Source organism: Centroberyx gerrardi, chromosome 8, assembly GCF_048128805.1.
Source record: "Centroberyx gerrardi isolate f3 chromosome 8, fCenGer3.hap1.cur.20231027, whole genome shotgun sequence".
NCBI classification, from domain to species: domain Eukaryota; kingdom Metazoa; phylum Chordata; class Actinopteri; order Beryciformes; family Berycidae; genus Centroberyx; species Centroberyx gerrardi.
The window spans coordinates 16,487,497-16,549,184 of record NC_136004.1 but is presented as its reverse complement, the minus strand read 5'-3'; the positions used below and the strand labels follow the sequence as shown (position 1 = coordinate 16,549,184).

The window sequence follows — 61,688 nt, the reverse complement described above, 5'->3', positions numbered from 1 at the left end:
GAGGAGGTTTATATACTATAGTACCTCCCTATACACATCAATGGCAATTTGGCTGAAAGGTCAGCATTCTCTTTATGCCCTACAGAGTTGAGTGTACAACTTATACAAGCATATACATTGAACTACACCATGCCCTTGATGCACTGTCTTCACACTGACACAGTGTGGCACAGTGGGCCGACCTGTGCAGAGTCTTGCAGCTCCCTCTAGTGGTTTTCTTCAGCAAGCAGGGAAATAACAGCAAGGAGGAGAACAGAGCAATGAAGTCAATGTAGTAAAGTCCTCCAAAAGAGAAAAACAAACCATGCCATGTGTATGCCCAAGCCCATGCCCACGTACAGGCAAGAAAAGGACATACAACTGGCCACAGTGCTCCTCGGGCATGACTATTTCTTGGGGTTACATTTTAAACCATGAGAGTGCAATGCCATCAGAAACAGCCACTGAGGATTAGAACAGTCTGATGCAGAGGCATCCATGTGGGAACATTAACATTTAGGGGACCGGCCTTTCGCTGTCTGCCCTCGGAGCAGCCTGTCACTCACAGGCGTCAAACTGAGGTGTTATTTAACAGGCGACCTTTACATCCTCAGTATGATGTATGTGCAGACACAGACAGAAAAAGCAACCTTGAAGGCTTATACTGTTTGCCCCTCTTTCAGACTCTTCCTCTTTAGCTGTTTTACACATGCATCTCTGTGCACAGACACACACACAGGCTGAGAAACTCCAGCTACAGTCGATCACGAGTCGATCATATTGGCTAATTTTGAAAGGAGGCTTCAGATCAGTGTGCCAAAGCCTCACAAGTTTAGCGAGTTTTATTTGCACGCACCATGGCCAAAAGTACTCAATGTGGAGTTTGTTTGGTGCAGATACATCTGGTTCCCCATGGGCCTGCCGGCTGCCGCCCATATAGATCATTGTTTTCTCTTTCCTTAACCTCACCCCCCTCCAAAATTTCCTCTCTGTCCCCCTCTCTGTTCCCACTGGTCCAGCCACGTGTTTCTGCTTGGATTCCTCTCAGTACCTAGAGGAGCTCTGTCTTTAACAGACTGAAAACTCATTTCAACACAGCTGACATTTCATGGGCACTCAGGGCCTTTTACCTACCCACACAGTTTAAACTGTTCTGTGGAGACCTTTTGCTCTAGCTGGTCCTGCAGCCACACAGCTGCACTGGGAGGCAGACCGGGAAGTGGAGGGAGGTCAGGACAGAGTTTAAGGCACTTTCCCTAATGGACCTTTGCATCGGACGTGTGAAACACTTCGCTTAACACAACCTCTGGGCACTAGATGGGCGTTTGTATTTGTGTGCACGCACGCACGCTTGTGTTTGTGTGCACACAGTGTGCATGTGTTTAGGGGTGGCAGTATTAAAGGTCAAATAGGTTGGCCTTGACCCTCTGCCTGCCTCCCAGTAAGCCATTTTGCCCTTTAGAGAAAAAAGGGGATAAAAACCTGAATGTCTTAATTCCATCATTTCCATCAAAAAATTACTTTGAAAACTCTCCAAACTTCATTTTGTGGACTGTGTTCTGTTAAGTGAGGCTTGACTGACACGCCACTAGATGGCGTGAAGCTCTACTGCACGGTTATTACTGGAAAAAGAAAGGAACTTTAAAATTTCTCCAAAAGAACCCAAACAAGACAGCTAAAAAGCATCATTTAATGTACAAGAAAGCAAATTAAAATTGTATGCAGGCAGGCAAGTGCAGATAGCTTCAGAAAACGGAAGTTAAGCATGGAACATGGTACCACATCAATGAAGTGTTGAGGTGAACCTGAGACGAGTAAGATTACTGGTGTAACAGCCTAAGGTATCGGAGGTGTTTCAGAGGAACCTGTAATATCTGTTGTGAAACAGCTGTGATGTACCACACAAAAAAAACACGCAAGTAAAAATGAGAAAAGCAAAGTGCGAAATTACAATAAAATACCACAAAGCAATTAAGACACGTTTTCCCACAAAATGCTGCAACAACAAACAGATCATAATCACATTTACAAACCTGTCAACCAGCTGATCAGCTGTTCCATTACTTTGATATTGGCAGTACATTCTACAGTGGTACCATCTAAACACTGTTGTATTGTTATGGTACCTGTTACTAGCCAAAAGAGGAGCCACAGTTTACTGATGATTGATCTCCAAGCCAAGCTTTACAAGCTCCTATCTAAAACATTGTGAGAACATAAACGCATGACGTTACTGCTGACTCATCTCTATCTGTACCGGCTATAACAACAGAGGAGCCTTCAGTCAGTTGGCATGTGAGTGCATTTACCGTTTGTTCCTCCTGGTTCAACCTGAGACCTACAGGCGCTACAGTTATTGCTCCAGCCCTTTCCCCCAGACATCTGATTAGATTGTGGTAATAAAATGCTTGTTAAATATTAATAAAAGGTGTGCTGATGTTAGGCTGGAAGAACAGCTTTCACATCATGTGCGTCTCCAGGAGCAGGAGTGAAAAACACTGGGGGGGGATTAGGATTCTCTACAGAGGCAGGCGGACACTGAACCTAAATTTGCATTAAAAAAATCATTCAAATGTACCTTGTGAACATAAGCTATAATATAATAACCTATCTGTGCTAATGTGAACAAATGCTTTGAAATACTTCTAGCAGAAGTAAACCCTCTGTACCCTCTGTTGATGTTTTTGATGTCATGAGATTAATCGCTCATAGGAGCCAAGTGTGTGCACAGTGGACATAGATTTTAGGGCATGTACCATAAATTGTGAGTCTGCAAGAACAACCGACTAATTACTAATTAACATCAAGATCATTCAAGTTTTCATAGGAAGTTGCACAAAAAAAACAACCATCATAGCCTTTCACAGTCTTGTCAAACACTTAACACTGTTGTCCTCTTGATCCACTTCCAACTGGACCATTCCTCACCTGCAACACAGCGATGAGGCCAGCAGTTACCCCATGCGCCCAGCAGGGGGCCCCAGTAGCCCCAATAGCAGGTCATGGCATTGAGGCTGGTGGTCACAGTGTCACTTCATTGGGAGGAAATACTATTCTTACAAGTCACATTCATCTTAAAAAGCAGGTGCCAACGGTTTCAGACAGACTTCATTGCACCTAGACGTCTGTGGTGCGGATGCCGTCATCATCCAGGCTGAAGGGGAAGCTGCAGTCCGTGTGGGGCTGCGGCTGGGAGCGGTGCCTCCGACGCCCGCTGGCCGTCAAGATGCCTAGGCCGCCGGTTGAAGGTGGAGGGGGCGCGCTAGGGCAAGGAGTCGGGGCGGAGAGGGAGTTGGAGGAGGAAGAGGTGGAGGAAGAAGTGGATGAGGAGGAGAGAGAAGGCAGGGTGGGCAAGGAGCTGAAAGGGCTATCTTCATCCTCTGTGTCCAGGACAGAGGCCTCGCGTTGGGGCACAGGGGTCCAAGGCTGCCAGCCTGGAGCCACGGAGCAGGACTTGACCAGCGTCGGTCTCCGCTCATCAGCCTGTTGGCCGCAGGACGCAGAGCAGGCATGCTGACTTCGGTAGAGGGAGGATGCACGTTTAAATGGAAAACCCTGCAATAAGAGAGAGAAATAGAAAGAGAGAGAATGACACGGAGCTTTCACTTCTCCTTCAAGAACGTGCAGTCAGAAGATAGCTAGGGAATTAGCACGATAAAGTTGGTGCCTTAGCAGAGAAGAAAGAGGAAGGACTGCAGGTTTACCTTAGAAGGGCCTCTGAAGTCCTGGATCTTCATCTCAATGTCCCTGATCCAGCCATGCATCTCCTCTGGAGAGTCTGTCTGTAGAGGCAAGGTTACCAGGAGGATAAAGCCAAGCTGGCTGGCACGTATGCAAACATTTTTGAAGGCACATCAGCTATTATAGTCTTATATTTTCTATTATTTATTTATTTTATATCCATGTTTGTTTATTTTTCCCCCCAAAAGAAAATGGCAGCAGTTTTTGGTTCAGCATGTTCAGCAGGACATTTGGTCTTACGCATTCCATTGATACAGAAATGAGCCTTATATAAGGCCTAGAAAAAGGCAATATCCACAGGATATAATGGCTTATGGTAATAGTATATTATATATGTATAGGCATTACAACTCTAGAATTACAAAAATATAAGTTAACAAGTATACAGGTATTGTACAAATGTAGGCATTAACTATGATCATTTCTATTCATTTCTAATCTTATTTAAAATTATTATTATTATTTAGAATTTTTTCAATTTCACTTTACTTTCAGTTCATTTCCAGACTGGTTTCCTACTCTACTTGCATTATGGCCTTGATTCTTTCATCTCTGTTTTTTCTGGGGGTGTTTTTTTGTATAACTGTTATTTTTTTCAGTTGACTAAAAGTTTGCCATGCTTCCTTTTAGTCTTTCTTTCATGCATGGACATAAACACAAGCATGCATGCTTGCGTCCGCCCACACACTCACACACACACACACACACACACACACACTCTCCTGCTCTCGCTCTCCCTCTCAGCACTTCCCATCTGATCTGACCCCAGTCTTCTCAGTCAGCTGTTCTCCCAGGGGGAGGAACAGGATGTTATTGTTGTTATGGTAACAGATGGCTTTGCCCATTTCACAAAAACAACCGTTTTGTGCTCCTAAAAAAGAGCCAGTGCCACACATCAGCAACAGAGCATTGAGAGAAAACATCTGAAACATAAGGAAACATACACCAACACACACACACTTCTCTGGTCTCACTGCCTTCCATACTACCTTGTATCTAATCAATGTTCGCACTCGCTCGAGCTCATGTATCAAAAAACACTGGAGTGCTATGGCCATGGGCATTCCCTCCATTAAGGCTACCTTGTATCAGTACAGCTTTTGACACTTATGATGAACGAAGCCTCTGATTGGTTGGCATGGCAGGAGGAAGGGATTGTACCTGAACGTAGAAGGTTCGGGAGCCGGTGATGATCTCAAAGAGGTTGTCTCTCATCAACAGATCCCTGATGGACACAGATAGTAGATTATTATATTTCTGAAACACACTGGTGACGACAGGGAGGGCTAAAGGGGGAGATAGATGGAGGAGGAAGGTAGACAGATAACTAGATAGGTAGAGAGAGAGAGAATTGACTAAGTGAGGTAAGTTCAACTCACCCAGATTTGACCAGACATTCATGGACTTTCTGAATGTCCCGCAGTAGAATGGCTCTGAGAGGCTCCTTATCCTGCCACATACACAGGCACAAAGGTATGATTCAGACATGGGACGTGTTTAACACATTAGGCAAGACACTCACAAACACCAGTCACACAAAAGCACCAACGAGAGAGAGAGAGAGAGAGAGAGAGAGAGAGAGAGAGAGAGAGAGAGAGAGAGAGAGAGAGAGAGAGAGAGAGAGAGAGAGTGACCTCACCGTCTCACACTTGTAGTAACTGACAGCAGTGTCATCCAGAGTGAAAAAACGCCTCTTCCAGCTCTTCCTCTGAAACACACACCACATACAACTCTCACCGTCTTCAACACGCAGCATATTTACACAAGTCTAGACGTAATCAATTATATTTAGCTGGATACTCACCACATTACCCTGTTTGACACAGTAACCACACCTCCGCACGCCCGGTTTGTTGACCTTCCTCTCTCTCATCTCCGTGTCCTCCCCCTCATTCTGAAACATGTCATCATAACCATCATCATCATCACCAGCTCGTCATTATAACCACCATCATCAAAATGACACAGCATGCTACTGGAGACTTTAGACAGACTGTGATCTTTATGTTTCACAGAAAATCAACGGCACAAACACAGATGCAAAAACAATGCTCATTAACATCATCACATTCACCAATCTCATTTCTATCATCCGGCAACAGTAGCCATGTTGGCTTTAGCTCCCTCCCCAGTACCTGGATGGGAGTGTGCACCACCACGCCGCCGATGATCTCCGTCTTGTAGGCCTGCTGCCTCTTCCCTCCCTGAGTGTCGCTGATGACTGCGCTCACATCGGACCTGGGAGGCACTGGGCCGGCCTTAGGAACCTGTCAGCACCAGGTAGGATAATGTTAGGCAGTATGGCAGTATCATGTGGTTCTGTAGCTCCATGGGTAAAGCACAGCATTAACACTGCCAGGGTTTAGGGGTTCCTCCAACATGGTTAAATGGACACCTTGATAGTTTAAAATGTATTCTCCTTTGGCACTAGTCACAATGCAGTGGAAAAGTTTCTTCACTGACACTACAGTTAAGTGAAAAACAACCGGATAGCATTATACCATTTTGTAAAACAACGGGTATCTCTAGCCGCAAGCTATCAAATTAGTTCGCAACACCCACCTGTTTCAATGTGAAATGCTAACAATGCTAAAAAGTCGGGCAGCTATAGGTGAAAATATAGAAACTCCTCTTCCCTAATGTGCCAAGTGCCCAGAGAAGAAAAATGACTAAAAATTATCATAGGCATATCATATGAAGAATTTCATTCTAAACCACTAGATCTTGATTTGGGACATTTTTTACTACCTGAGATTCATTAGTCAATATTTAAAAAACACAGATGATTCTATCTTCAAAAGCATAATTATTTTGTAAGCAAAGGTCTTACAATGACACCTATCATAAATAGTAGTAATCCTCATGTGCTTGACTTTTATGCCAGCGTCCATTCTGTTTCAGGATGCATTTTCACACATGGCCCCGTTGAAGCCAACGAGGCCCAGCGAGCAGAGAAGCCCTCCCAATGAGGGGGAAGTGAAAGAGAGAGTGAGCAGCGCCGCTTCCTGTGTCAGTGTGCAGGTGAGAGAACAAGAGAAACACACTTCTCTCTCTGTCAGAGACATCTGTAGCCCTCTGGTCAACAAGGCCCCAGTTGTCTCACTGAACCTGCACAAACATTATGCAAATGCGCATATGTGCATGTATACATACAAATACAAACACACACACACACACACACACACACACACACACTGGTGTTTTCACACCTCAACCGCATTCTGTTCTGCTCACATATACAATTATCACATCTCAGGAAAGAGCAGCGATGTGTGTTATCAGTTATAATCCTGCACATTCACGATTTCCTCATTCACCAAATGTGTGATATTTGTGGGCAGTGTGCTGATGTGTGCACACCCTGGCCAAACTGTGAGCAGTCACACTGCCACAAACAGCTTCCTCTCAGGTGTAAAGAAATCCCCTTCCTAATAACTGCTAGTCTAGGCTTGGTTCAAGCTGGCTCCATTAAGATCCACACAGTCCACAGGCCATGAATAAGATGAGGAGGATTTCGATGAGACATTTGGGAAGCACCAGCCAGACAACTTTCTGCCTGATGCCTTTTTATTGTATCATCCAAAACGGAGCCTTCTGCTTATCATGTGATATGTTGCATGTATGTGTGTGGGTGTGTGTGTGTGTGTGTGTTGCTGTGGCGCTGTACTCACAGTGATCTTGCTGGCCTTGTTGAGAGCAGCAACCCAGTCTCTCATGTCAGTCGCATCGTTGGCTTGGAGGAAGTACCGCCGGGAAACTGCATTGATGACTACACAAATAGGAAATTATAAAATCTATGACTATCCATAACAATTGCATAATATGATTTTATTACACAACAGAACAGAATGGCAGTCATTATTATGTGTTACTGCATAAGCATGACTAGTTGGGTTTTTTTCCCGCCGAAAGACAAACTCACCAAAGCAAAACTCTGTCTTGGGCTTTTGCTTCAGTGTAGCTTCACTCACCTGAGAAGAGAAGAGAAGAGAAGAGAAGAGAAGAGAAGAGAAGAGAAGAGAAGGAGAGAGAGGAGAGAAGAGAAGAGAGATAAAAGATGAAAGAGAACAGAAAAAAAAGAAAAGAAAAGGAGAAGAGCATTTCATATCTTCGTCAAATTTCATCTAATTGACAGAGTGAAGTCTACTTGACTTATGGTGTCCAGGGAGTAGCTGTCAACACTAACAGTCTAGTGAAGCCAGATGCCATTATCTCTGGTTAGCTCAGCACACTGACATCTGGAAAACTTCACAATGTCTGCTTCAGCCCAGCAGTGCATGCAACCATGAGCTGATAAGTCCGAGATCTAGTATATGTGTGCACTCTATGTGTATTTTTATATTTGTGTACTGTATTAATCCCTCTGCCCAAACTACACCTTCGGTCCTACATGTATGTAGTTGATATGTACGTCGCTGTCAGGTGAAAACCCTGTATCTCCAAAATGTCAAAGTCTCAGGAACTAAGAAAACAGCCTTATTTTAGCTTGATCACAATGCATTTTTGACTTTATCCTGTGGATTTTCCTTTGGTTTCATAAAGCCCAAGAGGTCGGAGACATTTTCTCAACCCTCTGAGGAGCATGTAATCCTTCAACTGAAGTTAAAACATGAAAATCACTAAAAATGGAGTTACATGGTTTTCACAGGAGAACAGCAGGGAGTCTCACAACACATAAATGAGAGAAATGACAGGCAGGCGAAGTGGTGCAGAGAGCGGTTTACCATAGAGATGTAGGTTAGTTTGAGGCTGCCAACAAAGCTGGCTCCACTGGGCAGGTTCTGCATACAAACACAAACACACACAGTCACCATTGGCTCAGAGTCCAAGGTTATATAGCTCCTATTGGTCAATTTCACTTCCTCTTACTGTTTTCTGTTTGTTCAACTGTGTGTCATGTGTGTGTGTGTGTGTGTGTGTGTGTGGAGCACCTGAGGGTTGTCCATATACCACAGCAGAGCATTTCCCTGCGTATCGAGGATGAAGTATCGTCTCTGGAATCGACAGCTGTTCTCCTTCTCCTCGATGTCCAGAAACCCACACACACGGTTCAGCCTGTCCATGTACGGCATGCTGCTGCTATCACATATCACTGAGACAGACAGACAGGCAGACAGACAGTCAGACAGACAGTCAGACAGACAGTCAGACAGACAGTCAGACAGACAGGGACTGAGACTCCAATGAGATGGACAGACAGAGACAGAGAGAGGCAAAACACACAGTGAGAAACCGAGAGAGACAGACAGATTGGACGGAGAGACGGAGACAGGCAGATGTGGAAGATATCCATATTTCATGTAGTTTGAATGCACGCGATCACACACACGCACAGCACAGCACAGCACACACACACACACACAGAAAGGAAAAGAGCCCCACTCACACTCAGCAGTTTTTCATGTGACGTGATTGAGGCACAGCAGCTAACCCTGAAGCCTGAGGCTGAGCTGAGGCCCTCTACCACAGCCAAAAATTACAGACTGCACTCAAGATCTGCACACACGCACATTTCAACTGGCCAGAGAAGAGAGAGGAGCGAGAGGAGAGGGAGGAGAGGGAGGGAGGAACAGGAAAGGGAGAAGACAAGGGAGGAGGAGGGGAGGGGTGAGCTGGTGAGATGTATTCATTAAGATGATGCCATGCATGTGAATCACCGAGCCGCTGACTGATTTGTCAATGACAAATCGAGGCACATTCACCACATGCCCGCAGGTATGCTGATGGCATTACAATAATGTTTAGATTATATTATCCGTGCTAGACATCTGACAGTAAACAAAATTGTATTGTCTGACATAAACAGATAAAATAGGGTTTTTTTGGAGGGGGCTGTTGGACTAGTTCTGGCATGGCGAGCGCTCCATATTATATATATATAAATATATATAAATCTTGTCCTCTTTAAGCCGCTGGGAGAATTTTTCAACCTCTCCAGTCTGCAGTGTGAACTGTGGGCCTTCAGCCTCTACACACAGACTAAATCACATACTGTGCACAGACACACAGAGTAAAAAGGACACAAAGCAGGGTTTATACACATTTTCCATTTCATACACTTGCAGTCAAAAGTCTGGACACATTTTTCCTTCTTTTTACTATTTTTCACATTTCAGAATAATAGTAAAGACATCAAAACTATGAAATAACACAAATGGAATTATGCAGTGACAAAAAAACTGTTAAATCAAAACTATCTTATATTTCAGATTCTTTAAAGTAGACACCTTTTGCCTTCATGGAAAGGCAAACGCTTTGGAAAGAAATTCATACATTAGGCATCAACTTCACTATTTATATTTGTCTAAGAAACAAATTTCAAGCATTTAAGCATAAGCCTTTAGATCAAAATGGCTTTAAGATAATGAAAAACATAGTACATTCAATCAGGTGTGTCCAAACTTTTGACTGGTAGTGTAACAGGATTTTAAGTATTTGCTTGGTGTTCAATATAATGTGGGCTGTCAACTAGGCCACATCTGTGACTGAAAATTATTTTTTCATAACAACAAATATTATCATATGTTAATGACAGTCAGTCTATGGCCCCATAAAATATGTAGTCAGGGCTGAACAACTGTTTTCCCACCATAGTTTTACAGACCTGTCTTATTTCAAAACTTCTCGAGACCTGGAAATGATCAAATTCACTTTCCAAACTTTCCAGACCTGAACTGAACCCTGACAAAACAAAGGCACGCAGACACCGAGAAATAACGACAGACACACAGGCAGCATCTTCACTGTGCCGTTGTAACTCCCATGAGACTCATTTTAAGGTTATGGTTAGGGAAATGCTTTATGTCCAAGCTGCTTCAGAGAACTTTAGAGTGCTGCGCTTTTGATGCCTTAGTAGTTTAATATCCTTCTTCTGGTGTTGCAATAGGTTAAAGACACAAATTGTTCTAAAACCTTTGCAGAGAAGCACTGGTTCCAGTGGAAAAGTGAAAATGGTGCCGCAGAGGTCGCACAGGCCAACACTGAGACTGGCACACGCACACACACACACACACACACACACACAACCATAACCATTTTGGGCATCCGAAAACATCTGGTTTAACCATTAAAGGCAGACGCAGTGGTGAGGTCGTGAAAAAAAAATAATGTGTTGGCATCACTGGCAAAACTTCACCAATGAAAATAATTCTGAAACTCTTCAGCACATGCAGTCTGATGTGCTCAGGCTTTAAACTGCAGCAACCTAGTCTGCCACATATCTATCCTATCAAAACATGTTTAAAGAGAACAGAATATATTGATCCCAACAGTGAGACCAGTGCTATTGATTGTCCTCTACCAATAATTACAACTAGGCTGCCAGGGATGTAGAGGAGGGTAAACCCAGCTAAACTCAGTTTACCCATCATGTTTTATTTGACGAATAGTTTACTCACCTTGTAGGCTGACAGAGTTTTATGGCAGACCTTCATAGTAGCATATACATCTTAATAAGTAGTATAAGTAGTATCAAACTTATTTAAGTTATATGAGGATAGGATCATGCTTTTCTGAAATTATAATTAATCATCATATATGATTATCACTGACTGTAGGTCATAGTTTACCCGCCTTTTTATTCACCACTACATCACTGCAGGCAGTTAACTCTAACTCTAACTAAAATGAAGGTTTATGATTATGAGGGTGGGTGTATAGCTTCACTATGACCATGCTATGAAAATGAATGCTTAGACATGCAAACCTAGTTTAAATTTTAGCAGCCAAAACTACTCATAAAGTCCTAACAGCACACTCAACTAAGATGACCTGTCCTGACTCACCACCATTCAACTGTCTGTGTGCCACACCTTCTGTACCATCCGCTCTCAAACGCAGAGATATTGGACACTCGCGCGCACACACACACACACACACACACACACACACACACACACACACACACACACACACACACACACGCACACACAAACTGCCATTGACTTACCCGCTTTGGAAAGTCGGTGTGCGCCACAGCCAGCGCCCAAAGACAAGTTTTTACGAAGATGACAGCAGTAGGAAGTCGCGTCTTCTGAGCATAGTAAATACAGTTTTGATCAACTTTTACTAACAGCTCATATTCTCACGGCTGGCGTGCATCAGACACACATTCTCCTCTATCTGTTTGTGTGATCGGATTACAGAGGAGTCGTCTTTTTTCCGGGTTGGCCGTTTCGCTATTAGACTAAACCAGCCCCGGATGTGATCTATGCGTCCCAGCTCCGGCCGGGTCCTCCTCCTCTGTTCAGCTGTCACATTATGAGGAACTAGGCACAGCCCAAAAGGCCCTCTTTTTATTGTCATCTGAAGAGGACGAGCACGCAACTTTGACCTCTTCCTTTATTTTATTGTGACAGTTTGGGCTCTTATTACTGGAGACCGGTGTGGCCCTTTTTTGTAAAATAAAGGAACATAGGCTACATCTATTGCTGTGAATACGAAATTTTATCTCTCTTCTTTTCTGAGATGGCAACATGAGAACTGGGTCAAACACAAACGAGCGCGCGCACTCACTCTCTCTCTCGCTCTCTCTCAGCTGACCTATCAGTTGGTTCATATAAAGGAGGCATACCTACAAAACAAAGGGAACAGAGTGTAAAACTGGACTAACAGGGACAAAGTGAAGAATAAAGACATGTCCATCATTCAGACACCTGCTGTGGCAGCATGTGACAGACAGGTATGACAGAGGTGCAGGCTGATGTCCCATTACCACAGAGGTGACAACAGATCTGGGACAGTTTGGGTGATGAATTGGTAATGATCAAAGAGATGAAGTCCTGAGATGAAACTCCTGAGAGACAGAAACTATCAGACAAACAGAGAGCTTGGGCCAGCAGGGTTAGATAGAGACTGAACTGACCTGACCTGCTGTATTTCTGTTCTACAATCAATAGTCTGGGCTTAGAGTCAAAAACTGACAACCTCCCACGTCACTGAGCCTATAACTGTTGTTTACCTCCACTTATATGAATATAAAACGTATTGACGAGAGTAATTCTGCCGAGCATGTATGTTGCTTTCTTTGTTGGTAAAAAAATGTGTCCTCTGCTTAAGAGGAAGTGGTTGCACATGTCATATGAACTGCCTGGGGGTGGAGAACTACCTCAGTGATTTCATATCCTGTGGCGAGTAAATAGGACTCAAGTCACAGAGATGCAGAAGGAAGTCCTCAAGTTTCCACAGCGCGCCGCTTCTGCTGAAAATCACTGTGACTGTCACATTGTTTTCCAAATGTGTGCATCTCAGTGCATCTACAGGCATGCCTCTGCACACGATTTCTCTTCATTGGCTATGCAAGGTCAAGTGTAGGGTTTCAGATCATCATACCAAGGGCATCTTACCCCTACCTGCACACTTACACACACACACACACACACACACACACACTGTACACAAAGAAGAATAAGGGTGTGATTGTATCTTTATTCAGAAAAGATTGCATGCACAATTATGAGCAGATAAACTCATCATTACAGAAGTTTTCAACTTTTCTTTGGATATTTGAGGTGTAACAAGACTCAAGTCACTCACAGAGTTCCCTCCCTGGTTACCATGGCAATGACACTGGTAAATGTGGTCATTATGGTGACGAGCGTCGACTACCTGGAGTTCTGCACTAGCTAGCTACCCTCTGAAGCACCCCAACATCTACCAAAACCACACCAGAGTCCCTCTGGTTATACCAAAACTGTGTGTAGGTGTACTTCAGTCTGTGCATGTTTAGTCATCACCACAATGACTTTCAAAAGTGATTTATCCTTTACACTTTGCTTATATCACATGACAGCGATCATACCACTATGGATAATGTCCTTACTAGTCACGACAAGGATTGTAATATGATATTGAAACGAGTCGAGGAGCAGCTACAGGCAGTGGGCCGCTCACAAATGACGCCACTGAATAATAGCTCGTATTAATTGGACCACCACACTCCTCCAACGCTCCATCACAGCCACCGCAGACACCACCCACAAGCCGTACACTCACTATATCAAACCTCTTTGATATTGAATCTCCTTTTTAACCCTAATCCTAACCCACTTCAAACCCAGTACAAACCCTTTCCCTACAACTAAACCCCCCCCAACTCTCATCTAATATCTCCTAAACACTGATGATGTGCTGTAAGGGGGCACAGTAACAGAGAGGAGTGGGTGTGTGGACTGATGGATGGATGGATGACATGGTAACAGATGATTGGATAAGACGGATATATAAAAACAGAGCTGATGAATCATTGGATAGGCAGATGAACGGATAGATGATGGCATGGAGGAAAAGAAGAAGAGAGGGGTGCGGGGCGGGTGATGGTGGAGGCGTTCAGAGCCGGCTGAGGGCCAGGCGCAGCAGGAGGGCGGCCAGCAGCAGGACGGGGCTGGAGGACAGAGCCCCTGCGCTGCCGTGGCTGTGGCTCCGGTGGGGTCCGTTACAGTCATCGCCAGTACAACACTCCATCTTGGCTCCAGCCTGGGTGCCGTACGCCTTCTCACAGAAACCCTTGTAGGTACACGACTTCATCACGGTGTCTGAAACGCAACACGGCAAAGAAAGACATGTGAGGCGGGACGGACTTTCACAGTTAGTATGCTTTGAATTGATTTGAGTTTTAGCGCTTGTGTTTAATTTGCTGCTCTGCTGTGACTCCATGAACCAGTTGAACTCTATGGGCACTCATCTGCCCCCCTCTCCCACTCTCTCTCTCTCTCCTCTCCTCTTGCTCTCAAGCACACACACACATATACACACACACACACACACTCAAAGACATAGAGAGGTCTGTGGTTAGTATAAACTGCTGGGATCACATCCAGCAACCTCAAATGATGAGAGGATGCAGGGGCTGAGGCTTTACCATGACACAACACACACACACACACACACACACACACACACACACACACATAACACACACACACACAAACAAACATAGAAAGACGACAGAATATTGACAGAATAATGAAAAGGCTATATATCTACAAAGCGTACAAGTACTTTCTCCCAAGATCCTGTTGGTTACGATGAAATATTGCACAGAAGCTTGAACATTAATGATGAGCGTTTTGGTTTTTGTGATGACTTTTACGCCCATAATTTGTCAATGGAAACAGGGTGACGACTATTTTCAGCATTAGTTCAGCTTCCTTTAACTGCTGTAAGTCCCATGAGAAGCTGGTTGTCAGTGTTTTGCTGACATCTAGTGATATCTAAGAGCATCAGTGGAGGCCTTTACAGTGCTGTATTTAAACACAGAACCCATCGTTCATCACCCATTCTGCTGTATATCTTTCAGTGTGTGTGTGTGTGTGTGTGTGTGTTCACTCACTGGGTCCTGTGATGGTGGAGCAGGCATCAGCGTACTGGGGACAGGAGACAGACCCCTGTTGGTTGCACTCATCCTCATTGGACGCCACACATGTGTGACATTTAAGGGCGTGGCCTTCACAGACGGAACAGGAGAGACATTCTGACTTGAGACTAAGCAGCTTGTACATTCACAGGCAGGTGCAAGCATGCACACACACAACACACACACACACACACACACACACACACATACTATATACACACATGCACACACATACATACACACACAGTCATTTGTGTATCTGTCCATCCATCCCACTATCCATCTGCACACACACATGCATGCATCCACACACACACACACACACACACACACACATGCACACACAGGTATAAACACAACAGATCCCTACATGGCCAGTCGGCCCTGTGCTGAGCAGCAGGACAATCACAGACAATCACAGCTGCTTAGTGTCACAACAACCTGTTAGATACAAGTACAAATGTATACACTGCGCTCCTGCTTTTACGCTTTCTGAGAGTTTCATGAGGCCAAATTTATTGCTTGCGAGGCAGACACATACATCATTTGAACCCTGAGGTTTAAATTTGTGACAGATTTATACGCTAAATGTCCCAAACTGTGCTGGCCTTAAGCTAAAATTGTTTTGCTACTGAGGGAGTGAACTATGTTCAACCAAGCAGCTGTGGCCTGCTTTTTGGGCAGAAAAATCCTGGATCCCCTACATCACAGTGTTATTTACACTACCAACCTCCTCTAGTCCCACAGCAGTGGGTTTGCCAGCCGCTCATCAATAGTCATCATACTCCAAATACTCTCCCAAAACTCCACAGTCATGGTAGAAGTGGTGTAGAAACTTACTGTGGCAGGCCAGGGAGATGAGCAGCAGCAGGGCCAGAATGGTCTTCATGTTTGAGAGTCTGGAGAAGGAGTGAATGAGCTCAGAGGAGTTCCTGACAGCGGGGACACTGGGGGTTGGGGCGAGTGGGGGGGGGGGGGGGGGGGGGGGGGGGAGCGAAGGGTGGAGGTGTCTGAGGGCATTAAGGTCTTATCTCAGTAATCTCTATCAATGCTGCACAGCCAGCAGCCTGTGGTAATGGACTTAACCAAGTTAGCTTTAACAGGGAGACACCGTAACAGTGATATATGGTTCCAGTTAGACTATCAAACTGAGTTTGAGCTCATTTGTTAGTGATGTAGTTAAAGTATTCATCCTACTCTACTGGTTTTGTAACTAGCGGCAGGTTTTGCTTCATGACTCTGGATGCTGAATGTTCCTTAAACTGCCAAAGGAGCTCAAGGTCATTATTCACTCCTGGCATGCGTCAGCCAAGTGTGTATGAGTGGGTTAGTTTGTGTGTGTGTTGTTGTTTATAATTATCAGTAATGAGGCCAAGGCTGAGAATGGGGTGACACACATATGGATAAACAGTCGGTGAGAATTCATGTGTGTCAAAGTGTCTGAGCCCTTGGCAGACCAATGGTCCCAAGACAGTCAATAGATTCATGAAGCTTCATACAAAAACCACTAAAAAATAATGCAAGCACTATTTATAGTAGAACAAATTATATTTATATTTATTCAAGCAAATGTACACACACTCACACTGTTAGTTCACAATGTGTCAACACAGGTGTGTGATCGCTATTTCTATTTTACAGATATCAAACAGTAATTCAAGAAGGGAACACTGACATACAAAACTGGCAAAGCAATATTTTCTGAAACAAAAACAAACTGGTTGTGTAACTGGAGGTAAGTTAACATGAGAATGGCACAAATATAAACTCTGGCACATAAAGGGGTGTGTGTCCTGATGCTTGTGTTGCTAAGTTATAACCTCCTCTGTCTGGCGGAGGTGTGTATTACTGAAGCAATGTGCTGAACACAACTAGACTTAGTGATGTGTCAACAACAATCTGCATTCTGATACCTGTGAAGCTGTGAAAATAAACATGCAAAGACACAGTATCTGTTACAATAACTAGAGTGCAATGCTGTAAATACAGTCTTGAGACCTTGTGTTATCCCTGAACAGTTTTCTTTATCGTCACTTTATCATCAGCTACAGACCAAACCTCTTATAAAACTGTTCAATTCAAACTTTGTTAAACAGCTTCCCTGCATGCATCAGTGGCAAGAGGTAAATGTGATTAGGGGACGAAAACTGAAAGAATCACTCATAATCTGTAATGGAGTGATGGTTTAAGGGAAAAACAATTAAAACAAATGGCTATAGTATTGCAGCACTTCCTAAAATTATAATAGGTTAAAATATTTTCATCCAAAATATAGAGTCACTGTATTCAACTATTTCCAGTTTGTTTAGGATTCTTAGCTCTGTGTCAACAACACAGGATGGCTGATGTTGCAAGGTGGTGGAGTTTAGGAAGTTGGTTTCTCTCTCTCCACACAACTTTGGGGTAAAGTTGCCTCTGAGTGCTGACTTGACAGATCTGTGAGAGGCAACTTTGCCCTACTGTGTGTCGAGACAAGACTGGGTCAAATAGTATTTGCAAATACATTTTTATGGTTTGTTTTAGCTTACTTTGATGCCACATGGTGGGGACAATACAATGAGTGCCAGAAAGTCTTTGATAGTCAATTCAATATATTTCTATGTCTAATTATCTAAAACTATTTGAATTGTGCTGATTTTGTCAACCCCAACCATCTAGTACTCCAAGATGGGTAAAACAAATGCTAAGAATTATCTACAGCTACTATTTGACTCATTCTAGTGCAGTGCACCTCCTGCACAAACCAAGGCCTCGGAGGTTAATGAAAGCTTTCTATTTCCTCAAACGCCCCTACACTCTTCCCTCCAGCCCAGCTCTCGTGCAGCTTGACTTCAACCCTGACCTTATTCTGCTGCACTAATACCCCCGAGCTTCTCTCTTTCAGAGTAAAAGCCTCATTTACACTTCAGAGAAACATCATGTTTTATGAATTGTTGCTGCGATATCAAACAATCCTTTTCAAAAGCCCATCCAAGCATAAATCTAAATGCAATTTTGAAACAACTATTGCTTGCATAAAACCTGATGTCATCCTACAGGAGGCGTGGTTGAAAATTTAGCAATTAAGTGGGAATCTAAGTATAGTCACAAGCAGGTCGTTGTTCACTGGCATGATGGACGAAAAGATAAGGGGACAAACTGGCTTTATAAAAGGGTAAAAAAAGAATACAACCAAAACAAAATGACCACATATAACAGAGTCCCAACTCAAGCAACATTTAACATGTATAGAATGCTGCTCCGGTCACTAGTATTGCATTCAGTTGGAGTATATAGGAGGTTACTTTAGACATTTGTATAGGGTTGACCTGTACAAGCAACCTCCAAGCTGCAGGGCTGGTGCAGGGTGAGAACTGCTTCTTGGCTGGGGACATGCACAGGGGTTCGCTGTAGGCTGTAGGCTGTAGGCTGTAGGCTGTAGGCTGTAGGCAGGACTGGAGGGACAGTATTGGTTGATTCACAGGAGTTTCTCAGTCTACTTTTCCCATCTTAGCGATCAGCTCGTCGCAGATCTTGGTGAGTTCCTCCATCTCTTGATTCTGTGACAAAACACAACAGAGCAAATATATGATATGGATGCTGTAATGTGACCTCATATTATTGCATCTTAAGGTATAGGTATAGAATTGGCATGCAGCATTATGAGGATGCCACTGACCTTCTGCTGCAGGGCTCTTTCCAGAGACTCCACCCTCATCTGCTCCTTCCTCAGGCTGGCAGTCAGCGCCACATTCTCTGAGCTTGCCTTTGAACGCACCTGAGCGATCTCCTCATTGGCCCTGAAAGAGACATGGGGGGGGGGTTAGAAACAGAGACATATAAATGACAACATATCAAAATCGTAAAAGTGATTTGATTTTCATGACTGATTTGACAGGAAGGATGGAGTTTCCTTTTTAAACCCTACCTGTCTAGTTTCTCCTCAGCATGGAGTTTGAGTGTCTGGTATCTCTGCTCCTCCTGTTTGACTCTGGCCAGATACTCCTGAGCGCACTTCTTCAGCACCTCTTCATTCTGTATGGGAAACAGAGAGCAACCACAATGTTGTATATCAATCAGCCTGACACAGAGAGAAACAAGTATATAGAAAACAGGCACAATATTGTAAATCATTACATTATACTTGTCTTACCAAGGAAAAACAATGCAGTGGTGTCCTATGTAGTGGTGATTCTTTTAACCTTTACTTATCCAGGTATGGTTTTGCTGAGCATATATGCTCTTCACCTTCTCATTCTTCTCAATTCTATATTTACACATATTCACTCCTGGCAGCTACACTAAACCAGCTGGGGGTCAAAGGCTTTGATCAAGGGCTCCTTGATGATTTTTCATGATTAAAACCAGTGACTTTACGGTCAAAAGTTTGTTTCTTTCACCTCTAGGCTACCACTGCCTTTCACCCTTATTCCCTCCCTAATCTCTGATTGTCCTCCAATTTCTACTACTAATACCTGATCAACATTTTCTTTGAGCCGTTATCCAGACATGAACCTGTCCTCTGACCCCATACCTTCTTAAAGCCCTCCAGGGTGCTCTTCATGTTTTCATAGCGCCGAAACAGGTCAGAGAGAGAGCGCTCTACAGAGTTCAGGTCTGTCAGGGCGGCGTCCTTCTCCATAGTCATTGCGTGCAAAGACTTCTGGGAACTCAGAGTGTTGCGTTGCTCATCCTCTGATTGGAGCAAAAGAGAAGACTTTACTGTTGAGAGAGTACTACATAATTGTGGTTTTAATCATGTGACAGTGTTTGCATCTAATGCTGCATCTATATATTTTACCACATAAACATTAGTCAAGTAAAGAAATTGAGAAAATCTTGACTGAAATATCAGACTTAATGTTTGTTTTTACAGCTGCCTTGCCGCTCCACACACAGAACAATGTGCACTACTGTTTCTGCCTCTTAGTCAGCATAAACTGTACCAGCTGAAACCAAGTACCTTGTGGTAATGTAATCATTACTGTGACCAATGAAACATATTCTAACACTTTGACTCACCGATCATCTGAGCGATTGTCTTCTCATATTCTGCAACAATTTTCCTGTAATAAGAAAAAACACGTGATGAGACTCACTGAACCTTATGAGAGACTGTCTGATTCTTGAAGATAAAATGTAGCCTACATCATCATGCTGCTACTTCCAAAACAGCAAAAAGTTAAAGAATAGTTTATTAATGGTTTATACGTCTCTAGACCCAAATGTTCCCCTACTTGTCTACTTGACTATTCTTTCTTCCTCTTAGCTTTCCACCTGTCAAACTCAAAAAAACATTACAAAAATATATATATATATATATGTATAATGGACTCCTGACTCTCTTTTCACACAAAAATGTAAAGAGCAAAGTCCCACACAGATAAAGTCCCTCCACACCAATTGATTGAGTTGTTTCAGTCAGTCAGCCTTTTGCAAGACAACCCTCAAGTCAATCAATCATGCTCATTTCTCCAAGATAACTGATTAAATAAAAAGCATCATGTTTCTTCACCTCATCTCAACGACTTCCTGTTTGCTGTCATTGTACTTCCTCTTCCAGTCGCTGGCCTCCACCTCCTTAGTGATGATCTGAAAGGAGACGTCTACCGTGAGCAGAAATTTACATAGAAAAAAACTTGAGGAGAAAACAAACACACTGATGACACTGATGATGTTTGGCACTGACTTGAGTGTGTAAAAGCAGGTGATGTATGTACCTCCTCCCTGATGAGGGTGAGAACTGCCTGTTTCTCTGCCTCACTGATGCAGATGGAATCCAGGACCTGACTTCCCGTTTTCTGCATCTCACTTCCCTCCGACTTGTTCTTCAGCTTGCATGGATCTTCGTACTGGTCAGACAAAATCAGATGTGTTGTCCCTCATCAGCTACTGTACGTTCAGTGATATAGTGGAGGGTAAACCCATGTAAACTAAGAAGAGTTTACCCATCTATCCAAGCTATTATAACAACATGCAGAACTAGCATCCATGTGTACTATTATAATGCATTTTTTAAAAACTGGTTAAAATGATAATCCCCAAGATTTTAATTTTCCTTGATTCTGGCGACACCTTTGATGATAAGTGGTCATTGTTTTCATGTTTTGGACTCAATGTAGGCGCTGGCCCAACATAATAATAAAGGCACTCAATGTAGACTGCGGCTTCTTATATTTCTTTTACCTTCTTATTCAAACCAAACCACTGTTGTTGCTTCTGTAAATGTAAAACACATCGCTTCCTTCCTGTGCAGCAGAGTATTTTTCCCAACACCTCATAGATGTTTCGAACAGCAAATGTAAAATCTTTCATGATCTGGGTATATGTTGAATCACTAATTTGTTATATATATTGGTGATAGAGATAGCAAAACTGACATTTATTTATATGAAAAAGTTGCTGATTATGACTTTAAGGTTGCCCACCCTTTTATTCATCACTATAACCCTCTGTAAATTCTTGGCAGTTGATTCTAAGTGAAGACTTATTCTTAGTGACCTCCATAAAGAACTCTAATGTACTAATGTAATATTCATGAAATGCTGGGCTGCAGTTTAGGGTTTTTTGTAACTTGTTTCTGCACTTGAAGCCTCTGGCTGGTTATTTAACTCATTTTATTTCTCTCTCCTCCCCTTCTGTATGCCCTCTCTTCCCTTCTCTTCAGTCTTCTCTCTCATCCTCTTGCCTTCATTAGCTTCTCTCGTTCTCATCTCTCTTGGCTTTCAATCGTTGTTCTAAAAACCTTGTGTTCCTCGTTCTTCCTCCCCTCCCCCGCCTCTCCTCTTGTCCTTCCCTGGATTATGACAGTCATATTCTAATCTCCTGAATGATAATCCAAATCCCTCTGTCACCTGAGTAGATTGACATAGTGGCAGACATAAAGGACCTCCTGCTTTTCTAAAGCACATGAGTGCAGCCATCATGTCAGACAAGCTGTCATAGCGTCCCTGCTGCAGCCCCAGACATAATGCAACAAGCTCACATGGCCTCAATATATCATTTACCACGCAAATGTCACTCATTCAACTCACAACAGACTTAATGAGGAACGTCAAACTTTATGTCAGTACAAAGCAAATTGTGTTGATCTTTCAGTGACAAGTATGTGGAGTTGACAAGTGTTGACTGGAGTGTTGTTTGTCCACTCAGAGAGCCGATGTGTCTCCGGGGCGAGTGTTCAAAACTAACTAGAAGTGTCAAATTAACTCTGATGGGTGTGGACTTTTATAAACACTGGCATAGTGATGATTTTTATACTCTCACACTAAATTAACACTGACAATTTTGCTGTGTAGAGGTGACGCATGAGCTCTACTCCTACACTAGCCTTACTGCTTGTCAGTCAGCATACAGCACCATCTGAAACTGAGCAAAATGTGGCAATGTAACCATAACAGTGACCAGTGAGACTGGTGCTGGGAGAAGTCTGGGCTGGACAAGGCTCTCTGTTTCCTGCCCTATCACAGTTCAGGTCGAGCATTAAAGAGTGCTTCAGCCCCACCTAGTGGTGACTGGTGGGATCATTGTTATCATCATTGCAGGTGCTTTGGTAAGTGTAGATGAAAGATCTAAAGCTCTGACAAATGCTATATATAACTGTGTGGCTGTGTGATAACGGATAATGTATGAATAGACTGTGTTTGGGCCTGGCAGATGAATGTTGTAGAGTAAAATGATTGATTAAATGTCATAATTCCTCACCATAGAGCAGCAGTCTGACTCCTCGGCTCTGGATGTCACACTGCATTCTGGGCCTGGGAGAAAGCAACACATAACATATTAATGTACACACGTTACACCACGCTTGTACCAAGGGAAGAATTCAGGGTCGGTAATGTTGTGCGTTTGGTAAAAGATGATTTATCAACATGACCAGCAGGTGGCAGTACATGAGAGGTAAATATCATATCTCTCCGAATCAATTGTTTTCTTGCAGGCAACATCAGCCTGTTATGATGACATACTTCCATGTCTGTGCTGTGCACTCACACTAGAAAGATGAATAGTAGGTCAATAAATCTTTCATATCTGAGCCAGCAAAATGCTAATGTCTGCAGTAAAATACCAATATGCCATTCAAAATGCCATTCGAGACCATATAACCACGGGCCACTGCACTTGGTGCCAGTGCCACAACACAGCACCTCTGTGACAGTGAGGTCTACCAACATCAGATCAGATCACTAAAGCTGTGTCACATGTAGCCTGGAGGCTCCTGTGGTCCAGTACAATCTGGCTGTTTTGTCACACCAACAAATCCCTGCTCAGATGCTGGCTCATGACTGCTAGCTCACACAGTCACAAGTTTCGATGGAGCGCTAATTGATATGTGGGGTTAATGATTAATGTTGTGTGTCTGTGTGTATAAGAGTAAAGCAAAGATGACCTTCTCTCTGTCTGTCATGGATCGACCACGGCTGATTGTTTGCCCAGAGGGAAACTAAAGCAAACCATTGTCTAAACTTAAACAACCAGCTATCTGATCGCTGTACAGTAGAAACCTCAGGTCTAAATCCCTCTCGGACTAAAAGGAGAGCGAGAGCTAGCAGCATGTAACTGAATTGCCCCCAGACATTTAGACATTATGAACACAACATCAAATAGATCTTCATTGACCCTCTCACTCACTGCTTTGGTCCTTGTCTGGTTTGACTCCACTGCTCGCCAGCTTCTCCTCGTCTGTGGCGTGGCCTCCACGACGGTCATCCTTCAACAGCAGCAAACAGAAATACCCACACATACTGTAAGAACTTTAGGCAGGTAGGTAAACAAAAATATAAAACATTCAAGAACTAACAAACACTAAACACACAGTAAACACTGTTGATCCTCACCTGTCCACTAATGTCCTTTTGCACCGGCTGGTTCTGCTTTACTTTACAGGAGTTCCTGAGTACAAGGAGGATGGAGGTCAATCATAGCTCCGTGTGTGTGTGTGTGTGTGTGTGTGTGTGTGTGTGTGTGTGTGTGTGTGTGTGTGTGTGTCACGGAGTCCTGCAGTTTCCCATAGGGGCTCTAAGTCGACCCATGCATGCTGTGTAAGCATGTAGGCAGGTGTAATGGTGAGAAGAGAAAGCAGGAGAGACAGGAAGCGTTATAGTCGGACCTCATTGCCTTGCTCTGTGTGTGTGTGTGTGTGTGTGTCTGTGCTGAGCTCGCATACTCTGCTAAAAGTGCTGAATTACACAGAAGAAAAAGCAGATTAATGAAACAGGCTGTTGACAAATTGAAATAAGAGCAGGAACAGTTGTGCAGAGCATTAGGAAGGAATTACAAGGTTTCCACTAACACACACTCTCTCTCTCTCGCTCATTCGTACTCACACACTCTCTCTCCTCTACTTTATACTTTATACTCTATTCTTCACACTTTTTTCTGCCTTCACTAAGTGTTTGTGAAATTTAGGTCAGATGGTGGACACAGCAGGCTGTGGAGTTAGCCTGGACTCTCTGAGAGAAACAAGCGCTCTTGTATTTAGAACAGCTAGGGTAGAACTTAGAAACACACACACACACACACACACACACACACAGTTATACAGTACTTACAACAGAACACAGAGGAAATGGACTTGCTCAGCAGTCCTGATGCCACACAGAGAGAGGGGGAAACAGAATGACAGGTGGGGGAGGAAGAGGAAGAGGATAAGGGAAAGACACAGGAGAGGACGGGGGGTTAGGGGTTAGGTTAAACACAAGGGTGAGGGGCAGGGTTATTATAGCTTACTAAAAACTAAAACTACATCTAGACAAGTGAGAGAACATTTGAGGAAGCTGAAAATAAAAAACTACTGAAACTAAACTGAAATGAAAATCTCCCAAAACTCCCAAACCAACAAATAAAATAAAAAAAGCCCTGAATTATTTTCATTTCCACTGCTCCAATGCTGTGAGTGAAGTGTGGAGAATCCCCTAGTAAGGAATAGTCCCAGACTGAAAATTTTCCGTCAGTATGTACACAAATAAAAAAAAATAAAAAATCTACATTAAAACAACATCTGTGGAAAAAATAAAACTAAATCTAGTAAACCCTTCCTGAGAATCCTGAGGAACTCAAATTCTAAAATAAAATAAAAATAACTAAAAGCAGTGGAAATCTATAATAACGCTGGTGAGGGATGAATGGCCGGGCAGAGAGAGAGAACAGATGATGTGGTTGGATGAGTAGAGCTGAGACGCTCTGGTAGCTACAGAATGGTTCCTGCAGTTTGTTAAAATGGAAACACTTTCATGTCAGACTGACCACATTTTCATTCAGCAGCAAAACCACTGAATTTCGGTACTTTGCTGTAAGATAGTTCATTGTGCACAATAGTGAGCGTTCGCTACTGTTCCCTATAGCCAGAAAAGAGCAGAGTTTGTTCAGCTCCCAGATCTGTGGGTCAGGTAGAGCTGCAAATAATCATAATGCAGTTATTTTGCTGAATATTGTAATTGTGATGTAAATTGTAATACAGTACACAGATGCTAATTTTTCAATATTTTAGATTTTTCAGCAAACAAGAAATATTTTTAATCAAAAACTGGGATACTGTTGCTTAAGATTTGCTCAGTTTGAGTACAATGAATGTTGTTTTTTTTTACAATGTGCAATTTAGTTTATAGACCAGAAATTGGACTCTGAAACTGAAGTAGTTCATATTGCAATTAATTGTGCAGCCCTAATCCAGTTAATCCAGTCACTGCTTGCATGTAAATGTAGCCATTGACTGGAAAGAGGATGGTTATGATTAATGATTGAAGAGGATTGATTTTAATGAATGTATGCCTTTGTGCGTGTGCATCTCTATGTGCGACTCACGTGATAATTGTGCCGTTGGTCTTCCTGGGCGACTGTCTCATGGAGTCCTCATTACCTTCCAGGTTACAGGTCAGCTGTGTGTCTGACAGTGAGGGGTCAGAGTTCATGTTGCCATTGAGCATGTCAGGATCCACACAAAGGTCATGGCTGGGGTTCAGGTTAGAGTCGGGGCTGGAGTCCGAGGTCATCGGAGCCTCGTCGTCCACCTCCGAGGGATCGGGTCTGCTCAGGGGGGAGAGGACACTCAGCGATGGGGGCCGGACGGCTGGAGGCTGGGGCGGAGGGCTGGACAGACTGGGCTTGATGCTCAGAGTCAGGTTGAGGTTCTGGTCCAAACCAAAGCTGCTGTTGTTAGGGGAGGAGCCGGTGAGGTTGTTCAGGGTATCGACCTCTTGAGATGAGACGGGACCGACATCCTGGTTGGAGTTCTTGTCCAGGAAAGGGTGTGACATCAGCTGTCCATCATCTCCAGGAAGCACTGTGAAAAGGTGAGAAAACTGAGTCTCGTTCCCTCTCCCAGCATCTCCATCCTTCAAACACTAAAACCTAAAATCCCCAACCTGTCGCTAACTGATGATTTTAGCTGTCAGGGTTGATGTAATGGCCTTTCCTCTCCTGTTAAAACACTTAAAATGGCTTCTGGCTTCCTATCAGAGCACTCAGAATAGCTCCTCACATCCTGTGTGCTCTCACATCCCGTTAACGGCTAGCTAACGACCGCAGCAGCAGGCTGGTCCCCGTTGAGTCACACTGCTGCTGGTACACAGGACTCTCTGTTACTGAAAAATACACCCACACACCATAAAACCCAGGAACACACAACTACACACAATAGTAAAACTAAAAGACCCTCAGTTCTTTCTTTCTTTCTTTCTATCTTTCTTTCTTCCTTCCTTCTCTCTCAACATGCACGCACACACACACACACACACACACACACACACACACACACACACACACACACACACACACACACTCACACACACACACACACACACACACACACACACACACACAGAGTGAATGAAGTCATTATGGTTTCATTTTGGGTGGGTAACAGCTTCTCACACAGTTTGTCATGACGAAAGGCTGATGTGTGTCATTACATCATACATTAAATTCATGTAAGTTTAGGTAAACTTTTGCTCAGTATTAGGGTACAAGAACTGCACACACACACACACACACGCACAGACGCCCCTCGGAGACAGGGAGTAGATGTAGAGGAACCACACCCAGCCTTGCAGAACACACACCGCCACGTGGCCTAGCAACAAAAACAACATCGGGCCCTGTTACAGTTTCACAACTCCATGTAGAAGAGGAAGAGACGACAGAAAGAGAAGTGAGGGACAGCGAGCGAGAGACAAACAGATAGAACAGGTAAACATACTGGTGTCTAAGATGTCATGAACATCGTGAGTCCTGGTTCAACAGTAGATACAGTCAGATTCTGGCATGTGACAGTGGATCCCCCTGAGCTGTTTACGTCTACTTATAGTCAACCAGACTATCAGTTTCTTCACACAGTAAATGCTTTATTTATGAAACCAACCCAGATTCTGTACCCACCATGTGACTGTGTTAGCATGAAAGGGAGACTGTTATTGTCTGCAAAGGAAAATGCAATAATAAACAGATTAATCTCCCTGTTATGATCTGGTACGGTCTCCCATATGCTCTGGTCAAAACATTTCCCTAGACTAGCCATCCAAAATCAACTAAGACTGATTTAATCCTTAAGGCTATCATTCTGATACATTGATACACATACAAATACAATTTTGAACTCCAATTCTGCAGAGCAAGTAATGGAATAGAAACTGATGGAGGTGGAGAGTTTGCAAATATCAGCGATATTATAGTATTTGTTTCAGCAGAGGAGAGGCACTCTGTCTTATCCGTTACCATGGTAACGCTGAGGCGGCCTCGTTTCATGTGTGTGTGGGTGAAACCAGGACAACAGGAGGGGAGGGAGGTTAGGAGGGGGCCGAGGTTTGGACAACAGCGGCTGTTCATGGGGAGAAAGGAGAACGGTGTCTCTGGGGGTGCAGCTTCAAAGAGGCAGGAACCCTCCCACCCATTTTTCAGTTGATTTACCAGTCTGTGCCTAACAGGAGCGAGCTCTTTTACGTTTCTAATACACCTTCATACACACAACCTGGAAATATTAGAGTATGCTATTCCAAGTCCTTCCCTTGTAGGAGGCCTGTCCTATGGGCTGACACCTTATAACCTCCTACATCATCAGAAACAGACATATTGACATTCTGTGTTCAACATGGTGGACAACATGATGCTCCAGACATGGAGTGACACAGGTTAACATAAAAAAACCATTACCACATTAATTTTGAGACACTAACATAATAATGCTAAACAAACAAGACCATCACTAAAGAGATAAAGCAGCCTCTACTGGCCTCTACACTGCATTCTACATTGTGTGCCACCAGGTCCAATCTCAGGAAATCTGATGGATTGCTTTACAGCAGAAAACAGCAGGAGGACGCTGTTCTTCCAGTGCAAATGGAGTTCAAGCTTTCAGAGTTTCTCGCAATGTCAGAATGAGTGAAAGGCTGATGGACAAATCACTTGCAACATGCTTATCCTCTTCAATAAAACAAACACGTTCGGAGCAATGTCTGTAGCAACATCCAATGGGGTTTATGGGTAAAGTGGCCTTAATTTTGAGAAACACCAGCACTAACAATACCACTGGTGTAAGATAAAGACTGCCAATCATTTCGCCCATGATCTTATTTGTTTACCGTTATTATACCAAGCTATCATAATTAATTTGACAATGACATACTGATGTTGAAAAATACTACAGCCCCAAACTTTCACACCAAGCGAAGCAGAGTTTGACCTGGCTCTGGACCCGTGAATTTCCAACATCACTAGTCAGATGTGATCGGGGTTTGATCACAGAGCAGGAGCACTGGACCAGCCAGATGGATCTGCAGTCTCACCTGTGTGGTTGGAGTTGTCCAGTTGGGTCAGCAGCTTCACAACACCAGGAGACTCTGCTTCTGGAGTCTCAAAGTTCCCCTCAGAGTCCGAACTATGGAGGGAGACAGAGAGAGAGAGAGAGAGAGAGAGAGAGAAGGAGAGAGAGAGAGAGAGAGAGAGAAATTAGAGCTCCATGGAAGTGTTTGAGCTTGGCGTATCTGGCATGGTATCTGGAACAAATGATGAAATCTCCAGTTTGAAAATGAAAATGGAATATGGAATATGAACTGAGATCCATAAAATAGTGATATCTATTCCCATAAAATTATTTAGAGCATGTAATAAAAAAATTATGGAACACTATTGAAGTTTTTGGTATCTTTAGGCTATTAGACGGTTGCAAAATAACAGGCTAACATCTTTAGGAGTGGAGGGGTATTGAAATATTGATTGATCAATCTGATTAACTACATATACTGTAGATGCCATAAATTGTTATTTAATGACATATATAAAATAATATAGCCAAATATCAATGTAACATCTTCTGTTTTTCTTGAAGTGACATGAAAACAATAGAGTTCAAAGAAGCCCAAACTAAACAAGCTTTTATTTTAAGGGAAGCCAGAGGAAGGAAGAGGCGAGGAAGTGAAGCCTGGGCCCTGCAAGGCCACCTGCATCCTTTGCCCCTCACTAAGGACACACTGTGTCCCAGTACACTCACACACACACTCACACACACACACACACACACACACACACACACACACACACAAAGAGCACACACAGTCTTTTGGTCTGCTGTCTCAGCTGCCTAGACACCCAGCCCAAATTTATTTCCAAACTGTGGGGAATGAAAAAGCGAATGAGAGAGAGAGAGAGAGAGACAGTGAGAGTTTATGTGGGTGTGGGTGGGTGGGTGTGTACCCGTTCCCAGGCGCTTGAACGCACATCAAAACGTCCACACTCTAATGAAAAACAGCTCAAAGGAACAAAGCCCACAGTCCCAATACACAAGCAACCCTTTCGCTCCCTCTCTGATACCAGCACACACAAACACACACAGAGCTCTACACAACAAAACCATAGAGTTAATCCTTATATACATATCACACACACACACACACACACACACACACACACAAAGCAAATCCACACAGAGTCATGTCCCAGTGATGGCCCCTGCGCCGCGGTCTTGGATGGTTACTTAGAAACTAGAAAGGGACAGAAAAAAATCCGAAATCAAAAGCTTTAGAAACTGTGGCTCTCCTCCCTTCCCCCAGCCTTCCGCAACTGTTCCCCAACTGCCAAACAACACACACACACACACACACACACACACAAACACACAAACACACACACACACACAAACACACACACAGACCTAGACAGTCAGATTCTCACAGTGTTTGCTCTCTCATAAGGAAATAGGCCTGTGCACACAAAGCAGACTGAGCAGAGAGCAGCAAAATAGCAGTTTGAATGTCTGTATTTTGACTAAGAATCTGTTTTTAGTCAATGACAACATGACCCAGTCAGTGGGATCAGAGTAGGAAAGAATCTGAGATTATACCACAACAGCAATCAGCATGTGTGTGTGTGTATAGTAACTGCAGATTCCCCTGAGTCATACTGACAGGTGGTGGACACACACACACACACACACACACAATCTACTGGCTTACACGTGACCGCAACATAGGAAATCTCTCTTCCCCAGCCATCCTTTCTCTCTTTCTCTTTGTCTTTCTATCTCTTCTACAGGCATCAGACCAGCACACACATAAACATACCCACCTACACCAACTCTCTCTCTCTCTCTCTCTCTCTCTCTCTCTCTCTCTCACACACACACACACACACATAAACAAACATCTGTGGCCTAGCCTGCTTACTTGTCCTTCTCGTCATCCTTGTTTCCCAGTTGCCCCGCCTGCCCCTCGTCCTCTGCCCCCCCGGTCACTGCTGACCAGGTCCATTTGGCCCACTGTACCGGAGACAACCAGGACATCCTGAACAACCTTTCCCACTGACTCCACGTCTGATGCTAAAACTGCTTCCACCTCTACGGTCGTACAGTCCGGCCTGGGTCGAGTCCCACTCTTCAGTTTAAACTTGTCACTTCTGTCAATCAGGCGTCCGTTCTCCTCACAGAGAGTCTATCGATCTGTCTTCATGTCCTTCTCCCGCCTAACGGCAGAGTGCTACCGGATCTCTCTCTTGTTGTCGAAGATGTGCGGGTTTTCACGGCCTCCCCGCAGGTTTTCTAGACGGCTCGCTCACTTCCTCCTCGCGTTAAGCTTTCCCATCCTGCTCTTCTGCATTGTTGACGACCGTGAGAGGGAAACGTGTGTCACACTGCTGCTGCTGCTGCTGCTATTGCTGCTTTTCTCCCCACAAGCACTGACTCACACAGTGCAGATTTACTGGAGCATCAGTAGTCACTCCTCTCCCTGCTCCCCTCCCTCCCTCTCTCCCTCTCTTCTCTGTCTGGGTGGACCGGAGCAGCGATCAGCTGGTTAGCAGACAGCAGCTCCCTCCCACAGCTCGCCCTTCTCCTGCCTCCCTCCCTTCACTGCATGTTTGCTAACTCGGAGTTTGCCTCTACGCTCCCTGATTCTTTCAGGGTTTGTCGATTGTGAGGGAGGAGAGGAGGAGGAGGGGTGGCGAGGTGGAGGTTTCCTCTTTTAAGAGGCAAAGGAGTCTGGTTACTCTGGGACGGACAGACTACTAGAGGTGAGAAAGAGGAAAGAGATGAAAAAGAGGAGGATAGAGGAAATGAGTTGGCAAACAGAATAAATTTGAGAAGACGTGTGGAGATGAGCCTGGATCTGAAATTATGCTATTGCTATAGTCTATCTTCCTGAAATCATACCACAGTACCTTTCTGAAATGATACTATCACTATAGCCTTCTAAAATGGCCTACCTTACTGAAAGTATACCATTACTACAGCCTACCTCACTGAAATTATACCCTTCCTGTTGCCCACCACTGTGTAATTATAAAATTACTTAAGCCTAACTAAATAACTACCTTCATCAAATGTACTGACTGTGGCATTTAAAAGCCCAGTCCAGATAAGACTACATCCTTTGGCACCATGGTTGCTCCGCTACAGGCATTGTTTATGTTTATTTCTTTGGACTGAAGACATTTTTTCCTCTCAAATTAACTGACTGAGCTGTTGATACAATACCAACAGGATTAGACAGCCCACCGGGAGTTTTAAAGGTAATTTGAAGTTGTAAATGGTTTGTTTACTTGGCAGCTCCCGGGAGTGAATGTGGATAACTTTGTAATTGTGGAGCAGAGCTTTGCTGAAAAAGAGCGTATGTGCTTAGTCAACTTTCCCTGGATAAATAATGGTTTAAGGAGGAAAAGAGATATAAAGATGCAAAGACATTATTTTCAGCTATGATTATCTATAGACTATGCATCTGTGTGACTGATACTGACAAATAAATTCCAAATTAGGCCTTTAAACAGCCGTTAACGGCATGACACATGACCAAACCTACAGAGGATCTATTGTTCACCAAAATAACTAGGACAAATACAAATCAATACACTAAGCCTAGCTTTAACACGACTGATGCAACTACATACCCATCAGGCTGACAGCCTGTAATGAGGCATATGGATGGAAGCTCTCATCCCTATGCACGCACACACACACACACACACATCCACACACACATACATAACCACGCATGTTCACACAAGTGCTGCTCAGGCTGTTCATGGATGGCTTACGTAACTATCAGTCTAGGATTTCATATTTATACATCACACACACACACACACACACACACACACACACACCTACACACACATACACACACACACACACATACATAACACAGTATCTAGGCCAGATGAGATGTGTTCTTTGAAAAAACATGGACCATGACTAATTTAATAACATTCAACTACAATGAAAAAGGCAACACGGAAAAGAAAAGGGAAGAACCAGAGATGCTTCTCCTTTTATCGTCACTTTGATTTTCCCTCCCTGCTGTTTACTGCTCACACGTGAACAACATGGAAGAAAGAGCAGAAGCACCACAACTGATTACTCTGAGCATGTCTACAGAGACAGGCAGGCAGGCAGGCACACACACACACACACACACAAATAATGTCACACACCAGTGAACAGGCAGAAAGAGGCCCTGTTCAATATAGTTGGACAGAAAGAATTGCATGAATTAGAAGACAGAAGGAGGGAAAACAGCTTTAATTAAAAATGGGGAGGGAGGGAGAGAGAGAGAGAGAGAGAGAGAGAGAGAGAGAGGGAAAACAAGGATGAAAGAATTAGCAAATGGTGGCCAAAGCAAGAGATAGAAAGTGAGTATTTGGGTGGGGCCTTTGAGTGCTCTTCTCTGTTTCTTGGACATTCCTGACATTTTGTCTCCTCTCCCTTCTTTGTGTCCTTGCCTGTCAGTCAGGACAGCTGAGTGAACAAACCTGTCTGTCATGAGGAAAACACGACCTGCCTGCAGCTATCAAAGCCCCTGAAGCAACACGCTCACACTTAACGGACATCCTGTGCTGCATAAACCCTGTTTACTATCCTACATCTTGAAGCTTTGAAGTCGCCTCTGCACACACACCAAAACTCACATAGCCCCCCCCCCCCCCCCCCCCCCCCCCACACACACACACACACACACAGACAGGGAGTAAGTATGCAAAAGTGAACAGGGTGGGAATAGAATAGGGTGGGAATATCCTTGACTCTCTCCCTGACAGGAGCATGTACTGTGCCATCGACAGAGAAGTAGAAGGAAAATAGAAGAGGGAGAAGAATCAGCTGTTACGTAATCCCTTCCTTTGAAACCAGAAATAGCTCAGCGCACACAGAATAACAGTGGCAAAACCACACATACATCCACATGTGGCCAAGAGCTGCCATCTTGGTACAGCGAGACTAGTATGCCACAGGGATAGACACATTACAACAGATATATATACTGGACTTAGGCTATTATATGTGTGTGTGTGTGTGTGTGTGTGTGTGTGTTGCCAGTTAACCCTGCTAGAATGCGCATCCCTAATCATCAATTACATTTTGATTGATGGTAGCATGTGTGGTTATGAGCTAAGAATAAATCAACTATGATCAACATGCGAGTGAGCCACAAGAGAGGTGATGTGATACTGTATCAGATAACTATCTGCACACACACAGACACAGAGAGGGAATTAGAGAAGCCTCAACTGTCAGAGACTGTTTTTTCTCTGCTGTCAATCCTCTGCCTGCTCTCCCTTCAGCAGCGATACAGAATATCTTTGGCGTCCCCATCAGCTCTGTGTTGAAACTGTGAGCAGTGGAAGGTTTTTTTAATTAGAAGTTACATGCAAAGGAATGTAGAAAGTGCTGTGCCTTCATGTGTTTCTGATTAGATTGACATTTATGCTGTGCAAATGTACCCTCATTCCCAATGGGTTGAATGAGGAGATTTCATTTGTTTGTTTCTTATGAAGTGAACGCAATTTATGTTGTTTTTTGTTTTTGATCTTCTATTTTGTATAAATTGTTTCATGCTTTAGTAACCTGCATCATGTGATTGTGACCCCCCCTGCTGGGATAGACCTGTTGTGCTAGTTGTGGACATCTATAATTAACCTCACCTGTGTCTATGGATTGTGAAATTGCCAATACACACGCTGAAGAAGGGCGTCTTACCCGAAACGTCCGTGTGGCAAATAAAAAGTCAATTTGGAGTGCTGTCCTAGTTTTCCTTTCTCATTATCAACTACTTTAAGGATCCAGCACCCAGTTGTTATGGTATTATCGTGAGTTGAGCGCGTTGTATCTTTTTTTTTTTTTTGCTGTGCTAATGTCCAATTTATAACAGCAAACAGCAAGCTTGCAATGTGATAGACTTAAATGAGGTCTCAGCATTTGCAATAGTAAGGGTCGATAAAATAATAATGTGACAGATACTCCCCGTCACACAAAAATCCTAGCTGAAACAAAGTTAGCATAGCTATTCCAGTAATCCTGAACAGGTTGTTCTAGATTCTATCAAAAAAAAAAAAAGGCATGACATGTATCATAAACTGCAAGGAATGGGACAAGTGCATGTGTGTGTATACTGTGTGTGTAGATGTGAGGCTGTGCACACACACACGAGTGTGAGTGGATACACTGCAACAGCAGCAGGCAACACAAGGACAGTCCACAGTTAAGTGTGTGAGTTAGTCAATGACAGACAGCATGAAAGGACAAAAAGAGAAAGGAATGTAGACAGAGAGGAAGGAATGGCTGGTAAAGTTGCAGCTCAATGCATAGATCTTGAGTCTGGACTTAAAAGTGAGAGACCAGATGCTAATCTGGGATCATCATCAAGACATACTTTCTGAAGCAGTCCCATTGACAGTGAATAAGTGAATACATTTTGTAGACAATGTGAGAGTAAGTAGTGTTTTCCCCCCAGAAATTGGCACATTTTCTGGTTCAAGATTCTGTCTACTATGAAATTATCTAATTTGAATATGAGATCTTAAAAACATTCTGTGAGTTTTCAGAACTATTCCATTCATTTTAAATTAAACAGCTGCAGAAAACGTGTCTTGATGGTAATGCATATCCAAGCCTTGTTTCTGTTAGTTGCTGACGTTGATAGAAATTGACCGAATTCTTCGAGTTCACTGAAATTCTGTTTTAGGTGTGGATTATCCCATTATAATAATAATTCCCGTAATGGGATAATTCCCGTAATGGGATAATTTCCCACTTTGAAAGCTTCACTCTATGAACCAGATCCTTAAAATGAAGTATATCATTATTTCGACATAATTGGAAAAGCATCCGTCCATTCTACCATGCAACTGTTTAATTAATGTAAAATGACAGTCTGCAACATTCTTGTTTTTCTTGATGGTGGCGACACCTTTGGTGATAAGTGCTCATTGCTTTTGGTGTGTCAATGGAGGCACTGGCCCCACATAATGTAATAATAAGGACACTCAGTGTAGACTGCTTATATTTCTTCTACTTATTCTGAACAAGTCACTGTTGTTGTTTCCGGGAATATAAAACGCATCACTTCCTGTGCAGCAGAGGATTTTTCCCGGGAAAGAGGGAAAGAGGGACTCCCTCATAGGTGTTTAGAACAGCAACAGTAAAAGCTTTCATGAACTGGGTATAGTTTAAATCGCATTAGGCATTAGGCATTATTGCATTAGGCATCAATCAGTGATAAAGAGTAACAAAATGGACTTTATTTATATGAATAAATTGTGGATTATTACTTAAAGCGTCTACTCTTCACTTTGTTATAGTGCTGAATCACTGCATTGGCTTGTTCAGTGGCAGGGCGCCATCTAGTGGTGATCAGTGGTCTCTCAACAAGATTCCTCTCAAAAACAGCAGCAACAGATTCAACCTGAGTGTTACACTGTCAGGACAAAAGAGCACAGGAGAGAGAAGGAGAGGAGCTGAGAGATACATGAAATAGAGGAAGGAGAGAGAGAAAGAGGGAGAGAGATACATAAGGGTTAAGGGATGTCATCTCTGGGAGCATGTTCACCATGGCAACCATTTGGGAAGGGGTGACAAGTGTATTACATTATGAAGGAATGCATAGATACGCACACACACACTGGAAACAAGGCAGCATGGCTGGTGATATTTATCTTCTGTTCATTTTTATACTTTCAAGCAGCCTAGTTCTATCCAGGCCACGGCAGTCTGAGAGAGACCGAAGAGAGAGAGAGAGAGAGAGAGAGAGAGAGAGAGAGAGAGAGAGAGATATGGCGGGGTTAGATGCTCCAAAGCCTTTGATGTAAAGTTGGAAAGCACGCCTATGTTTGCATTCATAATATTCCCTGCATATTTAATACGAGACCCAATTAGTTGCAATCAGAGCAGAAAACTAGCATGGCGTGAAGAGGGTGAGATTGAATGGAGCCGCGGCATCCTCGTGCGCTCACAGCATACTATAGTACACTTGAATAACTGACAGTGGCATGATAAAACAAAAAGAGAAAGAATGAGGGAACGAGAGAAAGAGGAGGGGCTGAGTTGAGAGGAGTAGTGTACAGACACCAACCAGGCTATTGTTCGTGAGTACAACAGGGACACAAAGAGGACACAATTCCCAGACAATAGTGCATGTACACACATGCACGCACAGAGCGGGGGAGACGTCACACCCCCTACTGTTCTGCTTCATGGTGTTTCCATTCAATGTATTTTCCTCTCATATCCAATTCATCAGATCTCTCTATTTCAAGATGACAATATGTGAGCAGTTTCATTCCAAAATGCCACATATCTACTTTGAAAGAAGTGTCGCCTAGCACTTTAAGCCTATTTCAAATATGGAAATAATTATATCATCTAAAATGTCATTACTGTGTAAGTGAAGGTCTTCAGATAGCTAATAACTCCAACACTGTTCCACAGTGAGTTTCACTTTCATGCTGGCAAACATGCTGTCAGAGTAGGCGTCACATTCTTCAAACGGACGTCTCATTTTGGCATGACGCTCCTCATGTGTTCACAGTGTGTGCCTGTTTGTCTCCCTAAGACAAGAAAAGAGCTTCAGCCCACGTTGGCCTACTATTCGTACCACTGCAGTGAGGAAAGACTTCCAAATGCAGGTCATCCTCTTCCCAAACGAGGGACGGTCTGGATGGCAGGGGGGTTTGGAGCACAGACTACATAAGGCACTGCTCCACTTAAAAATTACAAAAGGGTGATTAAGCTAACTAAAAATAGATCCGAGAAGGAAAGCTAGGATCCCATAGGCGCTGCTTGGCTTTTCATCTTTCCCATAGTGACGACCCCCAACCCCCCCTGCCGTCATGCAAACACACACACACACACACACACACACACACATCTATCTAGCAGTCTACAGTGCATTTATGTGGTGAATGAGATTTTGTGAGAGGTTGTTGATAAAAAAAAAGCACCCAAACAATGAGCCTTGTATGAATGTGGTCTGGTCTCAGCGTCGGCCCCTCTGAGACCCTTCACACTCTCAGATCCTCTCTGAAGTCTGCAGCTGAACCAATCAGGCTCACTCACTGTCTCCCTATGATCTCCAAACAACAACATCTGCTTCAGTACAAGGCAGCACTGCTTTCCATATTACCAACCACAGTCCTCCTGAATCACTGAATGAACACAGCAGTGATGCTAAAGACATGACTGGCTACATATGGCTGAATGTGTGTGTGTGTGTGTGTGTGTGTGTGTGTGTGTGTGTGTGTGTGTGTCGGGAGAAAGTGATCTGCTACAAGGGGCTTAGAAGCTCATTAAAATGGAGATGAACCCCAGTGGGACCAGCTGGGAGGAGAACGTGAAAGGATGGACTCTCTGTTCCTAAGGATTAGAGAAGAAACAAGAGTGAGGGTGGGGGTTAAGTGGTTGGAGTACTGACGAATGGCTCAGTAACATCATCTTCATTTCCTGCATTGCCAGGGAGAGGGCTCATTTATTCGCTGACGATCGAACAGTTTGTAGAAGTCAAATACACACTGCATCAGATGAACTCACTCTGGTGCTGAACAACAGAACAAGGAGCTATATTATCTGCCAAGATATAAATAAACTGTTTGGCTTTTATGTGTAAAACACCACCTTTGATTTAGGGTCACAGCTGCATTATTAATAGCCAGTGACAGAGCAGTATTACTGCTACTACTATTATAACTACTGGGAGGCTACTGGGAGGTAGCCACAATGTCAAGACCAATGTTATTCAAAGAACTACAATGAAGGCTTTGATGCATTAGCTTCAGGAGCATGACCTGATCAGCTCATATTCATTACATCAGCCTTTCCGCTAATGTCATTACCTGAGCCTCTCTTTTCTCTCGCTCCGTCTCTGACCCTTTGGATCCACTGTCCCTTCACTCTCCCTGTGAGTTCTCTCCTCCAGATTTGAACAGCTAAATCGTATTCAAACCAGCTTTCTTAGCACGGCAGGAGCGGCTGAGCGCAGTACAATCTGATGGACTCAGTGCTTTCAGACCTGCAGGCAAAGCCATCACTCTAGAGGAAACATAAAGGTCCCATTACCCTTCATCTCCCTATCTCCCTCTCTTCTTCCCGTCCCAGCTGATACAGAGGAACAGAGTTCATGTACAAAGCAGAACGTAATCTTAAGTGCTGAAGGGCAAAATGTATCTGTTGTCCTTGATCAACAACACGCAACTCAACTCTCTCTGTCTCCCTAAGTCATTGATTTTCTTTTTCTCTTATTCTTTTGCTCTCCACGCGCAGGAACACACACCCACCCACCCACACACACACACACACACACACAAACAATGAAAGATGATGCTCTCGTCTTACATGCTGCTCTTCTTCCTCGGGGAGCTGACGGAGCCCTTCCGGTGCTGGCTGAGCGAGCCCCCCATGGCAACACTCCGGTCTGCGTCTGCTCGCCCCAACGTTTCACTTTTATCCCAGATGCTCTGTATGTCCTTTCCCAGAGTTCACCTCTGCCTCTTCTCCAGGCTGCCTGGCTCAGTGTCAGAGCCCCACGCCGCACCGCTTCTCATGACTGACTCTTTATTCTCCAAGCCGACCCCTCTCTCCTCTCCAGTCCTCTCTCTCTGTGTTGATGCTGCTGTACAGTCTGAACGCTCAGGAGTACTACTGATGATCACACACCAACAGTCCCCGCCTCTCATAACCCTCCATCCTCTCTCTCTCTCTCTCTTTCTCTCTCTCACACACACACACACACACCAGAGGCAGTACCTCCTGTGCAGAGTAGATTACATTCACTTGTTAGGCATTACACCGCCTCTAGAGAGAAAGAAAGACAGAGAGATGGAGAGGAGGGGGGTAGTTTAAAGACCACTAAGTCCTTGGAGTTGGAAGGGGGGAGTTGAAGGAGGAGATTGGGTGCAGTGGGGGGTATTGTCCCAGAAAAAGACTCTCTCCTATTGTTAGTCAGCTGAATAAGAGATTTGAAGTGGAGGGGGAGGGAGAGATGGAGAGAGAAGGATGATGGGAGGAGGAGGAGGAGCAGAGAAGAGTTGGGCCAGCATAACACTGCTCTGCTTGTTGAGCCACATTCTCACTACCTGCTGTGGCCCAGAATGCACTGGGACCCCACCGCTGCTGCCCCCTCAGAGTTAGCGTGACAAACACACACACACACTCATGCAGAGTCTTGCATAACATTACACCGCATACCTATCATTGTTGTAAGGGCATCCTACTGGCAAACATTCATTTCCTAACCTCATCACTTTGAATCTGACCTCTTACCCTAAAAATTAACCATATTCTAGCACGGTCATGGACACACCTCACATGTAAACACATAGATAAAAGACACAAACAATGCAAACAAGATGGACTTCATCAAGGCTGATAAAGGCAGATCAGGATTAACAATACCAGTGAAGAAATAGTTTAGTTTTCTGGCAAGTTTAAAACAACCACTGAGACTGAGAGTTTCCTGTATACCAGTGGTCAGTTACTTCATCCTCTCAGTGCGGATACAGTAATTGGCCTATTAGTAACCAAAGAGCTGCTAATAATGTTTAGAGAAGTAAGTAAACAAAAGAAAAACAGTTGGGTTTTTTTACAGTCATTGAAGGAAGCCCATACCTCCAGATTCAAGCCTGTCCCCTCCTGGGAAAGTCAGAAGTCTCTTTTGATAAAAGGTGCTAAATACCAAAAGCTGTCACGTTTTCAGACCATTATTGGGTCAGGGAGCTCCGGTCTGCATGAGTCATGCCATTTCTGCCCTGAACAGGCCGGTCTTTGAGAGGCTTAGTGCAGAATTTCCTCCCACTCCAGTGAATCACATGAGGCTCACTGAGGAGGTCTTGACCGACTTCACCCCATGACCCCGTCTCCTACAGTAGCCACAACCACGCACACAGTACAAACGGCATCGCAGGGACACTGAGACATGTATGATGACTTCATATTTGACATTAATGAGTTATGTCGCTTTCAGCTGCCACGAAAATAGCCACTTTGTCCTCATTTCATCACAGTTGACCGTTATATTGGCAAGTGATGTCGGGGATTAAGCTAAAGTTAAGCACCAAGAACCTGAATAACCCTTATAAAATAAAGGCCTAGCACATAATAATTCCTGTCTATTGTCTTAAAAACAAATAGCATCCAGTATTCAGCACTTGCATGGTGATAAGAGCCCAATTTACCTCATGGTTTCTGACTCGTCCTGGTCTTTTAATAAGATGTCAATCAATTAGCGCGCGGGAACTACAACGTTTAATGTTGACAAGACGAGTGCGCATGCTCAAGTTTGTAAATTGCAGAAAAAATACTTTTTTTTGTATTCTTCTGACCTCTTTTCCCCACTGATCATGACGGAAACGAAACATATACCTTGTGAATTCAACTTAAAGAGGAGGTTCAATGGACTGCAATTCTGCAGATTAGATAAAGCTTTGAACATTTTTATGTCAACGTCACAAAAGTCGTCATGGCCTACATGTTCTGACTGGCTGCCTACTCAGGAATACTGCTGGATGTCCATTTACTTTATTTTCAAGACACTGACCAGAGTGAGCATGCTCCAATGAACTGCAAAGAATAAAACATGACACTTTTTAATGTTTTATTATGGCACACACCACATGTAACCATACTGGTAGTGTATGTACTTAGAAAGGAGTACAATTTGTTTTTGGTATGGACCAACACACTGGTATGAAGTGCAAAAACATAGGAGTTACGGCCCGGGTGACACCTGTCATGAGCAACAGTTACAGCAGTCAGGGACCAGAGATGCAGGCCTACTTCTGTGCAGAACTGTTTGATACATTTAGAAATGCAGACACTGAGGAGATGTGGAGGTTCAAGAAAAACAATCCTCTTTCTCACTGTAACCACCCGTTACAAAACCACAGGAAGATATTTTGATTGGTTTAGGGCAATTTAAGTGTACAATGTATTTCTAGGGCAAAGAAGAACATGTGCCTCCTTGCCTATTCATTTGCGTCTGCATCAGGATGAACAAATTTATTGTGAGTAGGAGGTTACACCAAAAGGAGTTACAGGTTATGCTATGGCTGTAGTAGTGGAGGTTGTGGGCCGATGACAGTGCAGAAGATATGAGTCACGTAAAGGGTTAGAATAGGTCACTCCAACAGAGCAAAGGAGAAAGTGCATGCAATATAGGCAGCAAAGAACATGTTAATACGAAAGGGCAGATGATAGGAACATATATGCTTTGGCCCTTAGATTATGCAAAGGTCATAAATGTGTGTATGTGACGCTGGTCTGCCTTGGAATTGACCGTCTGTCAGGATAGGGAATGTGCAGCTGTTGTAGAACCTGTGGGACGACACTGGGGGTGGAAGCTGGGGTCGACAGCAAGAGAGCAGAAAGAGGAGAATGGGCGAGGGTTGGCACACACCTTGGGGAGTGAGGGTGTGACTGGCCTTCCTGCACAGCATGCACAGTGCTATACTGTATACACACACACACATATACACACATGGCGTGAACAGAGAAACTGCTTGTCCTTTCAAGCACCTGAAATTCCGCACTTTCTTCATTTCTGATACAATTCTTCCAAAGGTTTACTTCATTCAGATATATATGATAGATATATGATAAAAAAAAGTTAAACTATATAACACTTGTTTCAAACAAATAAATAATAATGTTATTAGAAGGCAAGGTCTACTTCACTTTCCATGCCAGTTAGTATAGGATTAGATCTGGGAAATCAAAAAAGGAGTGACATCAACATTATAATTACATTGCACAAGAATTCTAGGCATAGCAGCTTTTGGTGTCAAGTGTCAATATAACTATCAGGAAATGTCTAACAGACAAGATGTGAACCTGCATTTTCCATGTGAGAAACAAAACATCTTTTAGTCAACCACAAGAAACCACCTGGCCTGGTCAAAGGATGATTAGAATGATAAAGTCTCAGGCAAGGCTGAAGTAGCTTTGACCTCCTCCATAGAGACCGTACTGCTGCCAGTGCAACAGCCCACTTCCAGACTCTGGTCTCCCATGGGGCAAAGAGAGATCGCCTCTGGTCAAGGGAGATCTCAAAGCTTCCAAGGTCAAACACAGAGATGCTCTGTTCAACACACATGATAGTAATTATGGTTCTCCATTATCACTCAACTGTACGCATGATACGAGAATGATTTGTAGCAAGTGAAAGTGCAAAAGAAAAAAAAAAAGAAAAATGCAAGAAAGATAGAAAAGTGCTGATAAGGGGCATGACAGTGATTATTGGGTTGATCAATAACAAATGTCAGAAACCAAGTAGAGCCTTCAGGGAAGACTCTACTTTCCATCCTGGGACAACATGGTTCAGCCGCAGTCCTACAGTTTGGTTTTAGGTGAACGACTCAAAGTTCGGTTGATTGAACTATCTGAACCAAGATCGCCTGACCTTAGACAGTCTCCACAGTCTGAGGAGAGGGCGGGGCAGGCAGGTAACACTCAGACACTAAGGCATTCTGGAGGAGGATTGTGCAGCCTCTGGCTCTGCCAGCTGTCCTTCATCTTTTGACTTTTATAACAACGTTATATCATGTTAATAAGTAAGTCTGTAGTCGTAAAAGTTTTATTACTGCTGTGGCTGTTCAACGGCCACACCCAGTTTGTCGTAAATCTCCTTCAGCAGCAGCAGAGCCGTATCCTCAGATTCCCTGCCAGAGACAAAGAGGAGAAGATGTTATATATTTAAAATAAAAATCAGCATGATAAAGCAGGGAAGTAAAAGGCAATATAACAAAGAGGATATTTGGAACACACAGCATACAGAGGAGCACAGTTACTCCGCCCCTGCGACCACATAAACAGGTGTGCATGACTCACCAGTAGCAAAGATGAGATTGGATGGCAAACAGGTATTCATTGAAGCTCTCGATGGGTTTTTCCTGCAGTACGTAGTCTATCCTCCGTCCTCCATTCAACATCCCCACTTTGATCTCACGCTCCTCTGTCTCCTCTGCTGACGCCAAGGACTCGGTCTCCTCACACACTCCTGCAGGGACAGGGGTCAAACAAGCACGAACATGATGAGTCCACACAGACAAGAGACACACGCTAACAGCCTGATCTCACTGTATGAGGATCACACACACACTACACAGGACAACACAATACAGTAGCTGTTGGGCAAGCAGCCATCTGTTTTGACTCATCCTCTTTGGTAAAATGAGAATGGTTCAGATGACAGAGGGGAGAGAATAGGAAGAAAGTGGAGCTGCTGTTATAAATCGCCCATTTATGTTTGAGGTAGACTTTGTGTTCTTCTCACAAACAGTACACGAACCAAGGGCTCAGGATAAATGAAAATTATAATAGTGCAGGTTAAATGAAAAACAAAGTGCCTAGAGCTTCTTACACCTCTAAGAGTGATTACAACTCACATAAACTACAACTCATTGTCCTCCATCTCCTGCCTCTCTAAAGCTCCACTGTGGAGTGGCTGGTTGTAGAAAGCTTTAAGAAGACAAAGGTTGACATAGTTTGCTGACATATGGTCTGATTTGACTATTTATGTGAAAAGTAATTTTGCAAAATTGCAAGTTCTCACAAATATTGCGGGAATTGGTTGAATTTGCAGCTGTCAGAAGTCAAAGTCCTGCTGGTTTTCATTCTAGTCTAATTGGGATTTGTGATAATGATGTAATGCATTATTCTGATGTATCACACATTTGCCTAGGCAACAAGTTATTTTTTGTATGCATTGATTGTAATTGTGGTAGTAGTCCATTATGCTTTTGTGGGATGGGGACCATCTTATTTCATGATGTTGTGTTTGATAAGGTGGGTCTACAGTAAGTACGTTTTTTCACTGACCTCTAGATTGCTGGAGTAGATGTCTATTATATCAATTGGTAATACAGGTGTTAACTTACTGCTGGTTTTGAGTTGTTTCATGTATAGTGGGTTAGTTTTGTGTTGGGTGACAGATTTGAATGATTATTAGGGACTGCGTCCATTGGTATGTTATGTCATTTTACAACGGCATTTGTCACACAATGTTATCTTAAGAGTGATCTTATGAGGGCCTACAAAAGGTTACCATCTCAGGGATTGCATAGTTCAACAAGGACATAATAAAAAATAGACTAGTCATTTAGAGACCTCAGCAGGTCTAGAGGAATGTAGATATATCTACAAATCTAAAAATGGAAGCTGCTACCTTCTTAAGTTTTCTGAATGGCTATTTCCGATAATCTAATCCTGAGTTTACAGGCTTGTATTTCTGGACAACATTGATAAATACATACCAGCACTTAAAATCTCAAGTTATATGGTAATATGTCATTTATCCCATGTTGATCCAAGTCTGTTCCTTGAGAACTGGAGGAAGGCCTACTTTTGCATTACAGTATTTCTTCCCAGCCATCTATTCCTTTAATCGGAGACATGGCGGGTATACAAAAAAACACTGCCGTGCTTTGTTCTACCTCAGGAATCTCATTTTTTTGGATCTTGCAGCACTATATAGGGAAGTGACGAAGGGAAGAAAGAAATTAAGAAATTTCATAGATGTGCTCTAACTGTGCACTCAGATAGCAACTGAACTGCTGGTCTAGAAATGGGCAGGATGTGTAGCTATGTGACCTGCTGCTGCTGAATGATGTTCCCTAAAAGTTGAGCTGCAGCCAATTATTCTGGGTGGACAAACTGCAACTGTGGTCAACATTGTCCAACTTGTCTTATTTGTTCAGCTTACACAAAGTAAACGGACTGCCATGGACTAGTTTCTCAAGTTGCTTGCGATGGTGAAGCAAACAATGAATTCAGCCAATAATAACTGTCAGCAGCAGAGGGAAGGAAGGGCCAGGAGGAAGTATCTTTACAGGCAAATCGCATTTGAAGATTAGATGTAATGTATAGCAGACTATAGCAGACTTACACTAGTAGTGTAATTAGGCATGGGGAGAGGGAGGAGCAGACAAGCTAAGCATAGCAGGCATTGTATGGGATAGTGAGAGCCTGCTGCAATATTGACATACACTAATAGTGAGATTTGCTATTTGTGAGGGAGCGAGGGTGCTGAAGTGAACCAGACTAATTGAGTAGAATAGTCTCTATCAACACTGCAGATCAAGTGGCATCTTTTCTGCAATGAAAACTAGTGATGGTGGTAATTGATGTAGCCTCTTTCTGTATGCAGGTAAATGTAGAGATACAAGAGAGGTTTATTGTCCAAATCCAAGGCAGGGGACTTAAATAAGAGGCTGAATATGGCACAGGTTACCATAGACTCACGTTCACCATATCAGGCAGTTTATCAGAGAGTTCTCTGTATAAAGAGGACTGGGTGGTAGTTAACCAGACCGCTAACTAATAATGAGCTAGAATGAGTTCATTCACTCAGGTCATTCAAGCCAAGTGGTTCTCCTGGCTTACCTTGGAAGTAATGCATATGAAGGGCCCTGGGCCACTCCAGTATTTTAGTCCAAAAATCAGCACTTTTCTCTTCCCTCTTGGCAGAAGCAGTGACTGCTGCTGAGGCTGAGGTTCAAGGTAAAAGGGTCAGGGGTGAGGGAGGTAGAACCAACCACCAGATAGAGCAGAGAGAAGAGGGGAGGGGAGGGGAGCAACATGCAGGCAGGGATGAGGAGATAAGGTTAGACACACTTGGGCAAGTGCACATACACACAACATCCACACATCCGAACACACACATACACGCACACACAGTCAGGGAGATGTGCTTGTTTATACCCTGTGTCTCTTGAAGGTTTCTCTCTGTTGTAGTTTCTCCCTCGTCCACTGGGGGCAGTGCAGCCACAGGTAGTCTGGCAAAGGACTGCCACGCCGTCCGCAGTGATCCCAAGACGTTATTCTTCAGATCCATGCTCATACGGGTCAAACTGTCCTTAAGTTCTATGGGTCAGAAACAAACAGTAGCATTAAATTCAGTAAACAAACCGTGATTTTCCTCAAAACTGCCTAGGTAGACAGACAGAAAGAGACAGGGAGACAGAAACAGACAGCCATACCCAGGTGCATCCTCTTGCGACCCTTATGGTGAGGGATTAGCATGGGCTCCAGATCCACCTCTGACACAATCATGGGTTCTATCCGATAGGCCACTGGGTCATACTACACACAGATAAAGAAGAAAAGATGGATTTAACATTGTGTTATTCAAGCAATACACCAACTTTTGATAAATCAACATCAACACAGTGTTATGCGAAAAGAAGACATCTGTTTGTCTAGTATATATTTTCTTTGCTACTAACGGTGCATGCTAACACTTTGGCACATTTGTTGTTGCAGTGTGACTGGGTTGCCCGGGGCGCCATTCAGGCCTAAGCCTGACAGAGTTTGTCAGAAGCAGTCTGAATTAAAATACAGTCAAACCCTACAAAGAGTGCATGAACGAAAAACCACAAAATAACCCTAATATGCCCTAACAGATAACTGGAAAAATGACTCAATCAACACTTACTCAATCAACCACTCACCAAGTCATATTATCAAACCAAGATCAATAAACACAATACAGATGGCCTCAGTTTCACCCAATGAAAATGGTAAATGTGCAATAAACTCAATTTGGTTCAGTTCATCCAAACACAAATGTTATTTTTGTTTATACGGCACTAAGTACTGACCGCATAGTAGTGAAACTGATCCCAATCTTCTTGTCATAAAATGGTTCGTTGATCAAATGTTGCAGTCTTGTCTTTTCAATGCAAATTTTACCATTCAGTCACACCAGAATGCATTAAATGGGCAGGTCTGGTTTACTGGATTACACTGTAAGCAAAATGTGATTTGGTAAAATTCAGAGCTGCCCAGTTAATGCATCCTGGTGGGATTGGATGATTAAAGTCGCACTGAAAAGACAAGTGTAACCGTGGCAAATGAAAGCTGGTGTAATACTTTACAGGGTTGAGTGCAGGACGTGTGCTGGAATGGGGAGGTGCGGTAAGGATGTGACTACTCACAGGATGATAGATGTTATAGAAGCTCTTGCAGGTGGGGAAGGTGTAGTTGGGATCGATTTGTTTAAGCCCGCGGACCGTCAGGAACATTCCAATGGGAGAGCCAAAAGCAAAAAAGGTCTGAGGCTGGAACACCAGCTGTGGGTAGTTAATGGATACCTGGGGAAGAAATGAGAGGGGCAGAAACATGTGTTCTATCAAATTTGGTAAAACATTAATGATTTAACACAATTTTCTCAGAGAACATAAAGTAGAGCATCTATAGATCCATACTATCAGATGGAAATGAGTTAATACTCCACTGGTGCACAATGATGATTTGAAACCACAGCCAAACTAGCTTTCATGACATCAAGGCAGCAGCCAGGGAGTATGACAGCAGCTAAGGGGAAACCAGGGAACTGAGCACTCATGCAGGATAGAAGGGGCGCAGGCAGTGGGTGTGTGATACAACTTCATGGGGCATATATGGATAAAGCCTCAACCATAGAGGTTTTTTAACCATACAATGTGACTTAGCCATGGAAACCCTTTTGCTCATGTAAATTACATACGTCTATAACCCAACGTTTTCCCTGACCAGACCATATGTGAAGAAAAACTCATGGTGAAATCAAAGATAACTAGGGACACAGCTAGAGAGCATGGGGACACCATGGGAGACAGACCTGTCCCTTGGCTATGCCTCCATTGGTCTGTCCAGGCAAGCAGGGGAGGAGAGAAGCAGGAAGGTGATATACCAAAGCGTTTAGCTACTGTTAACTCCCAAGCACAATAAGTGTGTGTTGGTGCATGTGTGCGCTACCTGTCCGATGCCCACGTCAAAGTATTCATAGTCTACAGCGCTGGTGATGGACTGCGCTCTGTGGAACTGGGACTGCTGTGGTGTCAAGCCTGAAGACTGGTTACCATGGTGATCAATGGCCAAGGAATCTGGAGGTGGAGCTTGCAGCCCTGGGGCCAGAAGCACCATCCCTGCCTTACAGTCCTATTGAGATTGAAAAAACAGTTAATGGAATTACTGCCAAATCTGAACAGTAGATTTAAGAAAAGCAGCTGCATAAAACATCCTTCTCCTCTGCTATTACAGTGTCTAGAGTATGCCAGTTGCCTAATATGGCTTCTTCCTGCATTTCAAAATGTTAGAAAAAGTACATATAAAAGCACAACTTGATGAGCAGCCACCATCTTTTAAATGACACACACCCAATGTAATTCAGCTAAATGGTATCCAGATATGAGATGCATGTTAAGGCCAGGTGTAAAGGGGGTCTAATGGCCACTTTTACTAACTAGACCATAGATATTCTAGAAAAAAAACAAAAGGAAGGTTTCAGGCTGTATCTGACCTCTTGAACTCGTTTCCTCCTGACGTAGTTCAGGATCTTCTTCCGAGGTCCAAGAGGAATTCCTAGATCTTTAAGATCACTGTCCTGGCACAGAGCCTGCAAGAAGAGAACAAGAGTAAAGCAGTTAATTGACTCTACATTACATTTGAGTGTGTATGTCCAGTGTGTGTGTGTGTTACCAGTGATTCCAGGTCTAGGTTTTCTCTCTGTAGTGTAGCCAGGTATTCCTGTAGTCCCAGTCGGATCAGAGTCTGCTCCAGGGTGTCACAGGTCAGTGGACTGGGCTGATCACAAGGCACCTTAATGCACAGGGCAAAACACAATGGGACAGAGATTTTCTTATCTAAGTGTAGAGAAATCTGCAATCCTTTTTGTCGGTATTTTAACAATGTTATCTATTACTGGGAATGCCACTGTACCCCCTCTCTGTCGGTTTCTCCTGATCCAGTCCTCTGATTGGTTAACAGATCAAACAGGATCAACGAACCTGGGGAAAGAAAAAGAGAAGGGAGAGGTTGGAATTTAGCATTTTTAGGTTTCACTTTTTTATGACTGTGTGTGTGTGTGTGTGTGTGTGTGTGTGTGTGTGGTGTCTCTAACCCAGGCTGTGCCCCACTACAGAAACTGCCCCAGTGAACTCTGGGTGTCTCTGTCTGAAGAGAGCGTCCAGCCTGTTGACCTCGGAGGCCACTGTGTCCACTATGGTCTGGCAGTAGGTGGGGCTGTTATAGAAGAACAGGTCCAGCAGAGTGTCGTTGGTGAAATGTCTCAGCCTGCTGATGCTGGGCAGAGTGATCCTCTGGATGTCCCTGGGAAGAACAAAGGGAGGGAGGGAGGAAGGGAGGGAGAGAGGGAGGGAGGGAGGGAAGGGGGTTGGAGGATGAAAAATACAGTAAGGAGATCCAGATTCAAAGCTTGAGTTTCACAGCTCTTTGTAAATAGGCATATAAGCATGTATGGTATAGCAGAGGAATATTGTTTTGTCCTCTGTCTCTCTCTCTCTTCTCTCTCTCTCCCTCTACTTACTCGTCCACACCGGTGGCGTCTCCGTGTAGAGCGCTGTGCCAGTTGACTGGTAGGAACTCCACTCTGCCCACCTTGCCCTCCAGCTGGCTACGCTTATAATGAGAGCCCAGCAGAGACAGGGATGCACTTCTGAAGTCATTCACTGGAGAGGGAAAGAGACAAGGAATCCTAAATAAACACACTCACACACAAACACACACACACACACACACACACACGCACTTACCACACTGTATGATGGATCTGAAGCGCAGGTCACATGCAGGGCCGATGCCATGGACCATAAAGACAAGGTGGTCCACCTTTTCTGGTTCCCCTGAAAACACATACAGAGGGGAAGGTGTTTAGCTCATACAGGTCAGGTGCTGTGAAACATGCCTATAGTACAGTATAAACCTTACTACCCCCTGCCCAAGACACACACATACCATCTGGTATTTCTACAGAGATGTTGTCCACTCCCCTCTTGACTGTTCGAGGACGGGTCTGCTCAGAGGGAGAGGAGACCCACTCATCCTGCAAACCCACTGGTTGATACTGCATTATCAGCTGAGAAAAGAGAGTAGAAATGGAAGAGAGGAGGACATGTAAGGCAAGGAAACATCATACCTAAATTTAAACAAGCACGTAATCCGTGATAAACTGCGACTAGTTTGGCGCTTCCAAAATGGACTCCCCTGGGATTTAGAGTAGCAAACCTAGCGTAAACTATACAAACAAGTTTTTGGGACTGACTGAGAGAGTGACTTATTCTAGCTGCTGGTTGCAGCTAAAAAAGAAATCATCTAGTAAGGTGGTTTTGTGGTTTTAATTATGTTGTACATAGTGATAATTTACAAGCAGGTCCTACCTTGGGATTGTGCAGGATGACTGTCTCTCCTGAAGGGAACTCCAGCTTCCTCTTCCACTCATCCAGAGTCACCGCTATCATATAGGCATCCTGAGAAATGAAAGGATGAGAGAGCAGGATGGAGGGAGGGATAAAAAGACCAGTAGCTGTGGGAATGACAGCACCTTACACTTGCATAGCACTGCAGTGGTGAGGACTCAGCTGTCGTGTCACACTACCTCCAGACTGCTGCTGAAGTCCTCGGGGTAGGGCATGAACCTGGTGTCTTTATCTCCTTTGTAGAACCAGGTACAGCGTTGCACCTCAGAGGGAGCCTGCTCCCAGTACACAGCGTAGCGCATCCTCTCCTTGACACGCACGTCATACCGCTCTCCATCCACAGCTACCACCACCTCCTCCTCTCCTACTGCGCAGTACACACACACACACACACACCCACACCCACACCCACACCCACACCCACACACACACACACACACGCACGTACACAAGCGGATACAAACAAAGGGTTTCTTACCAAAACGCTACATACCCATTACGGAAAATTTTGATTTATTTGTCAGTATTTCAAAAACAGAGATGATTCAATCCTCAAAAACTGCAAACCTTAAAAACCTTATGATGACAACTAACTTTAATAACTTTATTTCGTGCTAGCAATCATTTTGCAAGTGTAGGCATCAACTTTTTTTCCTAATGGTAAATATCTAATTTTCAAATGAAACTTTTTAAATCATTGATAAAGCTTACCTGAAACTGAACTTCAATTTACACTTGAAACTGACAGTAACAGTGAACGTGTTGTGTCAGGAGAGTCAAGTGCCCTAGTGGGCATCAGGCCAGTGCTGGCAGCAGCAGTGTTATGACACATCATCCTCCCCACAGCTGTTTATAGCACTCTCACTGCTTTCCAACTTTTCACATACCCACACAGATTATCTGCATTTACACGCTTACCAGTGGTACAGGCATTCTCTAGTTTCTCTGAGTCCTCTCTACTGAAAGGAAGCCAAGAGGTGTTGTCATCAGCCCGTCGACAGAAGAACCAGTGAGGCTGTACTACTTGGTAAGGAGGTGGAACAGACTCCATGTCAAGCATCTCGAAGGAGGAGGTAGAAGAAGGTGAGGCCTCATCCACCACTGGCGACACCTGGGAGAAATGTCAGCACTGTCAAGACCATACATCAACAAAGCTGAATATTTCTTCTTCATTCCGGCAATATTGCTCCAATTCCTATGTAAAAAGCAAAAGCCTACCATATACTGTAGATACCTGTCTTTTGCTCCCCTTAGGACAGTCCTCCGCACAACTCTGTAGTTTCAGGAATAAGTAATTATAGAAGTCTGAGCTCAGTCTATGCGCTTCTACTAAGCTCCTATCAAGGAACCTGAGACCATCAGACAAGGCAGAGGACAGTCGGACAGGAAAGGATCAGACCTCCCCTTGGGCAGACGCACAAAGCCCTGCTTTATTCTTCCCTCCTCTACAAGCCATCTCTTGTCTCCTTCTGTTTCCCCCACTGACACAGCTACAGCTTGTAAACAAACCTATTTCTATTGGATATCACACATCCAAAAACAACGCCGTCACCGTATCCTGTGGCCATCCTGTCACCATCAGTCTACATTCACTTCACATCTGGCTCACTCTACGGGCCTATCTTTAAGTAGAAGAGCTCACAGCCTCCGGTGAACTGAGTAGTGTTTTTGCTGCTCTACTCCATCTTATGTGCTGGATTGAAGGAGAGAGAGACTGCCACCGCCTGTCACAACAACACACAACCACATCACACACAGCTGCCAAATCAGCAATCAGATTTCTAGTGTAATCTGCGTAATCTGCATTGGGGATGGATTGTCAGTGAACTGTAAATGTGCATGGTACGCCCTTCCTTGGAACTAAATCTCAAAATCAGACACCAACAAGGTAATGCCACCCTGTGTGTACAATGTTTGGCAATGGCTCAAAGTTCCAGCCTCTAAATATTTGCTTGTATAGTACATCCTAGTCACAAATCTTTTCGCTGGTGCACCACACAAAACCTGTCATCACTAAACCCTCATGAAAGTGATTCATAATACTCCATCCCACCATGTTTTCTAGTTTATCACTAGTATACAGTCACATACTGACTGTAGCCTAAGCCCCCATGCTGTTTTTCTTGTGTCCTCTGCACTAGTTACTGTGTCCGTAAGTTTATTATGTTGTGAAACGCATACAGAGGGACGGTATGTGACTTCCAGATGCCCCCACCCCCTCCTTGCTCCACAGGCTCACCATTTCCATAGTCACCCAGTAGGGCAAAAGACGGCAGCAGTTGTTGTTCTCCAGGACGACTGGAGCACAAACAAACATTCACACATTAAGTGTCCTTAAATGTTCTGAGCTCTAAACACACGTGTTTGTGTGTATGGTCTGCACACATACAGTAACATATATAAAGGTCAAGGACAATCATAACAGCATGTGGCACCCACTCCTCCTAGTAGCTGATGAAATAATAAATACAAGGACAACCATTTAAGGACGGCCATGTAAGAACTTAGAGACGGAGTTGTCTAAACTACCTGTGTTATATAACAATGCTGGGTTTTAGGGAAGTTTCACTGGCCCATATAGGCTACCATAAGCAGGGGGAATTATGAATGTTTGTACAAGGTCAATGTCTGCATATACACCCATACATAAGCACAGGCATGAACACAAACATACAGACACAGACAACTACCTGCGCCTCAGGTGTGTTTCCACTAGCCAAAGTCTGAGAGGGGGTGTCAAACAGGTCCTGGGCGTTGATGGTGGGGGCAGCCGGAGAGAGACCCCCCTCTTCATCAGGGCTGTGTGACATTACCCCGAGCCCTGACCCCGACCCTCAGCTCTGACGGGAGGGGGGAGGTGGGCACAGAAACTCAGGACCTGTGCCAGTCCAGCTGTACCTAGAATGAGACAAGACAATGTAAAGAGAAAGCTAAAAGACAGTAAAAACATGCCAAACTTGTAATGGAACAACTACAAATATCTTCACTAAACTGTTTGGTTAACCACCATTTAGTCATATCAAAACAACATAAACCATGGGGATAATAAGACTGACAAGGTAACACCTAGCTAGTTAACTAGTAATCCCAGTTCTCAGAAAACTCTGGCACCTGTCTGATCACTCCGAGCCATAATGTGACGCACTGATGATGGGAATTAGAGACACCCATGTTAAGGGTGATAAGTACAGAAACTATGTAGCAACCTTAGTTACCTACATGTCTAATCTTGTTATCTTTAATGTACGTTACGCCTTTGACTGAGCTTGAATGAGATTAAGTTCAATCGCTTGTGTAGTGAGAGCCTTCTGTCTTCTGTCTGGAAATAAACTAACGTTACCAAGAACGAAACAAACACAATCAGAGGCCAGTGGTTGCTAACGTTGGTTAGGGTTTACGCTAGCTAAGCTGGCTGGATAGGACACTCACTTTTCAGTTTTCAGGTCCTGGTGTTATTGACTTTACAGCACGAGTCACAGTCAGTCGTTTCGTTAAACTTACCAACCACGTATCCTAAAATGCACAAGATTTGTATTTGCTGTTTAAAACACAGACTGTCTCGCTGTAGCTAACGTTAGTTCGGCTAGCCAAGGATAGCCTCCTGTCAGATACTGCGTTCATGTGTTGTCGGAAATATTACAACTACGAGATGAGCGGACATGAACGACCAAACAAAGCGGTATATATACAACTGGGATAGTCGGAGTTTTCTGTCAGTTTCTCTGAGTGGCCGAGATGTGAGGATTACGGGCGAAGAACGTGAAAGCAATTATGCAATTATTAATCTTGAAAATGATGATGATGACGATGCAACAACTTTTGTCTGATAAATCGATTAAAAATACACAACAACACAGAATAATTCTGTGTCGTTTTCTTTGATTTTTAATATAAATCATTTGCCACCAAAACTACGTTTGTTACAGGGTCAGTGTCCTTATTGTTGCCGAACCAAAGCACTAAATGCATGAATGTTCGTAAATACGAGGAGCACTGAAAGCAGCAAGACATCGCCAGGGCACCGCCCCCAAATAACAACCTGACGTCATGAATCTGTAATATGGGGGTTTTCTGCACTGAAAAAGGACGCCTAGCCAAAGTCCCGTTTTCTGGTCTGGCTCTTACAATATATCCCAGATTTCAGTGAAGTATTTGACGGTAAAGCCACCTTAACTTATTTGCTAGATAAACGCTGTTTAGTTTGACAGAAATATTTATGACTTAAGTATACATAAGTACACATAAGTAGTAAGTAGTATCAAACTGAGGAGGTGTTTCAAAGGGGAAAACAGTGCTTTTTTGAAAATATAATATTTTTGTTGATATTGTTGGTTGTTTTCCCGATGATGATCGCTGACTGGTGGTCATAGTTTAACCATCTTTTTAAAAAAATCTCTACTTCATTGGTCACAGTGCCTCCCATGTCTGATAATTCCAGTACAGCTAAACATTTTATGAGCTGGAGAACTTTTTAGCAAGAGGATCCAGGCCTATGCTTGAATTTCCTGTCTTTCAGCAGAGAGGTAACTAATATGGCCCTACTAGACAACATAGCCGTTTGTGGTTGTTTTGATCAAGGTGAGGAATTTATTGAATGGCATTCTAGGAATACCAACCAAGTATAAGCCTAACCCACATATGAAGCTTAGTAGTTGATTTGCATTTTGAAATATGTCCAAGTATGTATACAATTTGCTTGTAGTGGCTGCAAACCTCTCAACAAAGAGATAGTAACCTCCTAACACATACAGTAGAGACACACCCAAGCTATGGGCCCATTTTTGGGAGTTTGCAATGTACTTGTTACTTGTTCTTATCTGTATTTGTGTCCTTTGTCACAAACCAGTCTGTTAAAACTGATTTATAACAAAATCTGACTTGACTTGATAAACTGTCATGACTCAAAAGTGTGAATCGGTGGATGCGACTGTCTTGGTACCCTTGATATATATCATACATATTCCTCTATTTCCAAAAACTCACCCATACAAAGATGCTCTAAACGAACCAGCATTCAACTTTTGTAATGCCGAATGCTTTATGTTAAAAGCTGCGTAGCTAGATGGCCGACTGGAGCTAAACCACTAACAAAGTTTTAAGACAGTATACAAAACACACTGTACACTTAATTCACACCTCTCCTCCGAGGCACAGCAGGGGGGGTGGGTGTGTGTGTGTGTGTGTGGGGGTGGGGTGGGGTGGTGGAACATGCCATGGGAGAGGGGAAGGAAGAGTGAGCAGAGCGAGAGTGGATAGACACACCCAGGCCAACAAAGTGTGAGAGACAGAAAGTAATGAGCCTGTGTTGAGCAAGAGGAGGGTGTGGCTTTCTTACACAGGGAAAACAGATAAGCTGAGTTTGCCTAGTGGAGGCAGAGGGGCAGGAGTCACAATCCTGAACAGACAGGCGTATACTTTCACTCTGCTGCGCTCACACACAATCCTGGCACACACACTCCACTTCTTACACACTCTCACTCTTGCTCTTTCTGGCGCATTCTTCCAGCAGTTTGGATCAAGGCTGCAGGGGGAGGCAGCTTCCACCACAGAGAAATAAAAAAAAAGAAACACACACACAAGAGGACAGCTCAACAAAGACTTCAACAAGCAGACATGAAGGACAAAGTGAAGAGAGGAGGAAGAAATCAGGCAAAAACTGGTGAGAAATCACTGCGGTGTGTTTTTTCTTTACTGCTCCTCTCTGTTTCTCTCGCACTTTTCTCCTCTTCCTTCTTTTTTCGCCTGCTGCCTCCCTCGCTGGAGAATGTAAGGAGGGTGGGAGATTTGGCACCGCACTGCTGCTCTGAATAAGCTTCAGTGCTCTTCTCTGCTTTAGGCAGCTTCTTGATTTGTAAATGTCACCAGGAGAATATGCCATGTTTCCCAACTTCAACTCAACTCCTCAACTGTAACTCGTATGGTGAAAAACCTCACACAAAAATACTTACTGTGTCATACTTGGAAACCCTGGCAAAACTGGGAATATTCTTGTCTTTTTAGCAGTAGTAAGTTGATCATTATTTCAGAGCCAACCAATTATTATTATTGCATTAGTAGAGTACAGGTAGCTTTTCTTTTAAATTTTACACAACCTCTCCTTCTCATAATTGAAATTCAGGTAAAAGCAAAAACCCTTCCCTTGTCTTTTTGGTCCCAAAATTTCTAGTCTACCTTTTCATTTTCTTCTCCTCTCACACACTCACTAGTCTGCCATTTAACCTATTTTAACCCCTAGCTCTCCTCTTCTGCATGAGTGAGTGAAGGTAGTGCATGTTGGCCTTCCTCCCAGTGAGTATGCCCCGAGGTGTTTCTCCACGCAAAAGGACGCGTATCTCTGGAGGCAACAGGATGATTGTCAGGTTATATAATTTCAAGACACTCATTTGAATTTAACTGAATATAATGCTTCTATAATGTTACAATAAGAAATCAGGGGAAACATTTGCCTCCTTTTGTTGTTTAGGGTACAACCTCACCTATCACCGCCAAAATAAACTCATCAGAGCTGAAACAATACTGCGTTCAGTAGTAAGGCAGCAGCTCCAATAGGAAAGAGGCTGATGGCGGAGGGGCCTTCCTCCAGCCAATCACAAACACACAAACTATTTGCTGGGTGCTGTCCAGGCATAAAGTAGTCCCAGATTGACAAGAGGCACTGGTGAATTAGAATGGTCTAAAATCTTCTAGGTTGTGTGCACATTGAATTTTGTGCTTGTCTGTGCACATGCCATAGGTGTAATGTACATATATGCATACATGCAAGCAGGCACTCCTGCCAAGGTACATGTTTGTTAGTTTATGTCTTTAGCATTGTGCTGTTTCCACATGCCAGTGTTAGGTGTGGTTGTCCCTTCACCCTGAGATGACATGAAAGCTCAGGCAAATTCAACAGGTTTAGTCACACTTCAGGTTGAGGAACACGCTGGGTCCTGCTCTCCCTCCGCTTCTTGTATGCCTGCATGTATGTGTGAGACACACCCCACTTTCACTTTCTCATACGTTTCACATATAAACTCACACTCACCCTCGGGCACTCACACACACACACACACACACACACTTTAGCCCAGCTCATGATGATTTTAGAGGAGATTTAGTGTTCTTGTTTGATGCTGCAGCCAAGCGCTTTTGAGCAGCAGATCTAAAAACAGGCTTCTCGGAAGTTACTTCATCATCTTTTTAAAGGACGGAGTCTGAAGATAATCAGTCACGATTATCATTCATTCATTCATTCATTTCTATGCTCGCTTAAGCCTTTTCACCGTCATTGCGGGATGGAGCTTGTCCCAACATGTATCAGGCAGAAGGCAGGGAAACACCCTGGACAGGTTGCCAATCAATTTTGTTTCTCTGATTTTTCCTCCAAACAGATATGATCACCCTGACTGGTGGGAAAGGGGCTGTTGGCAGGAAGCAGGAGGAGGACACATCCTTCCTTGTGAAGATCCAGGGAGCAGGAGTGGAGCCATTTGAGCTGCCGGTAAAACCCGAAGCCAGAGTGTTATCTCCACTCAGATATTGTTCTCACCCTCTCATTCCCTCTCTTGTAATAATAAGACTTCACAAGTGATAGTGAGATGATGGAAGCTGAGGGTAATATGTGGTGTTGTACTGCAGATCTAATGAAAATGCACGTTTACAACAGTTCACAATCCTTATCTTGTGCCTGTAGCATATAGCTGTAATTTTTGTTAATGTGAACAACGTACATTGCACATTTGGAACGTCTGCACACAGTTCTGCTCACATGTTCTTCCATTTGTATGTAACAGCTTTATGGATGAGGATATAAGGTTGCACCCATCTGCTTCTAACATGTAAAACTGTCAACAAAGATGCTTTATCTTTATTTATGCATCTTTTGTAGTATTTTCAATATGTTCTCTCTTTATAATTGTTTGCTGTATTATCTGCAATACTCTGTATTTGTTCTATTCTTGTATATATCCTTCTCTCTACTGTTGTGACTACTCAATTTTCCCACAGCAATCACTGAATTTTCATCTAATATGGGCATTTATGTTCTGTGGCCATGTGTTGGTGTGTTAAACCATGTGTCTTTACAGATCCATGGATTTTGGCTCGTTCAGGATGCAGTGATGGCCCTGCTTTCCAGAGAGGAGGTGTGTCCACGCTCCAGCCTGTCACTGGCGCTCGCTGGCACGACTCTGGACCCCCTTGCAGAACTGCAAAGCCTGAAGGGGCTTAAACCAGGATCCATCCTCCGCCTGGTTGAAGGTAGCATTGTTTTCTCTCTTCTCTCACTTTCTTTCTTCTCTCTCTTGTTCACTCTCCCTCTCGCTCTCAGTTCAGCTTTATTTCCATTCGGCATTTTCAGCATGAAATGCATGAACAGTCATTGTCAAAGTCAAATCAGTTCAAACAAGGATTGTCCCAAGGCTTTATGGGTTCATTTAGTGGAACCCTATGAGTAGCTGCTCTTCTCTTGGAGTTTCTTTCATTTCAATAGCGGAGGTTGCTTCTGCTATGTCCTTTTTGAATAATTGTTATTTATGGTGATTAGTCTACTTCTGCATGCATTGTTGATATCATAACTGTGTACTCAAGCTATAAATTCAGAAGTCAACTGGTAGAGTGTTAGGGGCTTTTGCATAATTCTAGCTTTCTCTTCTGTGTTATTGACAGTCTTGCCCTAATTTCTTATGATTCCCCAAGATACTAAGATTTTGTTGTTAGCCTTTCTCAGCATGTTATAGTTTTTTTAACATTCATCTGTTCTGTTATACAGTTTATACATCATCTAGCTGTTGTCTGGCCTTTTTATGAACAAGTTGATCGGGCTGTGATCTTAGAGAGGGGATTTGAGGCTTGAGTTGGAGTAATTTGCTCTTTGACAGAGCTTGAGCAGATTTTTCCTATTCTTACTGACCACTCTTGTGCCACAGCTATTTTGTGTGGAGCAAAGTAACTGTATTGGTTAGGTTTAGTACGGGGAGCATTTGTATTTGTCTCCCTGTGTGGTGGTTGTTCAGGCATTAAAATCACAGACAGCTGCTACATTATGGCAAATCTATAACTTTTCAACAGGGATGATGTAATGTAGGATAGCATAGGTGTAATAGGGGATTGCATCTCTCTCTGTGGGTATAAGTATCTAGTTTTTACTCTTATTTATGTGTGGCTATCTTCAAATTTAATAATTTGTAATTTATGAATTAATATAACATAATTGTACCAGGATGTTAGAACTCCTGAGTTTCTGTACTTATATTTGACTGATATTGGTTGTATTGACTCATATTGTTATGATAATGATTTGCACTGTGGGTCAGTTATGGTTATTATGTCTGATGTACAAAATCAGGATCTCAGTAAGAATAATTCTAAGCATAATTTTCTTCGCCTCCATCTCCCAATCCTCCTTCACACATACTCTAAAGTCACTCTCAGTTCTATGTAAAATAGCTGACTCACGTTTTGTGTTCCAACATGTCAAAGAGGTTTACAGTCGCGGAGATTACATCTATATGCCAACCAGTTAGTCCATCTCTCACCCTCTAGCTGTTTAAGCAATGAAACAAATAAACCTGCAGCCCGTTCTCTGATATGAACCCTGTCAGATTTGTGTCTATTGGAACAGGAATTGTTGATTGATGCTTTGCATTATAAACAATTTACAATGCAGTTAGAAGAGGGAGGCATGGTTCATGTGTGGAAACAAAGCAGTCAGTCACAGTGAAATGAAAAACTCATATCATTGTAGATACAAGGTTTTTGTCGGACACCAAACATATTCTTCCTAAAATATTGGACAGTTTTAATCAAGATTGCCACAGTACCACAACCTCAACATAAATATCATTGAGGTCTAAAATAACAAACATTCAAGTCCACTAAATCATTCATGGATTGTTAGTGGATCAACTGTACAAAATGTTATTTGTTGACATCCCATATTAGAGTCTTGGTTCTCTGGATTATGGTTGTAAAAGAGAGTTGTTCATGTTCACAAATTCATCAAACCTTCCAAGACCATTATGCAAATTAGTTTTTTCATTGTGGGTTTTCCCTTCTTTGTAATTTACCATATTAATCATTCATTGTTGTGACAGTTGGACAAAGAAGGCCTGTCTAACTGTTGTGTTAACCGCTGTGTGCCGTTGCAGAGCCCTACACTTCCCGCTCAGCCAGGATCCATCTGGGTCGTGTGCTGGAGCTGCTGAGAGCCTCTGGACCTCAGGATGCACTGAAAGAAGGACGCTCACCCAGTATACTGGAGACACTCACACACACACACACCCCAGGTACGCACACATACGGTGCACTTACACACAAAGACACAAAATTAGGCTTGTTAAAGCTCACACTGAAATACAAATTCAAACAGTTCGAGCAGTAAAAGAGTAAAAGAATTGAATCTCCTCCTTCTTTTCTACTGGTGCAGACTCTGGTTTAACTAATGGAAAGAGCTTGAAGCGCTCATCAAGCAACACGAAAACAGAGCCGACCAATCAGGACGGAGCTCCTCCTGAGTACCTCCTCCCTGGATCAGCAGAGAGACCGCTGATGGTTCTGCTACCACATAGCTCCCAGCCTGAGGTACATGCAAAGCCAGGATCTGTTTTCACACTGGTTCCTGAACACACACACACACACACACACACTCACCATGACTTTATATTTCTCTGATCAGGTTCCCAGCTGTCTGAGGGACGTGTCGCTCAGTTGTTGGAATCCGCCCCCT

General features: G+C 43.5%; 5 protein-coding genes across 9 annotated transcripts in view; 1 reads left to right on the top strand and 4 right to left on the bottom strand.

The window, feature by feature from the left end:
* Positions 1–1,655: 1,655 nt before the first annotated feature.
* Positions 1,656–11,879, bottom strand: plekha2 (pleckstrin homology domain containing A2). The gene is made up of 12 exons (XM_071899728.2): positions 11,669–11,879; positions 8,652–8,812; positions 8,445–8,501; positions 7,643–7,691; positions 7,392–7,489; positions 5,856–5,987; positions 5,525–5,614; positions 5,360–5,428; positions 5,100–5,170; positions 4,882–4,945; positions 3,684–3,761; positions 1,656–3,534 (listed from the first exon to the last, which is right to left on the bottom strand). Exons 2-12 carry the CDS (start codon positions 8,790–8,792, stop codon positions 3,097–3,099), a joined length of 1,287 nt encoding a protein of 428 aa, XP_071755829.2. The 5' UTR covers positions 8,793–8,812; positions 11,669–11,879; the 3' UTR covers positions 1,656–3,096.
* A 1,307-nt stretch (positions 11,880–13,186) lies between these two features.
* Positions 13,187–15,964, bottom strand: LOC139912107 (uncharacterized). Its single transcript, XM_071899812.2, has 3 exons — positions 15,914–15,964; positions 15,050–15,163; positions 13,187–14,252 (listed from the first exon to the last, which is right to left on the bottom strand). Exons 1-3 carry the CDS (start codon positions 15,960–15,962, stop codon positions 14,047–14,049), a joined length of 369 nt encoding a protein of 122 aa, XP_071755913.2. The 5' UTR covers positions 15,963–15,964; the 3' UTR covers positions 13,187–14,046.
* A 644-nt stretch (positions 15,965–16,608) lies between these two features.
* Positions 16,609–31,200, bottom strand: LOC139912046 (transforming acidic coiled-coil-containing protein 1-like). The gene is made up of 13 exons (XM_071899736.2): positions 30,706–31,200; positions 28,831–28,922; positions 25,856–26,333; positions 23,890–23,944; positions 23,684–23,762; positions 22,757–22,809; positions 20,773–20,904; positions 20,568–20,644; positions 20,075–20,118; positions 19,587–19,747; positions 18,981–19,087; positions 18,732–18,852; positions 16,609–18,612 (listed from the first exon to the last, which is right to left on the bottom strand). Exons 1-13 carry the CDS (start codon positions 30,819–30,821, stop codon positions 18,544–18,546), a joined length of 1,584 nt encoding a protein of 527 aa, XP_071755837.1. The 5' UTR covers positions 30,822–31,200; the 3' UTR covers positions 16,609–18,543.
* A 10,161-nt stretch (positions 31,201–41,361) lies between these two features.
* ddhd2 (DDHD domain containing 2) lies at positions 41,362–54,589 on the bottom strand. 2 transcript variants are annotated; one of them, XM_078285013.1, is made up of 18 exons: positions 54,485–54,589; positions 53,674–53,881; positions 51,902–52,094; positions 51,163–51,350; positions 50,945–51,034; positions 50,523–50,643; positions 50,321–50,410; positions 50,095–50,236; positions 49,669–49,877; positions 49,488–49,555; positions 49,248–49,367; positions 49,069–49,164; positions 48,525–48,707; positions 47,723–47,878; positions 46,766–46,868; positions 46,488–46,649; positions 43,617–43,785; positions 41,362–43,447 (listed from the first exon to the last, which is right to left on the bottom strand). In XM_078285013.1, the coding sequence occupies exons 2-18, from the start codon at positions 53,791–53,793 to the stop codon at positions 43,366–43,368; spliced, it is 2,292 nt and encodes a 763-aa protein (XP_078141139.1). In that variant the 5' UTR covers positions 53,794–53,881; positions 54,485–54,589; the 3' UTR covers positions 41,362–43,365. The 2 variants fall into 2 exon arrangements, with proteins under 2 accessions (XP_078141139.1, XP_071755794.1); XM_071899693.2 differs by having other exon boundaries at positions 54,413–54,562.
* A 1,782-nt stretch (positions 54,590–56,371) lies between these two features.
* LOC139912018 (clustered mitochondria protein homolog) overlaps positions 56,372–61,688 on the top strand; it is a 13,072-nt gene continuing 7,755 nt past the window's right edge. For all 4 annotated transcript variants that reach the window (XM_071899692.2, XM_078285012.1, XM_071899691.2 and 1 more), the window contains exons 1-6: positions 56,372–56,642; positions 58,354–58,463; positions 59,050–59,221; positions 61,111–61,248; positions 61,389–61,543; positions 61,638–61,688. The exon at positions 61,638–61,688 is cut by the window's right edge and continues 104 nt beyond it. In XM_071899692.2, the coding sequence (XP_071755793.2) occupies positions 56,597–56,642; positions 58,354–58,463; positions 59,050–59,221; positions 61,111–61,248; positions 61,389–61,543; positions 61,638–61,688 (672 nt within the window). In that variant the 5' untranslated portion in view covers positions 56,372–56,596. The remainder of the gene's footprint in view (positions 56,643–58,353; positions 58,464–59,049; positions 59,222–61,110; positions 61,249–61,388; positions 61,544–61,637) is intronic.

What these genes read in the sequence shown, in the direction of transcription:
- plekha2 (XM_071899728.2), bottom strand. Translation starts at nt 8,792, where the DNA reads ATGCCGTACATGGACAGGCTGAACCGTGTGTGTGGGTTTCTGGACATC. An exon ending in AACTAACCTACATCTCTATG is followed by an intron (nt 7,692 to 8,444) that starts GTAAACCGCTCT and finishes TTCTCTTCTCAG; the next exon opens with GTGAGTGAAGCTACACTGAA. An exon ending in CCCGAACCTTCTACGTTCAG is followed by an intron (nt 3,762 to 4,881) that starts GTACAATCCCTT and finishes TTGCCTCTACAG; the next exon opens with ACAGACTCTCCAGAGGAGAT.
- LOC139912107 (XM_071899812.2), bottom strand. Translation starts at nt 15,962, where the DNA reads ATGAAGACCATTCTGGCCCTGCTGCTGCTCATCTCCCTGGCCTGCCAC. An exon ending in CATCTCCCTGGCCTGCCACA is followed by an intron (nt 15,164 to 15,913) that starts GTAAGTTTCTAC and finishes CCGTCTGTGAAG; the next exon opens with GCCACGCCCTTAAATGTCAC. An exon ending in CTCCACCATCACAGGACCCA is followed by an intron (nt 14,253 to 15,049) that starts GTGAGTGAACAC and finishes GTTGCGTTTCAG; the next exon opens with ACACCGTGATGAAGTCGTGT.
- LOC139912046 (XM_071899736.2), bottom strand. Translation starts at nt 30,821, where the DNA reads ATGTCCTGGTTGTCTCCGGTACAGTGGGCCAAATGGACCTGGTCAGCA. An exon ending in ACCAGACAAGGACCAAAGCA is followed by an intron (nt 22,810 to 23,683) that starts GTGAGTGAGAGG and finishes GCTTTCTCCCAG; the next exon opens with GCCCAGAATGCAGTGTGACA. An exon ending in TCACCCTCATCAGGGAGGAG is followed by an intron (nt 20,645 to 20,772) that starts GTACATACATCA and finishes GTCTCCTTTCAG; the next exon opens with ATCATCACTAAGGAGGTGGA.
- ddhd2 (XM_078285013.1), bottom strand. Translation starts at nt 53,793, where the DNA reads ATGTCACACAGCCCTGATGAAGAGGGGGGTCTCTCTCCGGCTGCCCCC. An exon ending in ACCTAGACCTGGAATCACTG is followed by an intron (nt 49,165 to 49,247) that starts GTAACACACACA and finishes CTCTTCTTGCAG; the next exon opens with GCTCTGTGCCAGGACAGTGA. An exon ending in TCGCAAGAGGATGCACCTGG is followed by an intron (nt 46,650 to 46,765) that starts GTATGGCTGTCT and finishes TCTGACCCATAG; the next exon opens with AACTTAAGGACAGTTTGACC.